We start from the raw sequence: 67,808 nt of genomic DNA on the forward strand, positions 1-67,808 counted from the left end.
TGTATGTTGATCTGTGCTTGCTAGGAGGCAGCATCATTCTTCAGTCTTAACCATTTATATGATTTCTGTTTTTCATGCAGTTGAGAATTTGTGATGAGACAATTTGGTCTGGCTGCACACTTCAGCACACCTAAGAAAAGTTATTGATTTGCTTATCCGTAGACATGAATCGATGTATGCATAAATTTTAATAACAGAAGAAATGAAATAGCTCTTACCTGAGGCCCAGAGCAAATCCTGCAAACTTTCCCACGGCAATGGCGGTGGAAGCAGTTATGGCAATCACCCCACGCAGCTTCTGTGGGGCGCATTCCCCCGCATACATGATATGGATATTCAGACCTAAACCTTCAGCGACAAATGACCGTCAGACAGGGCAGTACTTCTCATGTGGATTGGGTGTGAATGAGAAATTGACCTGTCATGTACAGTTAATTTAATGATGTTTGCGTTTTCTTATTTAGTAAAAAAATGCAGTCAGTAATCAGGCACAAGGTAAAACCGTGTGACCCTCAGGCACTGCTCTCCCAGGCTTTTAATACCACATATAGGAATGCAGATTTACCTGCACACACTCCAGCAAATAATCTCCCAATGATGATCATCTCGAAGGACCCAGACAGCCGACTGAATGCCATGAGAGTTGCGCTCAACAGAGCAGGGATGTTGGCAAGCAGCATGGACTTCTTCCTGGAATTAATTTAAATCAGTGTCATTCCTGGCCAGATGGAAGTGATGCAGCTTGTACACTGGTTAAAGACTGAGATCAGCTGCAGTGAAATAAATGGGAAATTGGAATATGTTCTCCTGAGCTGAAACGTTAGTTGGAGTTTTTAAAGCACTTCTTGCGTGTAATCTGTTGGAGCTAATATCTACCTCGGAGAGCATGCTTTGTGAGATGCTGTCTGTGAAATTCGTTTTTAAAAGGCATGTACTCTCCAGATGATTTCTCTGGTCTGGATTGGCATTGGAATTTCCAAGGAACGGTATTCTCCTTGTGATCATTGGCAGCTTTTGCTATTCTGTTTCTTCAACAATCTTTCACATGAAGTGGCCCTGGGCTGCTCACAGGACATCTTTACAAGCATATGTCTTCAGCAAGACGTAATCACTTGTGCTTGTATATAGGTGTAAACAAACTAATGCAATCATTTTTCCTACCTTCCAAATTTCACAGACATGTATCTGACAGACATGGAGCCCAGGAGCCCACCAATGGTGTAAATGGACACAACGAAGGACCACATCAAAGTAATTATCTCTTCACTGGGAGAAGATCCATATCTCTTCAGCCAGGTCTCATGTATGAAACTTTTGATGTACTTTAAGAGAAAAAAAGAAACCAATGGACTCAATCAGCATGTTTTCTGATCACTGCACCTTTTTTCTTAATTTCTCTTTCCTACCTATTTGTCTTGTCTGATACATTTCTGTCAATAACCTGGCTGAAACTTACCTTACTCCCAGTAAAACAAGGAGTTTTGCCACTAACATAAACAGAGTCCATGTTTTAGAAACACAGTGTAATAAATCATAGTAAATATCAATACTAAATATCAACAGCAAATGCCATCTTCTGTTCACGTGCTAGAGCACGATTTGTTATACAGTTTTCCCCTTCATTGCCACTTATTCTTCTTTCTGCATCCTGCCTGCTGCTTTGAATAAAGTCTAGGTTTGACTTAAATTGCCTTCAGTGAGGTCTGGATTTGTCTCCTAGTGTGTATCATTCTGGGGTCTCTCTAATCTACTGTTGATAATGTCAGTGTCCTTTTCCATGTTAAGGGTTCCCAGTGTGGTGACACTATGAGTTCAATGTCCTCTGCATTATTTGAGCTGACAAACACCTCTCCTGTTTCAGCTGCAGGTATCAGCGCTGACCTGAGCTCCAAAGCTCCACTTCTTCCCTGTCCTGTTTTGCCTCACAGGCGTTCACAAAGAACTGGTGTGCATAGCCAAGGACCTGGAACAAAGGAATCCAGGAACCTTGTGGACAGGAGAGTTTCTTGAGAACAATCCAAGTCAGTAATGGAAAAACGCCTGGCTATGGATAGCCCTCATCCTCCCCTTTCCCAGTTCTGTGGCAAATCAGTCAGAAGTTAGAAACAAGGATATACAAGAGCAATGGCAGCTGCTCTGAGAATCAGGCAGCCACAAAAAGTCTAGTTTCGAGTGCGTAAGGAAAGACCTTAGTGATTACAGATAGAGGCAGGAGTGCATGAGTGAAATCCATGCTGGGAGCTCAATCACTGAGCTGTCTGTGCTTACCTCAGCAGGAGAGTTCATAATGGAGATCTGCAACCCATACTGGAAAGTTCCACCAATGCCCAGGACAAAAGCCAGGAGGAAGAGATTGCAGCTCATTTTCTGGCAGGAAGAAAAGTCAGCATAGAAAGCTGTTCAGACATGCCCCCAGATGTCCTGTTCTGCCTGTGGGATCGCTTGAAGGTAATGGAGTGAAAGACCACAGCAGCTAAAGCACAGGACAGTGAGACATTTGTAGAAAGGAGAAAGGAAGCTTGCAGCTGTCTTCCAGAACACGTTTTACACCTCAGTGCTTCTGTCTTCAGCTTTGTCAACTTAATCTGCATAGAACTGCTGGTTGTGGGAGCATGGTACAACGTGCAAGCATCATGCGCACGCTTCCCTCCTATTTGTTCCTCCTCCTCCTCCTTTCCCATTTGTTATCTCTCCTAAGTGAATATTTTGTTCAATAGCTTGGCTGAGACAACATAAACATTTGGAGTTTGGAGGGCATTCCTGGTTTCATAGTTACTCACTCTGTTTTAGAAATATATCTGATAGGCTTAAGAATAGCCCCAGTGTGGTGCTGTGCTACATGTGTACCCCATCCCTCCCACTCCCCTGCTCTCTGTTACTGGGTGTCCCAGTGCTTTCTGAACAGCAATGATGATACGGTGCTGTACTTTTATCTCTGGAACAAATCGTATTCAAAGGCAACGCTGAGCCATAACTGGCAAACATTTACAGGCCGATTTCTAATCAGATGAACGCCGTTGTTTCAATGAGCATCAAATTTATCCATGTCGCATCATTGCTGGCTTCAGAGGAATTAGTTCTGAATGGATTTGGTATTCGGCACGTTCATGTATTAAATGATGACAGTCTTATCTACTTCTCCTGTGCTTATCAAAGCACTAGGAAGAAGTGAGAATTGTGGTCTCTACCACTAGACCCATGCTCTGTGCTTACAAAAGATGCCACATATCAGCATTAGACTCACCAGGAGCAAAAAAAGCAGTGAATCCCATTCTAAGTACAAAGTTTGCATCCACAGCAAATTTCTGACTGTTATCCCAGTTCTGTATTATAACACCATTACTTGGTTATTCTTTTATTGGGTTCCTTAGGTACCTTCTTACTTCTAACCCCTTTATTGAGGAGGACATTTTCCATCTCCTGGTCCTCCTCCATCTGTCAAATCATGCAGTCTTGTTTTCTCGCCCTGCTCTGAACTCCCTTAGTTTGTCTTTGTCATACATCAGGCATTAAATAGAAAAGTGCTCTCAAATCCAGTTTTCTTTGCTTTGTAAAAACATTTCCTTGCAACGTATTTGATAGCTCTCAATCATGATTTCATACTATTATTTTAAATGCATTTGATTCAGATTGATTTAACTTTCTGTCCTTAATTTGTGCAACGGGTCCTTTAGAATAGCAGGAAGAAAAAAAATCTGTATTGAAAAAGTTCTGTGTGGGGGTGAAAAAAGGAAACGTATACCAACTTGCATGCAAAGGTAGTCATCTCAGCTTGCAGGCTAGATCTTTCCTGATGCTTTGTTTGGACACTTTGGGAAAAGTCAGGCTATATATAAAGAGGAGCCTGAGATAATATTTCAACACGTCCTTTCATTCTCTTTCAGTGTTTACACTCTCTTTGGTTTGTCATGAAGTTCTTGCTATTTGCTTTGAAATGTGTTGGTTACTGATGAAACTGCGAGTAATTCTGATCAGTTATGCATTCATGCCAGCTCAGCTGGGCAATGAAGCTCCAGCAACAGAGCTGCAGGAGACAAGGAAAGGACAATAAAGAGGCATTAATGGAAGCCAAAGTCCAGAGTCTGGCATGGACTAGAGCGGACTGGCTTGGACTCCCCAAAACACGGCCTGGGTAATTAGTCATCGTATTAACAGCAGAGGTCCTGACTGTTACCTTGAGCCTCAACACAGAAAAGCTGTCTGAAGCCTTACTCAGAGACTTGACTAAGCGTGACTAAGCTTGTGCATTCATGCTTGAATTATGGGATCAGTCGATGCTTTAAGGCTACTGGTTTGTTGCCTGAAATTCAAGTCTGCGTTCCTGTAACACGCTGAGTGCTAGGAAAGCTGAACGTCACTTTTAAAACCTGATCGTAACATAAATCAATTCAATCTTTACTTTTAGCCCTAATTCTCAATTGGCCTCTTTCTCTGGCAGTTTCCAGTGCATTTCTGGTAGAAGGCTTTTACAGGAGATTCAGACAGCTTAGGGGAAAGCATTTCAGCTGTTGAGTGGCTGCACTGGGCAGTGCCATGCTGGGATTCTGCACGCCTTCAGTTTCTGGAACAACCTGGGCTGGTCAGGCTGGGACCAAGCTGTGCGGGACATGAGAGGCAGATTATGCAGAGGAGCACTCAGCATAGCAGCAGGAACAGTGCTTCTCTGCTGTGATGGTAATCAGTCATTCCTACGGTGCCTGGGGATTTGATTTTTAAACCATCATGAGTCTCTGAGAACCACTTCTCAAGAACCATTTGTGCCCAGCACTTCACATGATGAGGAAATTAACCTAAGTAAGTGGCATATATTCTTTCTGTTAATGAAGGTATGTTAATTCAGTAACAAATAACTATCTTGTTAGATGCTTCAATTAAAATGCAACCAACTAGATCAATTAAAATGTAACCACTGTTTACCTTTGCTTAATCAGTCTAAAGACACCTGATTTCAGGCCATGGCTATGAAAAGAACTAATTGGAGCTGAGGTTTTCTGATGCGTAGTCTCAGGGCTGGGTCTGAATGCCTATCACTCGTGGGCAGGCATCTTCTTCCAGGGCTGACTTGCAGACATCTGTCCTTCCAGGGCCCTGGGGAAAGCCAAGGAGCTCTGACTCAGGGTAGCAGCCATACAAGTGGCCCAGATGAGGACCTCTGGACGTTGCAGGGTTTCTCCTCAAACCTGTGCTTCCTGGCAATTTTGTGCCAGGCCTCTCCCTCCACCCGGGCATCTTCTCTCCCACCTTCTCTTCCCTGCCCCATTTCTATTTCCCATTTTTTCCCTGATCCCCACTGAAGGATGGAATGTTGTGGTTATCATCGTGATGGTACCAGCACTTTTGCTTTGAGTGTGTGCATTCATCAGTCCTCTTTCCTTCAGGCCCTCACTGCCCTCTCCCATGGTATGAATGAAGAGTTCCTCTGCATTTGCTAGCTTCCAGCTGTCTTGCTCCAGGTTGTCTTGTCTCAAAATCCTATTTGTCTCAAAATCTCAGTGTTGTCCAAGAGCAGAGATAGCTGCTGTTGCCATGTGTTTACGTGAATGACTTGTAAATAGCACCAACTGCAGATAAACAAACATTTATTTTTTCTACACTGTAAACTGTAGGTAGTGAAAGATTGTTCTTGCACAGACTCTGGAAAAATACATCTGCCCATGGCCAAAGTGACAGTAATACACTCAGAAACATTATGTTTACATTCATGACATTCAAAAATGCTGGATTTTTTAATTGAAATTGCTTAAAAATATACAGAAAGAAACTTTACTTATTTTGCCAATGTTCTCTTCACTGCTACCATAGCCTCAGCAGAGCACAGGTGTGAAATGGAGTCTTAATCCCTGCAAGATGCACAGGCACTGTCCAGGCAGGACCAGAGACAGAACATAGGATTGGATGGCAAGAAACAAGCCATGAAGAAAATCAGTCCAGAGTAAATAGTCTGCAAAATGGTGACCAAAAATCAGCTGTATAAGCCACGCAGCAAGTGCTAGAAGCTTTGCATCCATCACATGCCTTTATAGCTGAAAATAATTAACTGCTTGCTATTGCTCAACAAGTAGTTGTCTATTTAAAATCACTTAATAACAGAAACAGGAGCACTGAGACACGGTTCTGAGAATTTCATCTGCTGTCTGAAAGCAGAATTTAATCATATTAATTTTTATATCTGAGAGCCCAGATTTAGAAGGAAAAAAAAAAAAAGGCTTCTGGGGTGCAGATGAAATTTAGGAGAAATTCAGAAGAAAGATGCTGAAGCATCACATGGTGGTGTTTGCTGATAAGAGAATAAGGCATCAACCTATTACTCTTTAATATGTGTGTTACTTAGTATTAAAAACTTACAATAGATTTTTAAACTTGTGTTGCAATTTAGTAGCTGATGTATATTATAAATCTGTTCTCCATAAGCAGAAACACAATTGTGACAGCAGAAAGTTCTGTGCAAACCACGATCTGTGACACTGATAAGCTTTGGCTCCTAACTATGGAGCCTTCAGAGGGTGCATGCATTTATCCAAAACTGTCTTTGAATTTGGGAGAGGAGGGAATCTATTTGTCATTCCCTTTTTTTTCTTTTCAAATCATGGTCCATCCTAAGCTCTAAGCCTCTTGGGCCAAATTTTAGATTTGAATACCTAAACACAGTATCCTAAATGAATATTTAGGTATCTGGCAGCATGGCCTGAGTTTCACCGTCGGTTGGAAGCAGGCACTTCGCATTTCAACTCACAGAACCTTGCTTTTAAGCAGCAGGAAAATAGTCTGTGTAGCAACACAATAAATAGTTTGAATGTTACAAAATTCAGCTGACGAAAAGGTGGCTTACAACCTTTGTAACATCTACTGACATCCCTGAACAAAGCAGTCAGGTTCCTTGTCTTGCTATATCATGCTGCTGTCAGGCATTTCTCTGATAGACCGGCTTGAAAGTGTTTCAGTGGAACCACCACATCACTCATGATCTGCTTTTTAAGAGAAACTCTCCAGCATTTTGGCAGGAAGGCAGTCCCTGAGAACGTCCCCAGGAGCTGACAGAGGACAAGCTGTGGATGCCCCATCCCTGCAGGCATTCAAGGCCAGGCTGGATGTGGCTCTGGGCAGCCTGGTCTGCTGGTTGGCGACCCTGCACATAGCAGGGGGGTTGAAACTACACAATCATTGTGATCCTTTTCAACCCAGGCCATTCTATGATTCTATGTTAGGGTTTCAGCCAAATGGTGGCTTAGGAGTATAACAAATGAAGTAAGTAAGTACTATGATCCTAATGGCTGAATTAAGAGCACTATATTCTCCCCAGCCCTGCTCCCCTCTCTGTGTCCCTGCAAAGAGAACATAAGCACTGCTGAATTTCCCCCAGCTGCCATTCTCCTTCCTTCTGCTACAACGTGGTGGACCTGATCTCCTCAGGGCCTTTATAGAAAGCTTCACGGCTCTGAGCTCTGAAGTTCCGTTTCCTGAATTCCTCTGAGATTTCCAGGAAGGACTTTCCTTTGGTCTCAGGAAGGAAGAACCAAATGTAGAGAGCAGTGCAGATGCAAACCACAAGGAATGGGACGTAGCAGAAATGTGCTAGATTTTTCTGAGGAGGAGGTAAAGAATAAGATGATGTTAGAGATATTCTGTACAGCAGCAACAGGCTATTAAACCCCTTCCCTGCATGGACTAACTTCATCCTGAGGGTATTTGTGTGCTTCCCAGCAAGGAGGACAGCAGCTCTCCAGCACAGTTTGGGAGTATCTCAAATCGTGTTTTTCTGGCTTTCTGTCTATACATAACTGTATAGAATGGAGATCCACAGTAGGAATTAAGATGGGATTGCATATGGTGGAGTTTTGCTCCCTTTCACTTCAGGAATCAACATGGGGAACGGTGCCAGGGTCTGGCTGAGGGGAATTACATTGCATCTCTAGTACCGGCCATTCTCAGTAGAGAGCAGAACTAAAAGCCATTCATGCCTGCAAAGCTTTACATCAACTTTACATCAGAAATCACCATTGCATTGCCTTGGGAACGCACCACAATGAATGGAAACGCCGTTCCAACCAGAAAGAGATTGAACCAGAGCAGAGACCCGCAGATCATGTAAGCAGCTGGTCGGGACATCTGATCAAATATCTCTGTGGGCAGAACTCCTGTTACACCAGCTGGAAAAAGAAACAGCAGGAAAGTTAACAACGCTGTTGGTAACACTGCTGATGAAAACCAAGAGAGCACAAGCAAAGCCAATGTGAAATTTGTGAGAACAGTAAATTGTATTCAGTAAATTATTCTCACTAGTCAACAAGGCCAGAACAAGTGGTAAAAGAGATAAACTGCAGTGGGGAAGTCTTGGGTTAAATATTAAGGGCTGGCTAATTATTTAGTCTCTTTCGTGTTGGAATGAACTGCTGGGAGAGGTTTTGTAACCCACATTATTCTCACTGGGATCTGGCTGTGAAAGTAGCTCATAATTAGTTCGATCCTATGACACTGTAAGGACAAGAAATTACTTCCAAAGGCATGTGCTTGCACACAACTGCAGACTTCCATGGCACCCAAAAGTTTCAGTGAAACGTGGGGAACTGACCTGGTCCAATTCCAAAGCTCAGGATATAGGCAAAAATGCAGGCCATGCTGAGATAAGGCATCCAGCTAATCTGAGTCTGCAGCCACAGGGAACAACGAAAAGCCAATCAGAGCACTTACTGTTACTTGCCACCACTCGACACCCCAATCACATGAAAAAGCAAAGGCCAATTGCATTTCCCTTAAATAATCCAACGAAGTCCACTACCTGCTGACTCAGAGCGACCATGAAGACAGTGGCCCATCCTGCCATCAGGATGTATCCTCCCAGCAGCAGTGGCCTCCGGCCAGCGTAGTCTATGATCATGTTCTGCACAAAGTAACACAGTGAAATAAAGCAAAATGTTTGACATCTGTTTAGATTCCTGCCTGCTCCCTTTTGTCCCATTGCAACTCTTAGCTGAAAGAGAAAAGCTGCTCAGGGGAGGGGGTCTGGCAGGAGCCAGCAAGATGGTGGTTGAAGGAGACACGAACATCCCAGTTGCACCTAAACCCTGACTGCAGCTGTGGAGACACGAGGGAAAAGTTTCATTTTCTAGAGACAGCGTGCAAAGATCAGAAGCACAGTATCCTGTAATCCATTCAGACCCTTTCAAAGAGCATTTTTCAGACAGTGATGACAATGCAATGTCTTACAAAATACAGCATTAACCCCTCTGGACACGAATGCTGAGAGTTTGCCTGACCGCTGTGTTATGAAGTGCTTCCTTGGGATATCAGACAATGTAAATTCAAAATTCCTCAGTCAGCACAGCTGTGTGTCAGCAGTGTTTGAAGAGCCTCACACAAGTTACAGATGTGATCAGTTCACAGCTCCCTGTGCCGATGACAACATACGGGATTGTGTCCTGAGGAATTCCAGCCTCCTGGAACACGTAAGCTGCATAAAAGTACATCTGTGAAGAGAAGAGGAGAGAGAGCAGTAAGGGAAGGTGTCTGAAAATACATCCACTTGCTTTTTCCTGAAGGACCATGAAAACCAGGGCTGGATGCCAAAAGGTTTTCCTGTATATTAAGCAGGCACCGTTTACTTTTTATGCCATCATTTTATATACTCCAATTCAACTTCTCCCACTTCTCACAAGATTCCTCCTTCACCTCTTTGTTCATGCCTTCTGCAGCCAGATCTGCAAAAGCAGAGCAGAACACTGCTCCTTCTTCTACAGCAAGAGTGGTAGACCCAAGTGCTTGCACCCATGGCCCACACAGTGCTGCTGCTGATTGCTGCAGTCACCAGCAGCTCACCGAATCGTTCCCGCAGAGCTGCATGGCACTGCTCAGCACGACGATGCTGATCAGCTGCCACCTCACCGCTGGGTTTCGGAACAGCTCCCAGGGCTTCTTCGCTCTCTGACCTTTGGCGGCAGCCTGTTCAGCTAGCATCTCCTCCAGCTCTTCTCCCAGGTCACTGCTGCCTCTGAGCTTCTTCAGTGCTGCAAGGACAAGGAAACTCAGGCTTTACCTTTGTTTGCCCATCTCTGCAGGCCAAACAGCTGAGCAGTAGATGATGGTTGTGGGAAGCTGTAGAACAGCCCGTGATCGTGGTATTGCTTCCACAAGTGGCAAGTGGTGGCCCCTTGAAGGATTAGGGGGTAGGAACTGCAAATCCTTCCCTGTTGTTTGACAAGAGAATATTTCCAGTCCATGTCATTCCAGCAGCCATGCTTCTGACTCATACCTCAAGTGGATTCCCTGGGAAATGCAGGCAATTAAGACGTTCTTGGTACATGTTTCCTGGAAACTAATTCCAGCTTCTCTGTGTATGGGGATTGTATGCTACAAATCTAAGCAAATCCCTTAATATGAACTGGCTGCACATTTGGTCATGAGCTCCTCAGCCAGCATTTATTTCACTTCATAGTTACAAAACATACACGCCATCGTGAACACAAGCTCCACCTTTTGACCTTTTCTTTGTATCAAAAAATGTACTTTTTTTTTATGAAGATGTCTTTAAATTATCTTAATAGATCATAAATATTTAAGATTGTAGAATGCTGTTTAGCTTGGAAGGAGGAAGTAATGACAACTGGAATGATACAATGCTTCTCAGATAGAAAACCATGGCACCATTCTCATGAGATTGCAGCCCAAGTCTTTGCAAAAAAAGCAGGATGCAAAGAAGTATACATTAATCTGTGCTCAGAATTACTTTGGTTCACACAAATATGCAACCAACCACCACCCGCTTAAGGGAGCAACAACTAATGCACCTGCAAACACTGGTGGCACCGTGTATCCTGTACAGAACAAGTATGGTTCTGGTTTGTTCACCAAATGTTCTGGCACATCGTGGGACTGGAGACAAAACCCATAGTACTGGGCTTCATCTGGGGAGACTGGTAGGTCACCAAACAGAATATTTGTGTTGGGAGGAATCTACATTTCAATTTGCTTTGGGCTGAATACACTGGACTGTGTGTGAAGATATGCAGTTAACCTTCTATGACTTCTATGACTGTGTGTGAAGATATGCAGTTAGCCTTCTTAATGTGCCTTTGCCCAGTCAGCAGATCCCATTGCTCAGTGGGGGGCTGGCTGTCACCCTAAGCTCACCAGAGATGCAGGACTCTCTGTCTCCACGGTCAATCAAGAGGTATCTGGGACTTTCAGGAAAGCACGGCAGCACCATGAGCTGGATTAGGGCAGGCACAGCATTGCTGGCTAAAAGGAGTGGCCAGCTTTCCTCCCCTCCTAGAAGCTCCCTGGAGAAAAAAAATAACAAGTATCTTGCTCAGTAAATCTTACAAGAGACCAGAATCATCTGCTGTGTGTGGGCAGTGGAAAAGAAAAGAAAGGGAGGAGGAGTAAAACAAAAAGGAAAAAAAAAAAGGAAAAAAGAGAAGAAAAATAGGTGAAGTATAAACTGGACTTCTAGCTTTACATTACCTGAGTCCAACAACCTGGCCCAGCACCAGTCCCAGGGCTGTAAAGGATGCAGAGGTCAAGGCCACAGCCCCTCGGAGCTTCCTTGGGGCACTCTCTGCCAGATACATGGGCTGAATGTTCATGCTTACACCTGGCAAGGCAGACAAATGCTGGCCTCAGCTTGCAGACAGAAGAGATGAGGGCAAATGCAGTCAGCTCTTGTCTTGCAGGAAATGTGATGTCTGACCTACGTAAACTTATTTACCCAAACCTTTAATTTCAGATCTGATCGGACTAGAGGATAAATTATTTTCATGTCTAAGATCATTCCTATTTCAGTATCTTCTATTTCTAATTGATCCTTTTGATAACTTTTGGCCTGTTAGGTTTCTCATTCCTGCACACCTCATACCTGCATTCACACCAGTAAGGAACCTGCTGAGCATAATCATTTCGAAGGATTTCGCCATCTGGCTGAATCCTGACAAGACGGCGGCTACGATCACAAAGACGTTGTTAACCAGCAGGGACATCTTCCTTCAGAGAGAAAAGAGATGGCTGTGAGCTCAGACGTGTGCCAGGTTTGCGTATTTCCCCTTGGCCTAAAAGAAGCTGCAAAGCTTCAAGTACAATCCAGCACCTCTTACCTTCCCAACACAATGGCCATGGGGCCAGCAGCAACAGCCCCTGCAAGGCCTCCCAGGGGGAACACGGACACGGTGAAGGACCAGAGCAGCAGGACCATGCCACTCTCCAGGGGAGCACCTGTGCGTTCCAACCATGTTTTGTTCATGAACGTCTGGATGTACTGCGAGGGAAGGACAGTGCTGCGTGACCGCGGAGAGAGAGAGGCGTGTGAACGCTTCTGCATCCATCTGCCTGTCCTGGGTTCATGCTGTTACATCTTGGGCTGAAAATGGCCTCCAGTTCATAGACGTGTTTTTAGCAGAGGGATAAGGATCTAAAACTGTAGCTGCTGAAAAGTTGTACTTGGCTTGTGTGTCTGCATAGCTGTTTTGGGTAGTTTAAAAACATGCACCGTGGGTCCAACTTTGAATTTAAGGACAAAAGTCAACTTCATAGGATGTAGGTTGAAAAAATTTAGGATTAGATATTTTAAAACAACTAAAAGCAAGGCTTTTGAAAGAATTCTTGACTCTGGATCCTGAATAAGGGTGGCTCGTGACAGCAAAGTTCTGTACCTTGACTGTGACTTACACAGAGGTGACAACACATTCCCACCCTCAGTACTAGCAGACTGCCTATTTTTGGAGGCAGGCCACCATTTGCAGCCTGAATGAGGACACCGAGGCAGCGTGTGTCTCAGGAGGAGCCTCTCAGGCCCACAGTACTTACAAAAGTTGGAGCATTGATGATGGAGATGTTGTAACCGTACTGGAAAGTGCCTCCAATGCCAGCAGCACACACTGTCAGGATCAGGTTCTTGCTCTGAAGCTGAAGAAGATGGATGCAAAAAGGATAACTTTTGTGCACAGAATAAAATGGGTCAGCAGACATTTGGCCCATTGTATGATGAGTATTAGCACAGGCTACAAATGATGTTATACAATGGGAAGTACAAAAGACAGAAAACAAAACACAGAGTTCTAAAATCTATGGCTTCCAAAAGTGAAAAATGATATTAAGATTCCATATTAATACTTCGCTGCCATTCATAATTTAGAACTGCTTGAAGGCAAAGGCTTGCATGTATCTTTTGTTTAATATTTAATGCATGTGCTTACAGAACAGCAAATTCTGTCAGGGTCTGGTGTTATTGCTTCAATTAATTCAATTCTGTACAAAACCTGTACCCATGCGATGAATTATTCAAGAAGCATTTGGCAAAGTTTAATAACTTCTGAATCATTTCCAGCTCCCCTCTAGGATAAGAGTATTTCTCAGGGCTACTTATGTGCAAGGCACTCTTGTTCACTGGCATGCTATTTCTTCTACCCTTTTACTGCAATTGTATTTTCTTTTCTTGTCCTTTCATTTTAGCTTAAAATAGACTGCCTTTCCTGTGCTGCTTCAGTTTTCGTACAGAGCAGGCAATGTCTTTCTGATGAACTTTCCCATCACACTGTTGTTCCTACAGGTGTTCAGCAGTCTGCAGTTGAGTATTCAGTCAGAACACTTTCTGCATTTTCAGTATAATGATGGTGAAATACATGGCAGCTCGTGGGTTCTGTGTCACGTTCTGTGCTTCCCTGAGGTCATTTCTTCACTGCCCACTGCTCATATAGCCATTTAATGGGGCTGCTTCACGCAACATCATGGGATCAGGGTGCTGGTATCAAAGAGAAGCCTCTTGCCTCAGGAAGGGTTAGAACAAGCTGTCCCAGCTGACACCTGGCTGCTTACTGTCAGGCTTACAAGCAAAAATCAGTCATGTGTATTCCCCTTTCTACGTATTTCTGTTGATCTTTCCTCCTCTATTGTGTTTGTAAATTCCACTTCATACTTGCCACCCTTGAACACGATGCTCTTCTGTGTGTCTGACTTTCCACAAATGGACCCACAGCTCCTGCAGAGCAGCAAGCCACGTGCCAGCAGCATCAGCTCCCCATACCCACACCTCCATCCTCACTGCAGCCACACTACCAATCCTTGTCTGTTCTCATGTATTTTGTGCCTGTGCTTTCGGTTTCTCTCCTTGCACATGAGATGCTGTGCCTGGCAAGCAGTGCCCTGGCGGTGTCACTGTCTCATGTCCCAAGACCACTCTGAGCTTGTTGGGGCACCCGGCCCTTATCCTGACACTGCCTGCACAGTGTTCCAGGCGGCCCAGGGCCAGACTTGCACAGCATTCCCCACAGGACAGCTCTGCAGGGTGACATGAAGAGCCCGTGCTCAGGCTCAGCTGTTCACCACCAGGGCAGGTCACCTCAGGCCAGATTTTGTTTTGCTGCATGAATATGACTCCACTGATCCAGGGGAAGACATAGATATCCTAAAGCTGGGGAGACCTGTCTGCTTCACCTGCTCAACTTCTTCTTACAGAGCCATCTACCAAAGAAAGGAACTGTTTGCCTCATCTACCAGTAGTTTCTAAATCACAAATTCAAACAACCTTAGCTTTTCTCTTTCCTCAAAGCCTCGTAATGTCATTAACTTCCGGAGGCTCAGATAAGACGTTCTCCCTGGCAGAAGCACGGCAGACTGCTCCAGCCCTGCGGCAAGAAGAGGCTGAGCTCTCTCCTGCCGCTGTCAGAGGACACACTGCGCTCACTTGCACTTTCCTTGGCACCGCTTTGCTGTCTCACTGCTGCGAGCCCAGGACTGTGCCCTGCTATCCCTGCTTTTCCCACCAACTCCAGTTCTCCAGATGAGAGAGATGTCCTGTGCCTACAGCAGCACGCTTCTTTTTATCTTTAACCACAGTGTCTAAAGACAAAACATTCCTCCTGCTGATTTCCCTGTATTCATTCTAGAGACTATCACCTATTACAGCCATAAGCAAAGGGAAAATGTTTGCTCCTCTCTTCCGGAGCCACGGCGCAGCGCCGAGCTCATAGCCGAGCTGCCCTGCAGGGTTCCTTCCCAGCCTGCATTCACGTGTGATGCGCAGCTCCAGGAGAGCCCTCTGTCAGCTCTAAACCAGGGACTGGGACGAGCTGACGAATAATTCTACAATAGCCTGTAAGGACTTACATAGCCTTATAAAAATAGGGGAAAAAATAATAGAAAAGTTTATTGTTCTTACCAATCTCTGCAGCTTGTTCATCCTCTCTGATTTCTTTCTTCTCTGATGGTCTTTCCCGTCTTGCCGAAGCCTCGCGTGCTCTCAGCAGTGCTCCAAAGGATTATTTAAATCTCCAGCGTAGGTACCGACACTCATGGGCGGAGAGCAGCCGCCTCGCATCCCGGCCGCCTACGGACACGAGGGATCCGCGGCGTCCTTTGCCAGGGAAACGCCGGCACTGCGGGCAGCCCTCCAGCAGCGCGCAGCTCTCGCGAGAGCGGCTGACGTGACGTGGGCGTTGCCAGGGCAACGGCGGCAGATTTAAACGCCCGAAAGCCGGAACTGCCGCTCACTTGTCGGGTGGAGCCGCGCCGGGGTGGTTCGGCGCCTCCGTTCGGAGCTTCTAAAGGAAGGAACGTCTGTGCAGACCGTGGTCAGCCAGATTCACGTGTAGTCTGCGCTGAACCCATAGGGCTAAACAGCCCTGAACTCTACCAGTGAATATCTGGTTGGAGGGGAAATGAGCAGCGATGAGAAATGGCAAATTGTCACCAGAAAGACTAGCAAGAGGGAAAAGCCTGCCTCAAAGCCTGAGGTACAGCGAAGAGCTCAGGGAACACGGGTTGTCTGGTCAGTTCTCCGGGTTAGGGGAATGGGGAGAGAAAGGGCTGACAGAATTAACATCAATAAATGGCTGAGGGAGTGGTGTTGTGAATGGGGCCTTGGCTTCTTATGTCATGGAACTGATTTTGGGGCATCTCATCTTCTTGGGGAGGATGGAGTTTATCTGTCAGACAAGGGAAAGACCATCTTTGGCAGCAAGTTTTCCAATTCAGTCAGGTGAGCTTTAAACTAGAGTTGCTGAAGGTGGGGATCTTAAAATCATTGCGCTTTGAGGCTGACAATGAGGATCATGGGCCAGTAAGACAGCTCTTAAGGTTCAGGATAAGGGAATTCTGATTGGTAAATCAGCCTCAATGGAGTCCAACTCAAGTGCCTGTACACAGTGCAGAGAGCATGGGGAGCAAGCAGGACGAGTTGCAGGCATATGCATGCATGGGTTCGGGTTAAAGGGAAGGCAGGGGAAAGGAGACATTGTAGTGGGGGTCTGCTACAGGCTGCCTGATCAGGAAAACCAAGTAGAAGAGACCATCTACAAAGTAATAGTAGCTGCTCCACATTCACAAAACGTGGTCATCACAGGAGCCTTCAGCCACCCCCATATCTGTCAAAGGGACAACAGAGCACTGCACCAGAAATCAAAGAGGTTCCTGAAACGTGTTGATGATAACTTCCTCTTGCAGGCTGCATGGGAACCCATGAGAAAAGGAGCTGTGCTGAGCCTTGTCCTCACCAATGAGGAGGGACTGGTGAGTAATGTGAAGCTCGAGGACATTCTTGGTTGTGGTGTTCAAAATCCTCAGGATGTTAAAGAAGGTGCACAGCAAGCTTGCCACTCAGGAGAGCAGACTTTGAACTCTTCAGGGAACTGCTTGGCAGGGTGATATGAGAGAAATCCCTGGAGGGAAGAGGTGCCTAAGAAAGCTGGTTGGTATTCAAGGGCCATCTGCTCCAAGCCCAGAAGCAGTGCATCCTGAGAGAAAGGAAGGCAAGAATGCCAGGAAGCCTCCGTGGATCAACAAGAAGCTCCTGGACTTATTTAGCTCAAAAAGAAAGACTATAGAGGGCGGAAGCAGGAACAGGCTACTTAGATAAAGGAAGAAATTCTTTACTGTGAGGGTGGTGAGAAACTGGAACAGGTTGCACGAAACGGCTGTGGATGGTCCCTCCCTGGAAGCATTCAAGGCCAAGCTGGATGGGGCTGTGAGCAACCTGGTCTAGAGGGAGGTGTCCCTGCCTGTAGCAGGGGTGGTGGAACAAGATGATCTTAAGGGTTCCTTCCAACCCAGACCGTTCTGTGATTCTATGTATTGAGTCACCTATTACATTAGGATAACACACTTGACTTGGTAAGTGTCTTGCCAGCTGATTTACATTCTCTAAATGGGACTACGTATTCATTAGCAATACGGTTCCATTAACTTTCTTTCAAATACATGACAGTCTGGGGAAATTATTCTGCAGGATCCAGAGCCGCCCAAATTCCTAAGCTCTGAGGGCAGCTGGTACCAAGGAGTGTATGTGGTTTTGTGCTGTGAGAGGAACCAATCAAGGAACCAATAGAGCTTCACAGTTGATCACAGAGGCGCAGAGGTCCTCGTACAGTGGATTTATGGCACACCCCTGGAATGCAAAATTGAAATTCCGTTCTGTTTCAAAACCTTGGTTAACAATTAAATGCCTTTATGCAGTAGAGGCTCTCTTGTTACCTCTGGGAGGCTCCAGCTAAATTCTAACGAGTAGAAAAGGTCTTTGGTTGTTGTTTTTGTTTTTTGCACAGCAATGGCGACTTCTTCCATGACCTTTCATCTTTGTCTTCTGGTTTATCTTTCACTAGGATGGCAGCTTTGCTCCCTTCCTGCACCACCCATCACTTCTGCAGGGCAGATCTGATGGGCTCTGTGTAACGAGGCCAGCCTGTGTGGGGCTGCTCATTGTTCCAGAAATGCTTCCTTGTCCCATGTGAGCAGCTGAAGATGGCCTGGCAGCAGTGACAGCAATGGCTTGCGTCTTTCTGTACAATACATTCCGTACATTTCCAAATATTCAGAACAGGTGCAACTGTTTTTAAACCCCTCTTTATATCAGCTGTTGCTGCCGACCCGTTCTGCAAAAGCTTCTCTTTCGGGACACGATGGCACTGAGTGCTGCTCCGCCTTCAGCCACTGAGCGGCAGGAGCAGCACGGGATGCTCGCTGCTGTGGCTCGCAGTGCAGCCCGGCTGGGAGCTCCTGGAGCTCTCTGCCTTTTCCAGCAGCAACCTCGATGTGTGAATGGATGCTTTTCTTTCCCCTCCATCACACCTGTATGCATCGTGCTGTGATACTGACTGGTGCTCACACTGCTTGCGTTGCCGACTGGATTCCTGCCATGCCTTTGAAGATCACAGTATCGCCAATGCTCAGCCTTCAGGATGAGTTCTCGTGTCACAGCTGATGTGGGGAAGAATCTCCAGCCTGTGTCACTACCATGAAGTGCCATGCTGCAGCTACACGACTCCTGGAAGGAGAAGCAGCTCCCCAGCACTGCTTACCTCCCTCTTTCCTCAAATATCTTCTCGTTGATCTCAGCTTATCATAGGTTAAACGTGATGCCACAAGTATGGGACAACTGTCACATGGAGATGTGATGGCATCTCTGTGCTTGCAATGGTCTGACTGCAGGAGCAAGCAAAATCCTGCTGTTAGGAGCTTCTAAGCACACCCTTTGCTCTGCCCAGCATTGAAAGGTTCCTGCATGGCAGGGGTCCCATCCCGGGTCCTCTGGACCAGCTGCAGGCACACTGTGAGAGGAGAAGAGGGGCCTGTTTCTGTTAATGCAGCTTGGATCTACAGGATGCATTCTCCCTACATACCCTGCTCTGTAACCGCAGGGCTGATCTGGAGCTGTTCCCTGGCTGGGTGTCGGGTCTCACCCAGCTGTTTCTGTCCAACGTTCTGCCTTTCCTGTAAGGACCACCCTCACAATTTCTGTGAGTTAAAAACACTGTATGACAACTTCAGGAAATGGGCTTTGTTGCAGTTTTTGGGGGCAGGGACACACAGTCACTGGGCAACTCTCTGGCTCTGAGGGGACACACGAGTGCTGGGGGATCTGTGGTGCTCACCTGCTAGCAGGCATTTCTGCATGTCAGAAGAGCAGCTCTGTCTCCTGTGTGTTGGGTCAGTGCTTGGTGTTTTCATCCTCCTGTTAGAGGTTCTCTGGGAAAGCCCAGGAATGCCAAAATACTACTAGTAATCGAATTGCATTTTCTCAATCTCTGGTGAGCAGTAGGTCAGGCTGTAGCTGAGCTATTCCTTTTGTTCTTTGTATCATATTCTGACACAGGGGCTTAGTTGAAAGTGAGTAATCCGAGGGCCAGAGAGAGCAAACTGCAGAACAAAACCTCCATCCCTGAGTGCAGGAGAGGATCCTTTGTGATGCCACGTGGCAACAAATGGTGCTGGATGGTCCTGTCTGATGTCACAGTGTCAGATGCATCCTGATATCTTATTTAGCACTCATATCACGTAGGGCTTTTTGTTCCCAGCTGAGAGCCACCTGGACTAGGACACAGGTACAGCCCTGGCTCCAAAGTGCAGATGCTCTTTCTGATGCCTTCAGCAGCTGACAGCAGACCCGGGTGTATGTGCTGCATTTCTGCAGCTGAAAGTAGACCTTCTTTTATAGGAAACAAGTGTTGCCTGATGTTCTCGTAGCCAACTGGCCACAGTGGTTATGAAATGAATGTTACAAAATGAGTGCCCTCGAATGATGTTCCCCCGCGACAGCTGTGGGAGGTGACCTGTGGTGCAGAGAACAGGTCACAAGGCAGAACTTAACAGGAGTGATGAAGCACTGGGGAAAAAATAACCGTGCTAAGAGACAGTGGTTTCCTCTCGATGCCTTCAATTCATAATCAGAATCTGGTTTAGAAGAGGGCCTTTATTTGGATATGTGACCAGACTCTGCTCGAGGAGGTTTAGGTAAGATTGTCTTTCTCATGATATGCCAGAAGCGGTTGTATCTCTGAACTAAAACCCATAAGAGTAAAAACAACATGAACTTTGATTTACCACAAACCCCGTGCAACCCACTTGTCCTTGGAGGGTTGAGCAGTAAGTGCTATTCTTAGTTTCTTTCTAACAAACAAGCAAACAAAATACCACCAACAGCCAAACATCCAGTTCTGTATGATTCATCTTCCCCTGACTTCAGCCCTCAAACTGTAGGCTTAGCTGATGTGTGATAGACACCAGACTCAAGTGCCTGGAGCAGTTATGGTTACACAGCTTATCGATGGGCTGTGAGTCCATGGAGTGGAGTTTCCAGAACTGGTGCAGAGTTACTTTGTGACTGATTTGCAGTGGGTCTGGGGCTCTTGATACCCATCATCCATACGGCAAGGATGGAGTCTGAGAGCAGCAGTTCCCTTTCCAGTGCCCTGCGCCTTTCTGAACACGTTCCTCGTGCGATTACACTCCCACTCACACAGATGTGTGCCTTGCACAGGGCTGGCACAGCACATGCTGGGGAGCACTGGGGTAAGTGAGACCTCACAGGCAGCTCACTCCCCTCGTGTGATGGGCGGGCAGCGTGAGTTCGTCCCGGGTTCCAAACAAAGCAGAGAACTGGGGCTGTGCAGCAGGATGGAGAGCTGGTCTGGCCAAGGGCTTGGGGTGAACGCAGTCCTGCTGCACGCCATGCAGCTCAGCTGGAGGGGTGTGCCACTGCCATCCACCAGTAGGACACGCTGCTAAAGGTCATAAGGAGCTACAAACAGCCTGCTGATGGCAGGAGAGAGCAGAGGGCACACCTCACCAACTGGACGCTCTGCGTATAGGGTTAGGGGCTGTTCTCTTGCCCCAGCACTGCTGGTGGCATGAATGGCCCCATCAGAGGGCTGCTGCTCACTGGGGTCTGTGCTGACCTGGTGCAACACTCCTTTCATCCTGCAACCCCAGCAATTGCTGTGCTGGGCAAAGGGGAGCTGACGCCTTTAAATAGAGCATCTGTTTATTCTTGAAACAATTAGGGAGGGCAGTTAGATCTTGAACTCGTTACTGAGCCTAAAACAATTATGATAAAAACAAGTTCCAGATGGACTTGAGAGGAATTGTTTTTGTCTTTAGTAAATTAGAACAGATTCCATGTCTTCAAGTTCCTCTGGCTTTTATGGACAGGAAACACGAATTACACACAATAATTTACTACAAACAAAGGAGATGAACTCTGCAACAGCCCATTTATCTTTGCTCATGTGCCTCCTCGAGGTCTGTGAATTGCTTAACTCGTTGGGAGCTTTCTTCTTTGTTTTCAAACTCCTTGCTATTTCGGTTTGCAGAAAAGAAACAGGAAGCTGCCGTGTTTCTGTTGTGGAGTTAAACTCACCTGTGACCCCAGGCAAATGCTTGCACATGCCTTAAAATCCCCCGTGAAGGCAGAGAACAAAACCAGAGGTAACAATGTTTGTCTGACCCTGTGCCTTCACAGTTCCCTTTCAGTTCATGTGTACTTAAATCGAAGAGCAGATGAATTTGCAGTGATGGGTTTGCAACACACATGAATTCCTCCCCTCCAGGACTATTTCCTTGTGAGCTGGTTTGTAGATCACAAAAGTTTATGGTGCCACAGGTTACTGCTGCTATACCTGCAAGTGCAGAACTGGTAGCAGTGCTTGTGTTACCTCTGGTACCAGTGCACTTCAGTTCGTCCTGTGAGTGACCTGAACAAAAGTACAGGTGAAGATCTGGCAATTTGTTCTTCCGGCAGATCCAGGAGCCCCCAGATAGACATTTATCAGAGCCCACCCAAAAGTCTGGGCATCAGACCACTGCTGGCAGCACCTGCACCCATCAGCTTTGGTCCCTGGGCAGGGGAAGGACAGCAAAAAAAGGAGGAGATCAGCAAAGCGGCTCCTGAGCAGCATTCCTGTTCTGTCCCTCCTACTGTCTTGCAGCTGAGACAAAGAGATTGGGTTTGGTTTCTTTGTGGGTTTTAACTGGATTCTGTGGTTTTCTAGAAGAAGCTCTGCCAGCATCCCTACAAAGGTATATAATGAGTGCTGTGTGGCTGAGCTGATGTGAACTGACGGAAGGACATAATTCCCAAAGAACATAAAATGTGACAAGGATTGCAATGCAGACTGAGCTGCCCCTGGGCGTGCTGTAATGCATGAAGTCAGCTTGGCTGCTCTCCATAGGAAGTGAGATCATGGGCAGAAAGCTGCCTGGGAACTGGAGGGGTCACAGGTTTGTCTGGCCTCTTCCCATGCTGAAGGGGGAGTTTCTGGATGCATTTCACTGCTTTCCCACTTGATTCCTATAAAAAGAAAGCCTTAAGCATAAGCCTGGAGAAGTAGAGTTCTCAGAATTTGGCTGGCAAACAAGGGAAAAGAAAGAAAATGATAATGTGATGACATTTTTTTGCCTTTCATGTGATGTCCGATTTGCACATGGAATAATTAGGATTGATCATTTGGATTCTCATCTCCTTGTAGCTAGTGAGGCTGGGCTCCAGAATGCTGACCTTCCAGCAAATGGGCTCCAAATGTTTATCTCCAGTCTTGGTTCAAGCAAGGTAGGGGCAGGAGTCACAGTGCTTGAACTCAGCTTCTGACTGTGAGAGCAGATAGGAAATCTCTAATCTCCCATCCAAATGAGCAGATATTTACTCATATACTTCCTTCATCATTCATTTATTCACTCTCAGTTCTTTCACTCAGTTGCAGCTGTCCTTCTGCGGGGGCTGTGCCTGCACAACGCTGACACACAAAGCCGTGGCAGTGGGGCTTTAAGGCTGAAACAGCCATGTGGATCCAAGCAGCACTTAGCAGAGCCCCCAGCCCCAGTCAGAAACTCTCTTTCCCTCCTTGGCCTTTCCAGCTGATGGTTTTTTTTTACTCAGCTGCAGTTTTAGCATCCCTGGGCTCCACTCTCAGGGTCTCCAGTGCAGCTCATGCCGGCAGTGCTGGTCTCAGTACCTGAGCACTCAGGAACCCGAACCCCAGTGCCCATCTGCCTCATCTTTTCCTCTCTCCCACTCTGTGTTGCTTTAACCTCACTGTCCCCTCACCATCCACCTGTGTTTTGTCCCCCATCAAACAGCAGTCAGAGTGGATGCAGTGGAAAACACAAGGACTCCTTCCTCTGCTAATGATTTCACTTCCCATTGACTGAGGGCTTAAAGAGGAATCTCAGGGCTCACTAAAAACCTGGTGACAATTTAACCTTCTACAGAAATCCAATACCAGGCCCCTTCCTCTGCCTGCAACCAGGGTGGCTGTAAAATTAGACCTGACTCCTCAGCACGGCATGCAGCTCTGGAAAGCACCACAAGCTCAGGACTGGGGGACGGTGGGTTTGTTTAGACCTTTATCAGATCATGCTTTCAGAGAGTGCTCTGCGTACACCTGGCACAGCCTCATGGAGAGCAGGCACCTTGTGCTGCCTGGTTTGACCTCTCACAGTTTGTGGAAGCACATCAGTGCTACAAGCAATAAGAGATGGAATCATTAGCATGAATTCCTGAAACCCCAAAGCCTCTGAATGTTGGTGCACGTGTCATCTGCTGGCTGCAGAGTGAACCGGAGAGGAAGGGGCCGGCTAGCAGCGGGGAAGGCTGTGCTTTCAGGGCAGCAGCCCTGCGGCTGAAGGGGGAGAGAGCAGGTGTGCAGTGCGCACCGCCCGGCTGGGCACGGCCTGGGCACTCGCACACCAGGCAGCGCAGCCCCGCACAGAGCCACGTGCACAGCGAGCCTCCGCCCCGCCCCCTGTTGTCCCCTTCTCTCCCCGTGATTGGCCACCTCTGTGGGGGCGTGACCCTCTGCCCCGCCTTCCCTCAGCCATCAGCCAATCGCACCGCCCCACCTCCTCCGGCGTCCCTCGCTCGCCCCGCCTCCAGGGGGCGGAACCCCAGGGCGCTCCCCCTCTCGGCCTGTCACCGTCCGCAGCGGGTCCGTTCCGGGTTGGAGGCCGAGGGCATGAGGCGCGCTCCGATTGGCCAATCCTCGCCGCCCGTTGCGTCAGGATTGGCCTAGCGCAGCTGGCGGGGGCGTGGCTTCGGCGGCTCGCGGGGGTGCTGTTAAAGGCCCCGCGGCGCGGCCGGGTGCTGTCGCCGTGCGCCATGGCCTACCAGGGCTTGGCGCAGGAGTACCTGGGCATGCCGGCCGTGACGCGCGCCTACACCACGGCCTGTGTGCTTACCACCGCCGCCGTGGTGAGGGCTGGGGGAGCGGGCACTGGGGTGCTGTGCTGGGGAGGGTGCGGGGTGGCTGGCGCTGCTTGCCTCGCGAGCGGCAGTGGTGGCAGCTGCCCTGCTTGTGTCTCTCAGCAGCTGGAGTTCATCACCCCCTTCCAGCTGTACTTCAACCCCGACCTCATCTTCAGGAAGGTCCAGGTGAGGCCTTGCCCAGGGGCACGGGGCCCTGACTGCGTCCGGAGGGGCTGCTCTGACACTGCAGGAGCTGCCTGCTAGCCCTGCATCGCCTTACTGCAGGATGTAGCTCTCTCCTCCCGGCCTTCCCCTGCTATACACCATCCTGCCTTTCCCTTTTCCATAGATCAACCCCACCTCATCCCCTGCATCCCTGGGTGAGGTCCTTAGCAGCTGTGCTGGGGCTGGGATAGCTTTGCTGTGGTGTGGAGTGAGCAGTCACACTTAGTCTGGGTGCTGAACTGTGCTTGTCCCACCCTGAAACAGAGCCATCTGGGCCGGTAGAATGTGTGTGGGGTGGGGGTCCATGTGTAGGTGCAGCTGTGTGGTGGTAGGCTGACCTTACTGCACGGGGCTACTGTCCATATGATCAGAGAGAGCCACCTGCCTACCCTCTGTTCTCTCTTCTCTTTCAGATATGGAGGCTGATCACCAACTTCCTCTTTTTTGGGCCCCTGGGATTCAGTTTCTTTTTCAACATGATATTTCTGTATCCTTTGGTCTCAGTAAGGCTGTCTGCTCCCTTTTTGGCTCAGCCGTGACGCCCTGTCCCTCCTCCCTCCACACTGCCCTGTCACGCAGCACCCTGGGGTTGTTCCGTGGGTGGTGGCCCTGCTCGTGGCCTCTGCTGTTCCACCTGCTAGAGGATGAAGCTGCTGCAGCAGATGAGTAGCAGCACCACAGCTACCTCAGTGGTGTGAGACTCTCTATTCTGCTCTGGTGCTTGTAAAACTGCTCACTGCCTCCTGTACTTGCAGCTGACTGTTCCTCATGAGGCCTCGCTGGGGATCAGGCAGGCAGCTGTTAATTTCCTATACCCCTCCTTTCTCTCCTGCTCTCAGGTACAGGTACTGCCGCATGCTAGAAGAAGGCTCCTTCCGCGGAAGGACGGCTGACTTTGTCTTCATGTTCCTCTTTGGAGGGTTTCTCATGACAGTATCCTTTTGAGCAGGCTGAGGCCCTCCGGGCTTTTCTGAGATGCTCTGAGTAGCATGGGGCTCATCTGCCAGCTGTGTCTCACACTGCTGCATGTGATCTGTGGGCCAGGTCAGCCGGCTGGGGAATCCCAGCACCATGGGCTGCAGGCAGGGAGCCTCACTGTGCCCCTGGGCCTGCACTCCTTGTGTCCTGTGGGCCTGAAGGGTCTGCTGGGCTGGGATGGCTGGAGCCTGGCCTGAGCCCAGCCAATGTGTGTGGAGGAGTGGAAGCAAGCCAGAGGAAGAGCTTCTGGTATTTGTTGTGTCTGCGAAGCACTGATGCACCTGGCGTGGGAAGAGCTGCCTAATCCCAGGGGCAGAGTGACACCATCTGAAAGCTCTACATGAAGGGAAGCCTCTTGCTCAGCTCTGTGAGGAGCCGTCCAGCTGAGCCAATGACAGTGGCAGGGCTGAGGGTGAAGGGCTGCTCAATAGGTGTGAAGAGAGTAAGGAACTGAAGTGGGGGATGCTGAGCTGTGAGCACGGTGCCTGCAGGTCAGCAGTGTGCTGGGCACTGTGAGCCCATCTGTCCCTGCACCTGGCCAATGGCTGAAGAGACTGCCACGTGTCCCTGTCCTAAGTTTGTCTTACAGTGACCGAAGTAGTCTGGATAAGAGAAATATCTCCTTCCCAAGCATAAAAAGTCTTTGGAATGCCTTGCCTTAGAGCACAGGCTCTGACACCATGAAGGCCCTTCTCTGAAAGCCCATTCTGATGGTTGCTTGATGGAGAAGGCCCAGAGCTCCCTGGTCTCCTTTGGTTGTAGCAAGGACCTTACGGAGCAGTCACTGTAGGTCACTGTAGGTGCCATGCAGTGTCTTGCTCTGGGGTGCATGGAGGGAAATAGAGTGTGGGGGAGCATCGGTGCACCTCAACCAGCTCAGGAAAGACTTGGTGGCATGGGCAGCATCTTTCATGCCAGTTAGCTGAAATTTCCTGGCTGCATACATCCTGTGCTGCCTGGAGATGGTGTGCAAGGTTGGTTTTTTCCTTGACTCCGTAGTTTGTAGCTATTTGGTCTCTTTGCCAGCCTGTTTTTCCTGGGCCAGGCTTTCACCATCATGCTGGTGTATGTGTGGAGTCGCAGGAACCCTTACATCCGCATGAACTTCTTCGGGCTCCTTAACTTCCAGGCCCCTTTCTTGCCCTGGGTCCTGATGGGCTTCTCCCTGCTCCTGGGCAACTCCATCATTATTGATTTGCTGGGTAAGTCAGAGCTGGTGAGTAGAGGGGCACTTTGCAGCCGTGGCATTCTTCATTCTGCTGAAGCTGTCTTGCTTTCATCTTATTTAAGGCTGTGGGTGGCTTGATGTGAGCTGGCTGAGTCTGCTGCCCGGCCAGGCTTGGGGCTCAGCTCAGCACCTTGTATCTTGCTGCATCTTAGCCAGAAGCAGCAGCTGGGTGTGATGAGCTCAGTGTGATGCTTGGGCTGTGCGTGGTCTCCTGGGCATCTGGCTCTGCCCTGCCTGCCTCTGCGCCCATGTAAAGCATGACCACAGCCAACAACCTGGCTGCTGACACACAGTTCAGGTGGATCTGATGGGAGCTGTGTGCTGTAGTCGTCTCAGGGCTTCATCCTGCTTAAGCTCCAGCAGCACTGGTCCAGCAGGCAGAGGAGACACAACTGGGCCTGACCTTGGTGGCATCTCTCCCCAGGGATTGCAGTGGGTCATATCTATTATTTCTTGGAAGATGTCTTTCCCAACCAGCCTGGAGGAAAGAAGTTGCTTTTGACTCCCAGCTTCCTGTAAGTAAAGCAGATTTTAATTCTTGGGTTTACAGTGTTGCTTCCCAACGTGTGTTTCTTCCATAGCAAACAGGTCTGTGGCTCTGTGGGGTAACCTGGCTTTGGCTGTTAGTCTTGCTGAGCTTCTGCTACGTTGTGTTAAGCCACGCAGGACCCACCTGTGTGGTTGTAGCTTCTGTGCTCAACACTTGAAGCCTTTGCTGCAGAAGCACTGGCACTTAGCATGCTGTGTGTGTACAGAGCAGCTACTGGTACCATAAGTTTTTCTAGCTGAACTGGAACCTTCTTGTGGAAGTGCTAGGTACAGGTAGGATTTTATTTTCCTGAAGTACTTTTGTGGTTTAAGAAATTAGAACGTGTTCTGCTTCATGTTAGTGATCAAAGCTATCCTTGAGATGGAGGTATTGTCGTTGCATGTTGAGCTGAGTGCTTGTGCAGTAGGACAGTGGTCACAGCACCAAGCCTGCCAGCGCTCAGGAAGTGTTTGTCAACTCTCTTAGATGTATGATTTGATTTTTAGGCATTCCTGTGCGGAGCTGGGAGTTGGACTCAGTAATCCTTGTGGGTCCCTTCTGGCTTGGGATGTTCTGTGCAGCCAAACCCTGTGAAGGGTCAGGGCATCCTTGGAGGGCTGGGGGTTTGCTTTGTCTTCAGCTCACGTTGTTAACCTGCCTGCTTGATGGGATGCATGTATCCCTCGCCAGGAAGATGGTATTTGACACACCTGAAGAGGATCCAAACTATAACCCCCTCCCTGAGGATCATCCCGAAAACCAACCTGGAGACCAAGACCAGCAGCAGCGTCCACTGTAGCAGAGGACTTCATTGTGGCTGGACTCCTCTCTTCTGGCTGGACTTACGCTGTGCCCCAGAGATCTCACTGGAATAATACCAGTTGCCATTCTGATGTGTCATGCTTCACTGTTTGTATGGGTAACCCATCTTCCTCTTGTACTAAGTGGTTCTGCAAAGCTTTGCACGTAAGAACTGATGAATCCTTATGGAGGTGTTCTAGGGAGAAGGGCTGGAGGTTATGTGATGGCTCCTCAGCTGCCTGGTGGGGATAAGTATCAAATGGGGCATGAAACTGGTTATTCATTCTCTTGCTATTGATGGCTTGCTGTATGGCAAGTTACTTCTGGCCTCTGTACAAAGACTGATGCTCTCTGCTCTCACGGTTGTGAGACATCTTTGTGGGCTTTCAAACAAGTCGTGCACCTTGTCGTGGTGAAGCACAGCCAAGTCTCCTAGGCAAAAACCTACCATAGTGGAATGCAGCTCAACTGCTCCCTTCCCTCTGAGTCCCCCACCCTTTCTCATTGTTGTTTCCAAAGAGTCTTTACATTAAAGTCTTTATTTTTCAGTTGCGTGTCCATTTCTGCCAGGAGCAGAAGCACCAGGATTCTTCAGGACTTTGCTCAAAACTTCCAGGCTTCTTGCTGAGGCTTCCATATTTTTTATTTTTGTGGCAAGGCAAAACTTAGTCTAGTTGGAAACTTTCCTTCCCCTGCTTCTCCCTGCAGTGTGTGAAGGGGATGAGGTATGGATGGAGAAAGGGAGGCCCACAGAAGGAACATAGAATGGAGTTGGAAGCTTGTTTCAGTTGGTGACTGAAAGAGGCACTTGATACTAGTAATAAAGGCAGTCTGTGCATGCCATGCAATTCCACACTTGTGGAATCCACCTCTGAGTTTTAGAAATTAAACACGAGCATCTTAGTAACTGAATTTAATCATTCTTGCTAGCTTTAGTGCATGTGTGCTCCTAGACCTCCAAAATGTTCACAGTAGACCTGCAGCATGTCTTAGGATAGCTCAGTTAACGGCTGACTGTTCAGCTACGTGCTTGCAAACCACTGCTAAAACTATTGGAGGTGTGAGTAACCAGCAGCCAGATGAGAATGATACAGAAGCCCTATGGCAATGGAAGGCTGAACCACAGCCATCCCACTCAGCTCCTTTGCAGGCTTCCCATGAAAACAGCTCAGTAATGGAAAACTTCAACTATTTTTGCTGCACTTCTGTTTCTCTGTAGGGAAAGAACCATACAGGGAGTGATCTTCTAGAAGGCAGAGTGGTACTAGGGGCAAGTGGCCTCAGATTAGACAGGCACCTGCTGTGTGCTTTGTTCATGAACTCCTGCAGAGCTGGTGTTGTCTTTAGGTAACGCAGAACTGCAACTGTGGAATGCAGAAGCAGGGCTGCCCTCAGTGGGGGCTGGTTACTAGATTAAAGAGAAGAGCTGTGCTTACAGGGTGGGAAAGCTGCTGCTTGCTGGTTCCTCATAGTCCTCGTGCTCAAAGCAGCCTGTGCTCATCTTTCTGTGAGCTGGACTCCTGCACCTTGCAGCCTTGCCTCTAGTTTCTTGGAGGGAAGATTCCTACATCTTCTCTGGATCTGGAGAAGCCAAAGTACTTCTAAGCTTGCTACAGAAGCTCACATCCTCATGTGCACTTGTCCATTCTTTTTTGCAAAGCTTAGGGTTACTTAAGCACAAACTGCTAGGTTTAAGGCTACAGCAGTTTTGTTGGCATTTTGGTTGTGTTCCCTGAAGGGGCTGCTTGCAGAAGAGATGCCTGATCGTAACAAGAGGCTGAAGTGTTAGAAAGAACTGCAGTCCTTGCATCCACAAGCAAAACATGTTCTGCATGGACTTGTCATACGTGCAGAACTAACCTTTTGACCCCTGTAATAAGAAAAAATGGATGGAATAGCAATCTGGGACAGGAGTCTAGGCTAAGACTGTAATAATATTATTGCTAAATTGCAAATTTGGGGTTTCTGTGTACTAACATCTGGAAGAAGTTCCCTCCCACCCTGGAATCAGAACTAGCTCTGCTATTACTCAAGTCTAAACATGACAAACTAAGGCCAGAAAGTAGTTCTGACTGCGCAAGCAGTGTGGGTGGATCAGCAGGGATTGTAAAACCTACTGGCTTTATCATAAAGCTCTGAATGCAGTGTCAGGCTGCCAGCAAAATCCGCCCTGTCTGCAATAACTGACAGTTCCTGGCAGAAAAAGGTGGGAACTCTGTCAAAGAGCCGGTGGACCTCAGTAGCAAGGTAGATTCCAATCAGATTTTTTTTAAGGAAGCTTGAATTTTTTCATCTCACTTCAATGAATTTTCTGCTTTTTAAACATCCCAGGAAAAGACAGATTGTTTCTAGGTTTGCAAAATCCAGACACTGCAGTGCTGAGGGAATTTAGCACCCAAAGCAAAGCGCGTCATCTTCTGTGTACTGTAACTGGCTGTGTGAGTAAATAATGACCAAAGCAAAGCCCAGTGCTGAAGGGATGCTGCAGTCTCAGTCACTCAGTGCACAGACATTATGATCTTCCAGCTGCAGTTTTCACAAAGAGAAAATAAACAAAGGAACATCACCTGTCAACTCTTCTACCCAGAAGTGACTCAGTTGCTATAACAGGACAAAGTGTGAGATTCACTACGTGTTCAAACATACTGAACTCTACCTTAGTAGTATGCATTCCTTTTATTTAAAAAGTTGTTCTAGTAGTGCGTGTTGCACCTATACAAAAGTATTTTTACACTGTCCACACACAGGCATAGAAGGGCTCCAACAGCTGCCACAAATCTCAGCTAGATCATGTGCTAATGCAGCATTCTTGGTACGTGGCCTCTAGGCTGAGGGGATGGGGCAGAAGTCAGCAGTACAGGGAACTCTTGGCAAGTGGAATGTGTGTCCCTGAGGGACAGTAAGACCCCTGCCAATCCTAGATCCACGTGGGGAGAGAAGTAGGGACAGAGTCTGTAGGAAGAGCACCAGTGTCACAACAGGGAGTTTACCAGGCTGGAGCAGTGTTGGCCAAGCGTCTCATGCGCCTAGAAGAGAAAGAGAGTTACAGTGAGTGCTGTGTTACAGACAGGTGAAGCCTTACTAAAAGCCATGCTTTTGGTGAGGTTACCATGGCTTTGTGATACTTTTTTTACTGCCCAAACATCCTTGGTCACTTGAGTGCCCCTACCTGTAGTGCTACGACACACCATTTTCAGCTTTTAGGGCAGTTTTGCTCATTAAGTGAGACTGAACCAGTTGCTCATGAGAACTATTCAGACAGTGATAGCTGAGAACAATTATAAATCTGTTAATTAGCACTAAAATATTCCTAGGAGAGAGCCAAGCCAGCATACTGACTGTTCCCACAACATATCTTCTGGAGAGATACTAGCAGTTCATTTGTATTGCCAGAAGCAGCTGCAGTTTAACCAAGTAGGAGCAAGTGTTTTTGAGTACTTGCTGAGCACTGCTTAGTGGGGCTCTATGGTGAGCAGAGCTCCTCCTGCAATGGCAGAAGTGCTCACGTGCCAGCAAACAGGTCAACATTCGTCAGGCTGGAGCTGAGACCTTGTCTGTGCCTAGATCAAACAGCACTTTATCCTACATAAAAGGAATCCTTCTGGCAGGATGCAAATTCACGTGACAGTGCATGAAACTCCAATATTTTTGATGAATGCCTTCCTATAGAAACACTTCCCCCGCACAAGCAGAGAGTCCAAGGGGAAAAAAAAAAGGAAAGTTTGCTTCAAACAGGATATGGCTAAAGTAGACAGTTAAATATTTGTGGAGTAAGGTGATAACAGTTTAGTATCCTGAAGCAGAAGGGTTATGAGTTTGTTGTGGCGTGCAAGCTTGAAATCCTGCCAATCGGCGCTCAGCAGAGAAAAAACCAACATTAAAGCTTTTAACTTCTGTCTTAGGGACGGGCCAGAATGAGAACTGAACGAGGGGCAGCACCTTGTATTTCTATCCTGGTCTCTGATCTTCTTCTCCATCTCGGCATCTGTGAGGGTTTCCAGAAGAGGGCACCATTGGTCAGCATCCCCCGTGTTGCGAATCGCGATTTCCACAGTCGGCAAAGGGTTTTCACTGCAGCAGCAGGGCAGAAATCAAAGCAACATCCATCAGTGCTAACAGTCCGCTCCCCTGGGTTCCCACCCAGGTGCAAGACACAAGCACAGCACTTCAAGTGTTTCAGGCTTAAGCAGCCACTCAGCCCCAGTGAACACCCAGAACAGGGGCAGTTACCTCCTCAAGGAGATCAATTGTTACCAACTCCACAACCCCCAGCGAGGACAGACATCTAAATGACTGCGGCAGTAGTTCTCTCCTGTTAAGGCCATAATGTGCCTGGCCGTCAGGGTTCAAATGGAGTAAGCACAGGCAACATTCAGATCAGTTTATTAATGTGGGGAGGATGTCTCCCAGAGCAGCAGCTGAGCAGGGACTGTTAACAGGCTCTTCACCTAGCTTTGCCATTCTGCAGCTCTTACTTCCTAGCTGTAGTCTGCCTAGTGCAGCTCCAGCAGCTCTTCCCAGCATGTCAGGCTTTCAGGGAGCATGACAGGATGGGAACCTACAGTGGAACAAGGACTTTCTCCCCACTGCCGTGGCAAAAGCTCTTTCTTGAGGACCTGCTGTTGTAACCACAGACTGTGATTAATCCCAGCACAGAAACACAGGGCTGTCACAGATCACAAGATTGCTCATCAGAGATCTGTCTGCCCTGAACAGCTGCATTATCACACGCACAGCAATGTTTACTCCTTCACTAGTGACTTTTCAGCAAAAGTCAACAGGAACTTTACAGGAGTAGCTTTCCAAACATTGAGGGTGGAGCTGGAAGCTTAGCATAAATACAAAGGAGCCTCAGAATGTAAATGTTTGCTTTGAATTCTAGAAAGCAGCTCAGCACAAGTGTGTGTGTGAATATGTGTGTGTGAATGTGTGTGAGCCCTCACACAGGTGTGTGCAGATCCCAGGGATGTGCCCCCACCAGGATGCCAGCACTGATGCTCAGCCACCTCATTCACAGGAAGGGACTCTGGTGGGCACCATGGGAGCAGACAAAGTCTGCAGCAAAGCTGTTAAAAGAAAAATGAATCCAATGCCTTTGGTATCTGATCCAGGGAGGAAACTTTGGTCAAATCCACTTCCAGTATTGCTGATATCCACTAAAGCAACACTTGAAGCCAGGAAATTCATCTTAGCCACAAAATGCTGCAAATTCCAGGCTAACTGCTAGATCCTGACTTAAGCATGGTAAATGAAGTTGAAACCATGCTATCAGCAATGAGCATCCACTGGAATTAAATAGGGGCCGGAAAGCCAGCTCACGAGCATTGCTAATGCAAGCCAACTCAGATACTGCATTTCTGTAGGGCAGAATTAGAGAAAATGAAAAATCCTCCCTCATCTCCTAAACTTCCTCGTAGGACAGCTTCCCCCTCCTTTATTTTTTTAAACAAGAGGTGCTGGCAGAATGAGTGAAAGGCACTGTCAGCTGCAGCATTCCCAGTGGAGCACTGCACTGCTTCTGCTGGGGCAGAGCCTCTGGCAGCAGCATCACGGGCACAGCAGTGCAGCCAGGAGGGCAGGGAGGGGTCTTCCTCTGCAAAAGGCAACTCGTCAGACATACAAGTTATTCTGGTTTTGAAGGCAAAAGCCTGGGTATGAAACACTGTGTGCTGCCCTTAAAAACATCTCAGCACCGAGGCAGGAAATGTTCAGTACACCATCACCCTGAAAACGACAACTGCATCAGTTACCAACCGCTTCCAGTCCTGTCACTTCCAATGGGTTCTCAGGCTCCCCTTGTTTTGCAGAGAAGCCAGCTGGAACAACTGTCCTGGAGTTCATCAGCTGAAGGACAGTTTCACCTCTCCCTCTGATGACTAAGAGGCACATGACTTCTCAAATCTCCGATTCCTGGAGATTTTAAGGTTCTTTTGATACATCTACAGCACTCTTTCCTTACATCGTCAGAATAACTTTGGAGCAACCATCGCTCCTGTGGTTTGGGAATTCAGGAACTAACCAACCACAGAACCCAAACATCATTAATCACAGGAAGGTTTCAGAAGTACTCCTTTGCAGGAAGAAAAGAGGGAAGAGGGGGGCATGTTTGTACTTTGACAAAAAAAGCAAGTCTTAAATTAGGTGCTCTTTGCCTCTGAACGGTTCATGGCTACATACTTTGTTCTCTCTGCCTTCCTTCCTTGTTTTTAATTCTCCCCCTTAAAAAATTGCAACAGTCTAAAGGTGGCCTGAAATCTACCTATTTGAGCTACCCCTAAAAGGAAGCGCTCTGCAGTAACCAGGGCCAGATACATGTTTTTACACATGTAAATCACACATGTACAGCAGCAGGGAAGAAGAGGCAGCACTAGAAGCATCACATTGCCACTGACTGCCCTCCAGGTTCCCACCAATTCTCAGCAACACGTACCCTCTGCTCTAGCAGTTTCATCTGGTCCCACACAGATCAGCAAATATCAATCTACTGTCACAGATAGCAAGGTGGAAGTCAACTCCCTCGCTCCAAGAGAAGAGTTTAACTTCCATATGAACCACATTAGGGATTAGCTGCAAGCTTCCTCAAACTGACCTCTACAAAACTGGTGCCAGCAGCACCTTTCTCCCACCTCTGCAATACATCACTTGCTGAACTCTCAAACTTCCTTAAGTGTCACCGTGGCCTGAGGTCAAAAAACCCAGCAGCACACATTAAGGAACACTTAACAGACTGCAAACTCAGCAACGTATGGAGGATAACATCCCTACAGTAAATTGCCACGGAACGCTGCACAGCACAACTGGGAGTAATTATTATTAGGAGACAAGTCAGAAAAGCTGATTATTCAAATCTGACACTGCTGCATTCCAGCTATGAAAATGGCCTGTGATCAACCTCAACTTCAGCCAGGGTAGAGAGCTGTGGTGTCAGTCAGCTAAGGCTCAGAAGGCCAGACCTTGGCCCAAGTCAGGCAGAGCTGATGAGACAGAAACGTATCTGAGGATCATCATGTGCAGACATTAGAAGAAGGCACAAGGTATTCTGCCACTGTCAATTAGAACAGCCTTTCATTCTGTGGCAAAAGCTGATTTCATTGATATTTGGTCGTGGGATGTATTACACCCACCACAAGAAGATCTCTGAGCAAAAACACAGGCTGGTTGAGAGGCACCAGGATGTACTACAGAACAAAAGACACCAGGCACTAGATCAAAATGCTTCATTGCTTCACCAGGCAGCCAGCAACAAGCAAAGGGCCACGCCTGAGCAAGACCTGACTGCAGACACATCACTAGATACGTTTAGAGTGCTTTGGTTAGATCCACAACTAACGTTTCTGCTATCCAGAGGAGCCCATCCATTTCATACAAGCAATACAACAACTCTTACAGCTCACCACGAACACCTCCCCCTCTTGTGATGTGACTCAATTGTCACTTCACAACAGACAACCACCCAAAGCAGTGGGAGCAATGAAACCACCTGAACTGCTAACCTTGCACAAGCACTGGTCTTTAAATGACTCCAGATTAGGGGATTGCCAGTCGATGAAACATACAAAAGGATGTCCAAGAAATAAAAAAATCTTTACCTGCACCCTACTTCTTTTTCATCTAATAAACTGGTTTAAAAGGAAGACAGTTGTATGCACTAGTGGGCACATGAACATGAGAAATCAAACACTTCTGCTATAGAAAAATAATTCCAGAACTATAGAGATATAGTGTAGTATATATACAATCCATGAGAACCAGTTTCAAATTAAGCTTTCTACACTGCATCAGCTGTTCAAGATTCATGGGTGCTAGCAGCCATGAAGTTAGAACATGCATCTACACCCACCCAGAAAGATGACAGTTTGTACCTGAAGGCGTATGTCTTCTGATGCCAGCTCAGCTGTCCCCGGATGCTGTAGGCAATAGTAGTGACAAACTCCCCACCCAGGCCAAGCTCTGAGCACAGCTTCAAGGCAAACTTCTCTGGTGAATTCTCCTTCTCTGACATGTCCCATTCAAACTGGTCTACAAGGGAGATGTTCCCTACATGGATGTTTAGCTGGAGACAAGGGAAGAAACAAGTCATTCATTTCTCAAGGACAAAATCTAACCTGGACACAGGACTGGAATTAGGAACTCCTAGTTTTGATGGAAGTCCTTGTACTATTTTTCCCCCATAAAAAAAAAAAAAACAACCTAGAGAAATGCAAACGGTTCAGCTCTCATTCCAGTGCCCCCCTGTCCTTACCTTAATAATAACACGTTGGTCTGACTGATCCTCCAGGATGCTGTCAGTTGGGTACGATTCGATCTGTTGTCGGATGGCAGAGGCAATAGCAGGGACAAAGGTCAGAGGATTCAAATCCAGGTCATCACAAAGAATCTCTGAGAACATTTCTGGGGTCATCAGCTTTTCTGATACAGAATAAGAACAAAAAGACTTATTTCTCAGCCACCAATATCTGCCACTTACAGAATACCCAAGTTAAGATCTTTGCCTGAAGAAGGGAATCACCTTTTGCTGTTACAACAGTGCTTTGTTCTGGGGTTGCACACATGTACACACTGACTTGACTTTCTTGTTTCACAAAGAACGCAGCAACGGTCTATTAATTAATTAAATACACATTAACTATTTAGTATTAATCTTGGCTGACATTTCCATTAGGCTGCTGAACTGATTAAGTGGATGAGAACAGGCCTAACTTTTCAGATTACAGCATCCAGGAATTACTGCAACCCGTGGAAGTGTCAGGGATCTGCTAAGAGCCATGAGAGCTGAAGGACACATCAAAGTAGAAGAGCTTTAGAGCTCCTCCTTTATGGGGCAAAGACTTGCTTGTTCTCTCTTCATATTTGGTGATGAATGCATCTGTATCTCTCTAACCCCAGGAAACTCTCCTCCTACATACCATTCATGTTCCATGTAAATGCATCTCTGAGTTTCTGCCCATCAATTTCCATGTCAAGCCTGATTGGAACCAGAACCTCTGGCTGGGATGCGTTCTCATGGATGACTGCTGGGTCATGGTCATCAAAGCTACAACAAAGAGCAACAATACAGCACATGGAATAGAAAACCATACATCTGGCACGCATAGAAGGAGGGTGCTTTTTACTGTTACCAATCCCTATACTTCAACTCCCCAGTTATTAGACATACTCTTCAACTCAAAGTTACAGGGCTATGGCAACCACTTCTCTATTAGAGCAGCCCCCTGCAGAGAGTCACGTTGTAACTGTTTCCAGTTTTCTGAAGAAGGAAGCTGCCTTACCACAGAGGGAAGGTCCTCTTCTTGTCCCTGCCCATGCGATTTCTGTTAATTGTTGTTGAGCACGGCACTGCATCCAGGTGATGAGAGCTGTTGGGCAGTGTTGGCACCCACTGGTTGTTCCTCTTCGCCTTCTGTTCTCTGGAGAATGAGACTGTGTTAACCTGCAGGCCCTGAACACCACTGCCACTATTATTAAGAATAGTACCATAAATTACGAGCTCCTCCCTAATGACAGCTGGACTGAGAACTCCTATTCCACACTCCCTCCTTCGAAGTCCATTCTCCAGCTCACAGCTATCCATCGTACATGGATCCAGGTGTACCACTATAAATATGAGGTTCATATTTGAATTTCCTGTCTGTATTTACAGAGGGACTGTTGAGAAATGCGACATCTCCAGCAAAAAGTACGTGCAGAGAGTGTTCTCCAAAACATCTGTTACAGCTGGAATGAAGTAATTGCAAAATGAGCTGTATCATCAAACACTAATGTTTTTCTTCCTGTAATATGTGGGCAGCAACCCAATCCTTACAATTTGGAGATCTTCATTTGCCCAACATTGCAAATATCTGCTAGCACAGACTTGCAAGCACCCCCTGCAAGCTGCCCTGGGTTTATACGATTTCTATTGGGACAGGACAGTGCTTCCAGTCCATGCTGACACGTTCCAGCAACTTCATGGTCCTCACCAACACTGGTTACCTGAGGTAGGTGGGAGGTTCTGTGCTGATAGACACTGCCTTGTATTTCTCATCATTTCCATCCAAGATCTCTTCCACTTCAGAGGCCTTTAACAGTGTCACACTGGTGGCTAATGTTGTATATCCATGATCTGTTACCAGGAAAGATGCCAATAATTAACATGAAAGAGCATTATGCAGCCTATGACATAAACAAGCTGAATAGTGAACAGCCCTCTCTGTCAGTGCAGGTGGGACTAGAAAGAAAAAACATTTAAAATGATGTGTTTAAGTCCTCCTAAATAGTAAATAAGCTTATAAGTAATGTGCTTTTACATAAGGGGAGAAAAAAAAATTCCTACCCTGTATTACCCCATACTATCACATCATTTAGCTCTGCACACCTACAGTCTCCCACAGTGATGTAAAATCTCTTCCACAGTCTCTGGGAGGAAAAGCCCAGAAAACTATAAATCCTCAATGGACTTAAAGGTTGGAATTGGAGATGTAACACTCAGTGGAAAAGCGAGTGGCTGAGCAGACACATCAAATATTAATGAAAGCTAAGCCACGGAGTACAAACTCTTAAGACTTGGAAAAGGGGGAGAATCTCAGGACAGAACTTGCTAAATTGCACAGACCATCTGCATCCAAGAACCCATTGATGTTCTGACAAAGAAAAGTTCAGCATGTGATGACGATGCACAATTGGAAGACCACAGGGAGAGATCAGAGGGTGAGATGTTAATACATACTGTAATAACACTAAAGGTCATGACAGAGATTATTCTTGCAGCACAGCTAAGAATAACACAAAAATCAGACTTACATCTTCTGGGACTGTGAGACCGCTGATTTTCTGTTGGAAAAGAAAGAAAACAGCAATGGGTCAGCAGGATATGAGAGGGAGGAGGCTTAAGTATAGAATGAACTGCTTGTCTTTATTATGCCTTAGCCTGAGGAACAAGTTACACTGCTAATGAATATAAGTACTTATATAAGAAGTCTCCCATCAGAAATAATACCAAGGTGGCTGTATTCTCACTGTGGCAGTAACATCAGTAGAAACACACTACAAACTCTGGGAGTTGTAAACATATAAAGTACATGTGCAGGCTTTCAATGGGCTAAGGGACAGAACCACCCCTCTGAGAATAAAAGTCCCTTCTGGAATACGGTGTTTATCTTGAGGTGTGACTTTTGCATTGTGACGAATGCAGCCAACCCCAGGACAGCATATTTTGCAGAACACTCCATCACTGAGGCAACCTGAAGCGATTAGCAAAGCCCTAAAGGTACACAAGCTTCTGAGCCTACAGAGACAGTTCTTCAAGGCAGTCATTTAGTCTGGGAACATTTACTCATCTTCTTACCATGTGAAGATGCCACTATCTTCTTCCTTTCTTCCACTGTGGCCAGTCGTCTCCAGAGTGAGGGGTACCTCTTGTACAGCGAGCCCCGGAACATACGCAGGTAGTTCCCCACCTGGAAAAAGAAAAGCAAAGATATGACCTGGAATCACATTCCATTTAAAGAAATGCTTATCAGAAGCTGAAACAAATCCTCTGTAATGATAGCAATCCCAAGAGGATTTTTTATGTTTTTCACAATATATCAGGTTTGGCATCATAGAATACAATTTTTGGCACAATATAGAAAACACAGCTGTTATCAGCACTTACTTCACTATCACAGAGTCACAGAACCACAGAACAGTCAGGGATGGAAGGGACTTCAAGGACCGTGAATCTCCAACCCCCCTGCCACATGCAGGGCCACCAACCTCCCCATTTAATACTAAACCAGGCTGCCCAGGGCTCCATCCAACCTGGCCTTGAACACCTCCAAGGGACGGGGCATCCACAGCTTCTCTGGGCAGCTGTTCCAGCACCTCACCACTTTCCCTGTAAAGAACTTCTCCCTGACATCCAACCTAATCTAGTTTGATAACAAACTCCAACTCATTGACAACAATCAATTTTTGTGTATTTTTGAACAACTTAACATTGACTTTGCTATATTAACGCAGTACTCAGTAGGGATTTAACCCAGTTGCATACCCAGCTCTCCAGCAGCATCCCTTTTCCCAGACAGCACTGGGATAGCTCAGACACCACAGCCCTGCCCGGTCCTTTAAATCCTTGCAACACGCAGGATGTGATCTCTGCCTCCTCCAGGCTTGCTGAATACCCGCAAAGCAGTTCTGCCTTCCTCAGCACAAGGCTTGCTAGTCAGCAGGATGAGTTCTAGGCTCTGAAAGCAGATTTTTAGACTGGTGCTGTGCTTGTACAGTGATTATAGAGGCTCACATTCCTCGTCGGACAGGACTCATTTTGACCTTACCATCTTTCAGGCCATTTTTAACTGTATCTTTGCCCTGCAGCGCTCACCAGCAGACAGCGGGGAACGGGAAGGCGATCCCTCCTCCTCCTCCACGTGCCTCGTACGGCGCACACGGCCCGACTGCCCGCGGCTCCGGCTCCTTTCAGCCGCACATTTTCCACGCTATCACTGCAGCGAAGCCCTCTGCCCCCACTCAGCGCAGCCCATCCCTCAGCCTCGCCCCCCCTCCTCCCCCTCCAGGCCCCCGCCATTGTCCGCACCTCGGAGCCGATCATATAAAACTCGCCGTCCTCCTCCAGCTGGAACTTAACAGGCTTCTGCCCAAAGGTTTTGCTCAGCGCCATCATCATCATCGCGGCGGCCTGGCAGGGCTCTGGCGGCGCTGAGAGGAGCGGGGCGCAGCGGGAGAGGCAGCGCCGCGGCCTACTCAGCTGTTGCTCTGCGCATGCGCCGGGCGCCGCCCCGCGCACTCGTTCCCACCTACCCGTTCCCGCGCGCTCGTTCCCGCCCACCCGGCGCGCGGCGGCGGCGGCGCTGAGGGGAGGCGGGCGGCAGGTAGAAAAGAGGCGCTTTATTGGTACATCCATACGTATATACACAGTATATATATATATATATATATTTATATATAAAAAAAGGGTTTATACGCGTCGTACAAACGTTGACGCCCGCGGGTTTGGTTCCGTCCTCGGAGCGCGGTGCGGAGGGGCAGTGTCCAGCACTGGGAGCCGCGGGGGGGCTGGCTGAGGGGCTGCGGCCTCACGGAGCGGAGGGCGACGGCGGGTCGGGGTTATGGGGGGAGTCCCGTTCCAGGCGGGCCTGATGGCTCTTGGGATGCTATCGCTGGAAGGACCTGGCCTGCTCGTGTCTGTAAAGAATGTGGCAGATGCTTTTGTGTTGACAGTGACAGAAGCTGGGGCTGCTGCTGGAACGGGAGAGGAGCAAACTTTGTCACTTGTTGTGACAGACGTCTGTTGTGTCAGGCTCTGCGCCTGAAAGGAGCCAGGAAGGGCAGCGGAGCCCTCTGTGGCTGCTGGAGGTCAAGGATGGAAGGGAAGAGTGGGGGATGCTCCTTCATCGGAAGGAGTTGGAGGAAGGTGTGCAGCTGAAGAAGTCCTGGCTGATCAGGCGTGGGTAACCCTCCAGCACCTTCACCTGGACGGGGTCAAACTTCCAGTAGTCTCGGCCTCTCAGGAAATAGGCAAAACCTGTGGAGGACAGAGGGAGGAGTAGGTGAGATAGCTTGGCTCAGCTGCCAGCACTAGGTAATACTGAAAGCAGCTGGTTTGTTCAGCACAGCTGGCTAGGCTGAACTGTGGGCAGAGCTGCTGTGCTGACATTGTTGGGAATGGTAACAGCTGGGTAGGACTCTGTGACCATTCATTTACCAGAAGTTTTAAGTTTTCTCTCATCAGATGCTTAAATGTTGATTGTTCTAATTAATACTTTAAAAACTCCTTACTTTCATGAAATAATCCACAGTTCCCTACCCAGGGAAGGGACAGACAGGAGGAGGTCCCTCAGATAAGAGGGACCTGTCTGAGTCTGTATAAACTGCATGGCATGTGCTATGGCTGGGAAGTGTCCACTGCTACCAAATGTCTTTCTGGTGGGAAGTAGCATCACCCTGAGCGCATGCCCCAGAGCAGGTCCTGTCCCCACTGGCACTGACCCAACTCATCCTGAAAAGCAGCATCAATCTCCTGTGGGACACCACGCCAGTCAGCCATGGTCCGGGGGTAGATGTTGTCCACCTGGCGCGTGCGAGGGTTGAAGCGCCAGTAGTTGCCTCCACTGAAGATGTAAATCTTGTTCTTCTCTGCTCCCCACACCAGAGCTGCCTGCACGGGAGAAGCAGGGAGGCCCAGCTCTACAGTTGGGGTGGGACCAGAGACTCTTCTCTCGCCGTCATAAATCCAGTACTGAGAATCTGGTGAGAAGATGGAAAAGTGGACACAGGTTCAGAGGTTCTTAGATGTCAGATAACTTGGCACTGAATTGCAGACTCAAGCTGGTGCCTGGGGAGAGCTCCCAAGGAAAGCTATTTATGAATGCCCACCAAGCGGGTAAGGAATTTAATTCTCCCCTCAATTCAACCCAGAATTGTCAGTGGTGAGATTGGGAGGACTCCTAGCAGCTGTCTCTTCTGTATCTGTGGAAGTTATAATACAAGATTTAACTTTACATACTAGCTGCCAGGCTGCCTTTCCTGGCCTCTCATGGTTGTGGTGTTGGAGAGGCCTGTGTGCATTTGAAAGAATGTTTCTCTCTAGCTGCTCCAGTCAGATGGGGTTGCCTGTAGTTTTTGAGGATGCGTTCAGGCAGTTGAATCAGCCCTGAACTTTTAGCTTGCCCTGGTTAGGCTGAAAAAGGAGTAGAGCCCATCGTTGGATAAAGGAATCCACAAAGCTGTAGAGTTTGACCAGACAAAGGCTGATTCTTGTGGCATCTCTGTGGCGAGGCCTGGGGCAGCCAGGAGGTTGCAGAGAAGCAAAATGGGTTATGGACTGACTCAAGGGGGGCACGTTCCTTGTGTGCCACATCCGTGCACGGGATAGGGCCCAAGGATCAGTCCCTACCCTGCCTGCTTATGTGGAGGAGATCATACGTACAGGCATAAGGGGGGCATGTGGCTGTAGAGAGGCAAACTACAGAACTCCATTTCTTGTTGCCAAGCTGAAACAGAGATGGGGGACATATTTCCAGTTTAGATTAAACTGGAAACTCTGTAATTGCCCTATGGCATGTAATACTTTCCCCTTATCTCATTTTAATTCATGGTTGGAGCCTGCCAGTTTTCACACTGTAAACCTCATCTGCAGGTGAGCAATCTGTTTATGTGGTAAAGCTGCCTGCAGAGCTGCCTGGTGTGGTTTCTGGTGCTTGGTCTCATAGTGCACAGATGGGGCATGCACAGTCAGGGCAGTTGGGCATAGTTACATAGTTCTGTGTCCCTGATATTAAATACACACTTGGAAAGAGCATTAGAGAAAACAATGGAGCTGAAACAGCAGTCCTTGCTGGTCTTAAGCTCCAGAGTTGTCCAGGAGGGCTCACCCCGCTGTGGTGGCTGGTGTTGAATCCCTGTGGTGGCTGGAGGTCGCCTGGCTCTACATAAGGGCTCCCTTCTTTGTGGGCTCACAGTTTTGGGGTGCTAGCAAAACTCAGTAACTGTGGGCACCAGTGAACCTGCCATTTTTCTCCTGTTTTCATCCCCAAGAAAGATGTTACAAGTGTTTCCTTCCTCCTCTGCCAGCAGCATGGCCAGGGCAGAGGCTCAAAACAATTCCAGAGGCATAGATATGGCTGTGTCTGAAGTAAAAGCGACCCTTTCTTCTCTCTTCTCCCCTTCACATCTGCTAAAAAGCTTAAACAGAGAAAGAAATAAACAGCAAGAATCATGATTTGTTGAGTGTATCCTAAGGGTTTCTTCTCCCAGGGACTTGTTGTGTCCTGAATACCCCGCTGTAAAAAAGACTACTTCTGAGCCATCTGATCCCAGTCCAGCTCTTACCTTGGAAAAACCAGATATTGCCCAGAGGGTCCTCGAAGGTGGCATCGACAGAACTTGGGATCCCCTGCCAGTGACGTGAGGCCAGAGCTGGGTAACCGGCCTGCAGCTTTCCAGCTCGGAGCCGCCACACGTAGCGAGATGTGAAGAAGAACAGCTCTCCCCGGATGGTGGCTGCAGCATCAAAAGCTGTCTCACAGGCATCGGGCTGCGCAGCCTGCCAAAGCATGGCCTGGTCAGGGGCTGGGACCCACGAGAACCGCCCTCACCCAGGCTGGGTTCAGCTGATGAGACAGCCCCATGTCCAGGACGTCATCCTACTACTGAGCTCAGTGGTGTGCGAGGAAAACAGGCTTCAAATCATGTCCAAGTCTGCTGCTGGCCCCATGGTGTGGGCAGCCCCAGCAGCTGAGAACACGCCACAGTGTTAAAGGAGACAGAGACGAGCTGTTTGCTTACCTCCACGTTGGTGATCTCGTTTGTTTCAAGGTCTGGCTGGGGCAGCTCTGCTGGCTGCATTGGGGTTGGGTCGGGATCCAGTTTGGGTTTCCCATAGAGATACTGGATACCCTGCTTGTCATCCTCGCTCAGGCTCAGCGGGTAGCGGAAGATGTAGAAAGGAGACATCAGTGACTTGGAGACAGTTGTGTGCTGCAGGCCCAGCACGTGGCCAAACTCATGAGCAGCCACCTGGAGGAGGTCAGTGCCTGCAAAGGGATGAGACAGGAGACGCTTGTGCCTGTTAGTGTGAGATGGGCAGGCTGTGAGGATGATTCTCTCACAGAGAGGATGCTGTCCTATTAGGTTCATTGCTGCTGATCATCAGCTCCTGACAATGCACTGAGGTATGCTCTAGGAGTCTGACATGCAGCAATAGAAACCTAGCTTGCAGATTGTTCCTGGATGTTTTCCTGTATAGCTCTATACCTTGTTTGTGTGTGTGTGGTTTTTAAGGGATCAAAGGGCATAATTAATTAAGGGATCCACTGATTCCAGAGCACTGTGAGTGAATTCATATGCTCAGGTATTAGCCTGGGCATGTTGGTAATCTTTAATTCTGTCTCCAGGGACTTCATTAGCTATCTGGAAGGTGAGGATTTTCCACATACTTTTGGAAAGGAGAACTTTGCAGAAAGAAGGAAACCTGGACTTTAGACGTAAGCGGTGGGTGGGAAGGCTGCTCTTTGTTCACTCAGGCTTGCAGCTGTTGTTAGCTACAGCTATAATGTAGCAGGTAGCACTTATCCCTGCTGTGGCAGCTCCTGGTGTCACTGGGGTCTCCTCCGGGAATGCAGCCGGCGAGTGGTGGCTGCTACGCAGACAGCAGAGGGAGCTCATTTATTGCTTGTGTATGGACTGTGGCAAGAGGAGGGCATTTAAAGATAAACACATAAAAATTCCTCCAGTGTCAAGACCTGCCCTTCTTCACCGAGCACAAGCAGTTGTATGGGAGATTGTACCTTGGGAATATGTGATCCAACAGCGTTTATAAGAGTAAACAGAGAAAAGTGTATTTCAGTAAACAAAAATGTTGCTTGGCTGGCAGATGTTATTTACCTTCCAATAGATCATTTTTGAAGTTGATACATTTTAGGGAAGTTTGAAAGAGAAACATTAAGCAGCAAAGCTTGTGAGCTGAGGCTGTTTGTTGACAAGTCTCAGCGTATTCCTTCACTTGCCTTCAGCCAGAAATCCTCCGAGCTGCAGCCCAGGTGATGAGAAAGGCAGGGATGTGAGTCAGCTGGTCTCACTGCTCCGAGCGGGATTTCCCTGCTGGCCCAGGGGAGCAGGTCACTGCTCAGCACCGGGATGGGGATGCAGCTGGAAGGGAGCCTGGGAAGGGTGGAGGGGAAGGTGAGCCCTGGTCTTCCTCTGCTGGTCAGCTGCACGTAGAAGCGATGAATTTTTGCAGCACTGACACAATTAGATCAACACACCTAGGTCAGCTGACAAAGTGGGGTCTCTGTGTCAGTGATTTATTACAAACTTTCAGACACTTGTGTTTAGCTTGGCAGGATCCTCACTCGATGCTTTCCAGTGTTGGCAGATCTGCAGCAGTACTGTCAGATTCTCTGGGGAGGTGAAGGACAGCACGTCTGCAGGAGCTGTGCTGGGTGCTTTGCTGCCCCTCACAGAAGGTCCTCTGCATGCAGTCCTGCTCCCTGCACGGCTCTGGGCTGACCCTGAGGCACCTTACCCCCTCTGCTCTGCCATGTATGTAATGAGGCTAAGGATTTTCCTATCTCTGAGAGCTTAGGCAAGGATTAAACCGTGTTTATATCATAAAGCTCTTTTCGGCATATTAAATAGCAATTAGCTGCAAAGACCTTTTATAACATTTATTTATGGAAGGCAGAGGGGGGAAAAGGCCATGGAATAGGGCTGGGTTCTGATGGGAACTGGCATCTGTTTTGACAGTTCTGGTTTGGCTCCAACGCTGTCTATGAGAGAATGTAGGAAATTCTTCATGCAGCCCCAATGGGAGGTGCAAAGTGTCAGAACCCACCTGTCCCTGAGAAGCAGAAAGGTTTCAGCAGCAAGACCTGGTGCTGAGATTCTTGTATCAGGATGGCAAGGACCAAGTCGGACACGTGATAGTCCTGTCCCCCACAGAGCCAACCTGGCGTTCACCTGACAGAGTCGGACTTGAGGGCGACCCATCTGAGTCCTGACATCAACGTGGACAAAATATCTGGAAAACCTCAGAGGGGCAGAGCTTTAACTCGGGCTTTGTGATTGTCTTTGTCCCTGCACTAGTTTTGGTGGCTCTTGCAGAAACGGATGCTTTGGGCGCTGGTCCAGATGGTCCCAAGCGGTACTGTGGTATCACATGGATACTGTGACGCCAGGCCCCAAATGCCTGAGCAGTGAGCTACCAGCTCTGATCTATTATTAGCAAAGAAAAAAATGTCTTGACTTGCAGTGGCATTGTTTATGGTCAGAGCATTCCCAGGCCACAGGGACAGAGCTGGAGCCTGGGTAGATTCCCTTTATGGACTTGTTCAAAGGGAAAATACTCTGAGGGCATGCAGGACTGAGTCTGAGGCCTGATTGCTATGCTGTCCTTTGGAAGCCACTTGGTGTGTCATCCAGTGTGTGAGCCTGTGTCTGCTCTGGGAATCCAAGTGCTGGGCATAGGCTTTGCTGTGGCTGGAAGAGGACAAAAAAGTCCAGCAGGCTTGTAAGTGGCAGGAAGTGACAATACATCCCACAAGAATGATGGTTGCGTGTCAGTTTTACAGGGCCCCTGCTCAAAGCACAGTTAAATAATCTCTAAGTGTGCTGACAGGCACCTGGCACAGCACAGCTGCCTTAAACAGTACCATACCCAGGTTGTTCCCGATCGTCCATGTCTCATCGTAGTCAAAATGGACATCTCCTTCCCGATGCGTCTTGGGGAAGAATGCGTGTGCCAGGATCCCTCCGGGCCCATCAAAGGGCAAATTGTCACCATGCCAGTACCTGGAGGGGAACCACAGCGCGCCTCAGACAAACAGCCATGTGGCTCAGGTGCTTGGCACTGCACAGCCCAAAGTGGAGAATTGCAACGAGGAGACAGCAAGTCTCAGTCCCACCACAAGCTCATCCCATAATTGACTGCTTGGAGCCCTACAGGTTGATGCCAACCTGGTTCTGTGCTAGGGCACTCAGTAAGTAGAGCCCCATCACACCAAGCCCAGGGGAGTTTTATGGTTTTCTCAAGACAAAGCTGAAGATGGAACCTAAAGAATTAAGTGGCTGCCGGAGCCAGAATTGAATCAACCTAGCTGAATGGCAGGGAATGTGGAGGGGCAGCCTGTGAGGAAGCCAGCCAAATCCTCAGGTCCTCACTCAAGCCGAGCCCACTGTTGGCAACTGAAGGAATCCCATGGGATGTGACCACTGTAGGGAGCTGAGGGTGGCACAGGCAAATACACAGAACACAAATCGCGTCCCTGCTTGGACAGTCTCCACTGCCGTTCTCAGTTTTGTGCAAACAGGCCACAGAGGGAAGCCTTTGCTCCTGTGAATGTTCTGCCAGCCATTAATTTCAAGCCAAGAGCCAAAATTCATTTAACCAGGAAGCTATATTTGTCTTCAGGCAGACAGTTACATTGTACTGTCAGGGGACAGGATGGAGGACCTGAAGATGGAACGTCAAAACAAACACTTAGGAAAACAGCCTGTGGGCAGAGAAATGTAAATATACACAGAGTTAATGATGGATTAGTAACGGTACTGTGCACAGCCAGCACAGAACAGCTGCATTTACACTAAGCGGCCCACATCTGACAGAAAAACCAAAAACATGCCCAAGTCTGAGAGCTGAAATATGAGTCTCCCTGTCAGTGCCCGTGCTGTGCTGGCAGCTCAGCTGCAGGCCTGGGATCTCCTACTCAGTGCTGCTGCTCCATCTGGGAGCAGCGTGTTGCTGCCCGCCGCGCTCACCTTGTGAAATCAATGACAATGTCAGCCCGGCCCTCCTGAACCTCAGTGAAGGTCAGCGGTGTCACATCGCTCCAGACTTTCAAAGCCTCCTCGATGGTCCTTCTCACTTTGGTTTTTACAAGTTGCCATGGGAATCTGATAATTCTGAAAGGCAAAAGACCCCAGGGGAAAAGAGCATCAGCCACTCCCTCTTGGCACCAGAGTACCTCCAATCCAGAGATGCTCCATTCCAGAACCCTCTTCCATGCAACATTGCAGCAGACAAATTCCATCAGTGCTGAAACCCTCGGGCTACTGGTCCCAGAGGTGAGCTCTCAAGAGAGCTTTGCAGAGCTGTGCTTTTGTGGAGTAAAGGGCTGCAGCATTTCCCAGTTCTGTCTTGAGTCCATCCCCACAGAGCTGCCTGGGAGTGGTGTGATATTATTTTAGCCCTTCAATCTTTTTGACCCTGGAAATCTGGGCTTGCTCAGAGCAGCTGCCTATTCTGCTCTCTGCAACATAATCAGAGTGTCAGGTCTGCTACAAAAGGAGCTTGCTTTCCCTTCCACTAAGTGTTGGTGTGTGTTCATCTCAGCTGTGTTTCCTCCTTTAACACTGTTGACAAAAGTGAAAAATGGAAGAAGCCTTTCTTTCATCTGTAGCCTCCTAACGCTGTGAGGAACAATCTTCTGCACTCAATTAAACAAGATATTATTTGTGTGCTGTTGAAGTCCTTACAAGTGTGCTCACTTCAGCACTCACACCTCACACCCTATGGGGAACTGGGGAGACAACAAACCTTCCCTCAGACCTGATCAGCAGATCTGCACTTGAGAATGTGTGGGCTGGTTTGGGCAAAACTTGACACCAGAATCATGTTTATGGGAACATCAATAGCAGCAGCATAAAACTGACTTTTTAAAACAAACTGTGAGGTCAGCCTATGGAATGATGGCTGTGGGGGGCAAAAGCACAGCAGGAGTGTGCTGCTGCACAGCTCGGTGTGCATTGGGGTTTGATATGGGGAAGCAAAGGCATGCGCGGGGATGCTGTTGTGGACAGGCTGAGGGGTGGCTGTGCAGAAGGTGTTGGGATGGGGGAGTGAGCAGCTGCATTTACAGGAACACGTGAAGGGATGGAGAGGTGCTGGGTGCAGTCCTGCAGGCGGTTTGGTGTGTGGCTGCCCTGCCAAGCTGGTTATACCCAGCTCAGGGTTGCCCTCCTACTTGTGTGAGGACATCACAGCATGCCGCAGTCAAGGGACATCAGATGAAGAGTTTTAGGGAGGGAGAAGCCTTGAGTCTTACTCTCATTTCACATCTCTCTTACTTGTAGGTGAGGTCAGTCTTGTCCCAGCGTCCCCCGGAAAGGACGAAGCGTTTCTGCCGGTTGCGCCCGTTCTGGCCGTCCGGCAGCACCGGGAGGTCTGGCACACCACAGCGGGGTGGGTTCCAGCCTGCTGCCTGCTCATCTGCACCCATGGGGAAGCTCTTGGCGGCCACCCCAGTCCCTACCAGGGATGAAAGCCAGGGACTCTGCTCCTTCCAGGTGTGATGTTTTCGAGACATGTCCTGGAAGGGAAAAACAAAGCTGTCACTTCTGTGTCTTGGATATGAGAGGTCTTGATGGAGGAATGAACATCTACCAACAGCAGACCTGCAGAGGTGAGTTCCGCCTCTCCCTGGTTTCTTCCCTGGCTGCTAAGGCACATCCTGCTGCCCACAGACATCCTCAGTTCCCTGGGTTCCTGCTCTGAGGCCAGGCCATACCTGTGAACAAAGTCTAATTCCATAGCATCCCCTACATCTACTTTTCGTCCACATTTCCTTGACAGCTGGACAGCATGAAATGCTTTTGCAAACTGTGGATAAGAACCAGACCCTCCAAACTTGAAACAAATCACTAGGGAGGGAGTAAAATTTCCCACTTTTCACCACATCATTGTGTTCCCTCCTTGCCCTGATAGCGGTGATGTGGGTGATGTGAGAAGGAGAAAGCCTTTAGTCCCCAGCACGTGGTTGTGCTCCCCGTTCTCCCTCCTGTGGTGTTGTAGTCGATAAGCAGACCCCTGGCATGGCTCAGGGGCTGCACGAGCTGGAGAGCAGGATACACGGATCTGGAGGGTGACAGAGCCCAGGGCAGAGCAGCAGTGACTGTTCCTGCGGTCCCTGTCACTGTGTGAGAGAGAGAAGGACAGGACCATTCCCCCTTGCCTCACTATGTCTGTAGATCTGCTTGCAGAAAGGTCACTCCACTCTCTCACACTTAATTAGAAAAGCCTGGTTCCTCTTGGAAGCATTAACAGTGCTAATTAACTGATTTCCACTGGTTTCCCAACTAACAGCAAGATTATGGGTCACAGGACCACCATGATACGTGAGTCAAGCTTAATCCCCAATCTGCTGTGAGGTACATAAGATGAGAAGATGCTTGATTCCCGAGTAACTGTGCTGTGTGAGCCCTGGGTCCAAACGCAGCCCTTTTTGCCTCATTCTGTGCAGCCAGATTTAAATGTGCTTGAGCACCAGGAGGGCTTGAGATGCAGCAGTGATGCATCTGCTCAAGCAGGCAGGCTCCGTCCCACAGGGCTTGAGTCGTGTGTAGGGCTCTCTTCCTTCCCTTGCACAGAGCTGCCTGCTTTCAGGCCAGCTCTCCCGCCTGCCTAAGGACTGAGGGTCGGGCTGGCGCGATGCCAGCGCTGCCGCAATGCCGTGTAATCCGCGTGCTGCCGTCCCTCTGTTCCCCTACAATGAGCCCATTCATGCGGGCAGGAATAAAGTGTGAAGCCCTTGGCATTAATTCCGCTACTGGGCTTTGACTCTGAGACTGCCCCGTGCCTCGGAGTGATGCATAGGTGGGCACAGGAGCCAGAGGGGTTGCACAAGGTGCAGTTCAGGTGTCCAGTTCTTCGTATGTCTGTCACTACTTCATGGTGCTGGTTTGTCCTCCCTGCCAGTCAGCCAGCCTGGGGCTTGGCATCTGCCAGCCTTTGCCTTAGAAACCAGCCTCTGCATCAACCCCATCCTGGCATCCCGCTGCACTTTCACACACCGCTAAGAAGGGCAAAGAAAGCCATTTTATGTCTTGCACAACAAAGCCCACTCAACCCACCAGCCATTGCATGGGGAATCCGTCCAATCCCTTAGTGAAAGGAGGGTGCATGAGCTGGCCAGTCCAAGAGGAGGCTGCACCAGCCTGCTTCCATTGAATGCCGGAGCCCTGCCAAGTGCAAGATACCTGTCTTTCTAAGCTGAACTCTCTAAGAGTGGCTTGGCACTCCCAGGCAGCTAATGTTTGAGAAGGACAGCTGGCAGGAGGAACTCATAAGGATTGTGTCCTGGCCAATATTTTATTCTCAGCCCCCATGAGACCCTCTGTCAAGCATATAACAGCAGCTGCGTCTGCCGATGCTTTTCACCAAAGCCCAGTCTGAAAGGCTCTTGGCTTCCCACACTGCATGCGCTGCTCAGGAGAACTCTGCTACCATGGGGTGATGAATGTGTCTGCATCTCCAGGGCCAGGAGGCAGCAGGCAACCACTTCAAGGCACACAGGGAACAGGAGTGGAGATGGACTCCAGGGAAAGCCATCACTGTGGAAGTGGGACAGGAGTTACCCAGGCAGGCAAGTGAGCTGAAATTGAAGATGGGCTTTTTGTCTTGGCTATGATAGCAAGATCTACCCTAACTACTGGAGGCCTGACAATTGGAGGAAAAGTCAATTGTTGGCTTTTTGGCTAGGAACACTGGCATAAACTAGAGATTATCAATGTCTGAGCAGAGGCAGAGAGGAGAAATTACCTTTTTCCTTCTTGCCCTGGGGGAACCTATGTGCAGGGGCTAAGGACAGCCAGGTTTTGTCTCTACTGTTTGGTTAACTTGAGCTTGTTGGCACAAACTCCAAACATCCAGACCCAACTTTACCTTTAAGCAGGACCCTCCCTGCTCCACCTGCCTTCCTGCTGCCATGACTGAGCCTGACTGGGCTTGGGAGGGGACACCAGCAGGTCCCTTGGGTGGAAGCAGGACGTTAGACCTGCCCTGCTGCCCCTGCACTTGCTGCACCCCTGCACAAACAGTGGTAGGGCATAGAGTCTCTCTCTGCCGTCACCACACTGACATTAGCATGATGGCAGGAAAGGGCTGGAAAATGCCACTGCAGGCACAGCCAGCAAGGGGAAATGTGACGGGCAGAAACCACTTTCCAAACAATGCTCAGGAGACGTATCAGGCTGGAGATTTCAGCCTCCTTGACTGGACACACCTCACTGCAGTCACTTCCCAAGGCTTAGATAAGGCACATCCTGTCACTTAAGGTTGAATCCCTTCCACCCTGTGCTGAAACCACCCATCTATGGGATATGTATGGGAATTACAGGGAGCTCCTGCTTTGTTTTATTGAGCTCTTCATATGTGGTATGCCCTAACTGTATGCTTAGGGGTTTGCTTAGAGCTGTGCTGCTGCTGAAGCAAGGACAAACCTGTGGAGAAGGGCTTAGGAAGGCAACAGCTGTAGGGTAACCATGAGGGCATCCCCACTCCTCCCATCCTGCCAGCAGAGGGGAAAGGACTGCTGAAGACCAAAAGCAAGGGGAGGTCTCTGCAAGCCAGGAAAGACATTCAGAACGGCCAAAAGCAGAGCTGGTTCAGAGCACAAGAACAGCACCTGCAGGGAAGATGGGAAATCAGACAGTGTGAGAGAGCCTGCCTCACCCCCAGCAATTCTCTCCTGCCAGCATGGGGGAGCCAAGGGCTGCAGAAGACTGAGCCTGCCAGCTCTCCCCAGTGACAGCTGATCCCCAGCCCACGAGAAGCCTCCCATGCAAAGGGCTGCCTCTGAGCCTACAGCAGTCTGCAACCCTTTGTGCTGTCCTTCACAGGATAACCCATAGTCAGGGATGGTGAGTGTACACAGGAACAGGCAGCTTCCCACGGGGGAAGAAGCCAAGGCTTTGCAATGGAGACTGAGCAGCAAAATTTCTGCAAGTGCAGAGAAGTGGTTGAGTGCAGTGGGGCTGCCAGGCCTGAAACCCAGAGCAGAGAAGAGCAGAGGAACAAAACTGTTCACAAAGAGGGCTGTGCAGAGAAAGAGAAACCTCTTCTTAACAGCCTTGTGACCAAAAGGTTGAGGGGGAGATGGAGGGAAGGACTGATCCCATGGGAGAGCAGAAACCACCATGGAGGTGCTGGCTGCCCACTCGGTTCTTTCCAGCTGTCTCAGTACTCAAATTCTGTGACACAACATACATCTCTCCAGCTCTGATGGGGCCAGATGAACATCAGCCAAACTTCCCAGGAAGTGTCCCAGCCATCCCAAGGAGCCAGGAGCATCTTCAACCTCATTGTGTTGGGCAGCATTCATCCCCCAGAAAGGAGAAGCAGCCAGAGCAGCACAGCTACAATGGGTGTATAAAAAACCTCAAGAGCAAGGCCACCGCCAGGTACAGACAACTTCGGTGCTCTCCTCTGACTGGGTCCATCCTCTGCTGCCTGCCCTGAACTTAAACTTGTCTTCTCTGTCACACACCTAATTACCTCCACGGCTGGGCTCCTGCTGACTCCTGCAGCACAGACATGAAAGGAGACCCCCCTCCCTGTCAGATGGGAGGTACTGGACAAGCTACAGCTTGAATTCCATCAGTCTTGGATACTTCCCCTGTCGCTGAGGGCTGTTTTCTTTTCTGCTCTGGGATGAGTAGATGGGCTTTCTCCCCACCTCCTTGCCCCTTCTGATGCTTTTCTATTTCTCCTTGTTTTCTTCTTCTGTTACTCAGAGTATTTGGTGTGGCCCTAGTATTTGCTCTCCCTTTGGCTAGTAGGATTATCCTCCTCCCATCCACCTTGGAGCACTCCTTCCCTTAGTTCAATGTGCAGAGAAGAAGAGCAGATACGATTTCCCCTGTGGCTCTCATGTACAACAGTTCCAGCATGTCTTTTCTGCTGCCAGGCAGCTGTGCCCCCTCAGTGGCTGTGCACTGCTGAGCAGGCTCTTGGTGATGGTCTTGCTGGACATCAGCACTGGTTTCCTCAGGCACAGAGCACTGTGCCCAGTATTTTGGCCAGCCTGCTTCTCATCCCAGCACGGGTCTGCAGGGTTGGATTGGAAGTGCACCTGCAGCTGTTAGCACTGAAACCGGGGTCACCCTGCTCTGGAGTAGAGAGTGGAGGCAGACCATAAGCGCAGCACTGGATGGTCACAAAGGTGTGAATGCTGTAGCTGAAAGTCCACAGCAGAAACATCTTTTTTGTGCTGCTGAAGGCACAGTTAATGGAAATGCTGCAGAAGAAGCGTGTAAGCAAAGTCAACAGATTATTGGTCCTCCTCCCTGAACAAGTCTCTCTCCCAACCCTTTTGAATTCTTTACTTACACCAAACACATCTATAACAGGACTGGCTCCTTCAAGCTGCGCTGCAGCTCTGTCCTACTGCACACAGAGCAGAGGGAATGGAAAGGAAAAGGCCAACCTTTGGCCAAACGAGGTCAAATGGGAGGTGCTGCAGTTCCTGGCCTTCACACAGTTGGAGGTTCCTCTCTGCTCGCTCCCATAGTTCACAGCACCACCAAGCACGACCTCCTGGGGCCTGACGGTTTGTTTCCGGATAATTTGGTGATAGTTGTTGTTGGCAGCGAAAGAAGGAAAATGTTTATTTTTCCTAAGCAACACAGAACACGAAACATTATAGACTGCAAATGTTTATGCCCACAGTCAGAATGAAAAGGCTCAGGCTCTGATGTAACAACAGAAAGCAAATGAATAAACACTGCAGGACTATTTTTGTTATCAGGCGCTTTAATTACATAACAGTTTGTGAGTCTGGTCCATCATTAACTCTGCAGCCATGCTGCTGGTGTCACCCAAGCAACAGTTTGCCAGAAGCAGCAGTACTTAGAAAGCAAACAAGCCTCGGGATGCCAGGACAGTGGAAGGTTTCAAGAGCCCTTAGGCTGATGACCTAGAAATCCCCTTGAAGACAAGAAACCAATCTAGGATGCAGTGCTCTCCAGCCAGAGGAGGAAGGGCTGAGATCTTTTTGTTCACTGTGCATTTACATCCAAGCTGAGGTGAGTGATGAGCGACTGGTGCTCAACCCAGGGACAACAGCCAGGACACCTCTCACTGGTACAGCCACCAGGCACAGTGCAGCCCTCTGCAGGGCTATGGGGGATGTTCTGCCTTCAGGGAATGCAGGCAGGAATCTCCAAACCCACAAGACAGCACTGTCCCCCTGCCTGATGTGCTGGAGACATCCAGTGGACTTTCTCCCTCCACTAATTTTCAGAGCCACTTAAGTGAGATGGTGTGAGATTGTGATGCCTCTCTGCTTAACCCCACTGTCCACAAGGAGGACAGCTACAAGCAGACTCAGCATGAAAAGTTTTCCACAGAAGCCCCATTTTGAACAACACCTTTGCCCTGCTTCTACGAACCCCTCTGAGCTGTGGGCCAGGGCAGACTGCACCCAGGGGAGCGAGTAAAAGTGAGCGTGTGCTGCAGCGTGGGGTCTTCACAGAGTGCTCCTCTCCCCTCTGCCCTTTTCTCCCTTTCAGCCTGCTTTGTCAGCTGCACCCCATTTGCCACACTGCAGGGTGTGTGCATGTTGCATGTGAAAGCACAAACACAACAGGCCCACTGGAGAATAACTGCTTACATGTGTCTCGAGTCTCTCCCAGAGCAGAGGATAAACATGCCTAAAATTACCCCAACACTCATTGCAGTATTTAAATAGCCAAACCAAACAGCGCAAATCAAACCCTTCCTGCAGGAGCCGCCTCGCCAGCTCCGCTGAGAGCTGGGGGCTGCAGCAGAGCAGTGCAGGGAGCCCTGGACTGTGGGCTTTGGGGGCACAGCTGCGGCGTGCAGCTCCCAGGTGATGGTGCTGGCAGCTGGGGAGGTGCCACTGCTTTTCCACGGAGAGTTTCCCAGCAAGAGGAGTGACTTTGAATTCCCAGGGGAGCTGAAAGCAATGCAGGAATTCAGCACTGCCGTGCACTGCCCAAAGACTGCAGTTCTTTTGTTCTCAAGTTTTACTGTGGACACCAGACACAGCCTGTGTTTTACTCTGTTTTTTCTTTCTTAGGCATAAAGGCAAAAGTGAAGGAGAGCTACAGAGCTTCCTACAAAGACTGAAGCTTCTAAAGCCCAGCCTTAAAATGAATGTTAACCCTTTATTCCCCTCCCTCCCCAACTACAGCTATTGTCATTTGGTGTTGCAGCACCCAGCAGCCCCAGTCTGGGCATGGGGTGCTGGCAGTGCAGCCCTCGCCCACACCTCCTACTGGCACAGCCAGAGGAAGTCACCATGTTCTGTCTCAGAGGAGCGAGCCTCCTTTCCCAGCTCAGCCCTTTGGCTCCCTTCTCATTCATCACCTGACAGCACAAGGTGCACAGGAAGGAAAACAGCTGCAGTTAGACATGGGGAAACATCTCTTTGTGCAGAAGGACTAAAATTAGCCAGGAGAGCATGTGATGGCATGGAGAGCTCTCTTACGAGGGCAGAGAAGGGATGAGGCCAGAAATTCACTGACAACCATGCAGTCCTCCTCGCTGCAGTCACTGCTCCACCCCACAGCGTACCCCAGCAGGGGCACTGGGAGTGGGATGAGGCACTTTGCTGTCATCTTACTTGCCGAGAGCAACCACTGTGATGCTGTCTGTACTTGGAGGCACCAGAATGCCCTTCAGGAGCACACCAGATAAGGAACATGTACCCAAAAGGAAATCTGAGATGATCCTTTCTATCTGAAAGGATGGAAAAACATCTGTCCATTTCAACCCTCAAAGCAGCACAGCCACTCTCTGCAAAGACTGAATGAAACGTTGATTTACAACCCTGATCTCCACGTGGCTGATCAAACACACCAGCACAAGATGCTCCTTAGCGAAACATATTTGTAGGGGTATCACGTGCAGTTACTCGAGCCAAGACAAAAGTATGAGCGCTCAGGATGTGGAGCGCTAACCCAGAGTGAGGAGGAAACAGTCTCGGGACAGCAGGCTACCAGCTGGGGGTCCGGCCGGCCCTCACAGCCGGCCGGCAGCTGCACGCACCATGGGAGGAACGCGAACGGTGCGAGGACCGGACCCACGTCTGTAGGATGTGACACACGTGACCGGCTCTCCCGTCCCCTGGGAACCTCGCGAGTCCTTGCCGGCAGCAGGAGCGGAGCCCGCTCAGGTCCCTTCGGGAGCGGCAGCGTCCCAGCCGGCGTGCGGCCCCCAGCACGGCGAGCGGCCCCGCACGCAGCAGCACCGCCGGCCGTGCGCTCTGCCTCCCCGCGCGGCCGCCGCTGTGGGTGAGAGCCGCGGGAACGCCCGGCCTCGCCTTCCTCAGAGTGACGGCTGAGCCAAGAGCGGTGACATTTGGGTTGGAATAATACAAGCGCTTCGGGGGCCGAGGCTGCTCGGTGCCAAGTCCCAGCCCACGGCATACTTAGCAGCCAAGTTAGAAAGTGCTCAGATGACAGAGCCGAGAGTAAAACCATCGGCAGACCCTCAGCTAATCCCCGCGGGCTGCTACCGGGCATTCGCTTTGCCGTTGCTTTACGGCACACCGGTGCAGCACACGCCTAAAAAGCCAACGAGCCGCTCCCGGCACGAGCCGCTCCCGGTGCCTCCCGTCGCCGCTCCCCGGCACGGCGCCGCAGCCGCATCCCAGGTGCCGGGACCTGGCGGCCCCTGCTGCCTGCTCGCCCCTCTCCTCCGGTTATCCCGTCTCCTCGCTCTCACGCGGAACGGCCGCTTCCGATGCCTTTAAGGCGGGGGATCCTCTCGCAAACCCTCTTTGTCCCGGTGCCCGTCCCCACTCACCGGCTTGTGGCGGCGGGCGGGCGCGGCGGGCGCGCAGTGCAGCAGGGCGGCGGCGAGCAGCGCGGCGGCGGGCAGCGGCGGGCGGGCCATGCCGGGCGGCGAGGAGAGGCCGGGGCGGGCGGGCTCGGACATGGGGCGGGGGGGGTCCCGCAGCGCCTTTTATCCCCCCGCGGCCGCCTGCCCTCCCCCCGCGCCTCCCTCACTCCCTCCCTCCCGCCCGCCGCCGCTCCTGCCTTTTGTTCTCCCCTCGTCGGGTTACAGCCGTGCGGGCCGAGGGGATGCGGCCCGTCGGTACCGCGGGCGGGGCCGCCCCGGAACGGGGCCGCCCCGCCGCTCCCCGGCCCCCCCGGGCTTCACGCCCCGTTGGGAGGGAGGGAGTGAGGCGCCGGGAGCCGCGGCCGGACGGCGCAGGGCTGCCGGGGGCTGCAGCACCGGCTGGGGGGGAAAGGAGAAGGAGAACGAGGAAGAAGAGAAGGAGGAGGTGCGGGGCTGCGCACTGCTGCCCCGGGCTGACGATGCTGCTTCGCCTCCGGCCGTCTGCATCTGCAGCGAGGCAGCACCTGGCTGCAAGTTGCACACACGCTGCAAGCGCTTCCTTCCAGTCCCGGAGCTGGTTTCTGCTCTCACTGGGATGGTGTTCGAAATTGGGACTGCTCTGCGTGGCAGCTTGGGAGGGGGTTTGAAAAGTGGTGCTGAAATCCCACAAGTGTTCACCATTCTCCGCCCCGTGCGTGCTTTGTGGGGCCACAAAAGCTCTTGGAGCTGCCTCAAAGCAGGTTAGAAGAAATGGGTCAGATGTTCTGCTTTCGTCTGTGACAGTTCATTAAAGGACTGATGCCTGGGTCGAAGGGAGCAAGTGGGAGGGCAGTGAAGGTGTTTTCCAGTTCCCCTCCACAGGACAAAAACCATCCTCTGCACGCCTGGATGTTTCAGTGCCCACAGGGAAGACCTGATCTCTGGATTTAACGCAGGAAATGTGCCTGCATCACTGCTTTGCATTTGTGGGACTCTGTGGGAGCCCCTGTGTGTGCCTGGCCCTTCACTCACCACCCACAGGAAAGCTTTTCCTGGGCAGGATGCTGAGGAAGGGGAAGGAAGGGTAAACCCCTGATTTGGGGATGCCAAAGCCTCCATCCGCTCAGCCTGGAGATGGAGGCAGGCAGCGCACAGCTCCAGTTTCTTGGTTCCTGTGGGGAAGAGGCTCTGCACTGTGTCAGCATCCCCTCAGCAGAGATCAACTGCAAATTGGTTCAAGAAATGTATGCAAATAAGGAGACTTTGATCTCCAGCTGCCTGTGCTGGTGCATGGGGAGTGGGTAAAGCTTCCTAACTTCCCAGGCTGTATGACTGTTTTATTCGTCTGTGATGAATTGTTCGTGTTCTACTTTATGGAAACCATATTTAGGATGTAAATACTGAATATGATAAGCAGATGCAAGAAGAGTGAGCCTGGTGGTGGCCTTGCTTGGACAGCACTGCAATGCTGAGCAAAGGAAGGCGAGGCAGAAAAGCAAAAGCCCACCTAGCACTGCGTGTCAGGCGGTCCAGAGCGATGTCCTGACCTGACCCTGCACAGATCTAACGTGTAGAGCTGTAGAGCTCCACACCTCACAGCTCAGGCCATGTCTAGCTCCCACTGTGAGCACTGGGGATGGCAGCTGTCCCTTGTTGGAGTGGGCACTGCAGGTATCCCAGAGGCCACACCTGTGGGTGCAGCCAGAGGGAAGAAGCAGGAAAAAGTGCTTGCAGGGCTCAGGCTGCATGCTGTGGAGTGGACACTCCGCTGCTCTGGAACACACAGCAGTTCTTACTTTCTTGCCTAGCTCTGAGTCAGACAGCTGGGTTCCAGCAAGGAAAGTTTTCCTGCCTTTGTTTCGCTTTTCTTTAGTGTCTTTCATTTGAATGGCTGGTGTCTCCGGGAGCTCAGGGCCTTCAGCCCATGCCAGGGGAGGCTGTTGGTGCCCTGGGGAAGCGGGGAGAGGCGTGGGAGCAGCCTGCGAGGCAGCGACAGGCAGCTTGGCTCTTCTTAAAAAAGGGAGACTTGGGAAGGGGGTGTTCTGGGAAACACAGGCCTTACAGAGATGGGACCGTGCGTGAGAACAGCCGGTTCCTGCCAAGACACTGAGCACAAAAGAGAGCGCATGGTGTGTTTGGGATTCCAAGCATTTTCCAGCAGAGCAGGGACATGTTCAGCAGCAGGAAGATGGCCCACTGAGTGGGTTGGGAGCCTGTGTGCTCACCTTCTGCCGACAGCCCTACGTGCAGCCAGCACCAGCCTTTTCTGCTAACACTGCTCTGCTAGGAGCTCTCGCAGCCACTGTCTGCCTGTACAGCCCTCAGCTTTACATCGGTGTGCAGCTTGCTGAATGTGCAGAGCATTCTGGCACAGGAGCACAGGGCTTCCACCCCAACCCCGGAGCACCAACAGGCTGACACCTCTCAGTGCAAGTGCAGCCAGCTTGCTTTCCTGCAGCTTCTGCTAGGCTGGAGCAACCTTTGGGGATCAGGGAGCTCGTGGTGGCTGCAGGAGATCCATAGCAACCTTCATGACTGGGAGGTCCCACCAGTGCATGGATTTTCTTGTTCGACAGCTGCCTCAGTGCCTGCTGGTCTGTGAGCTGAGGCTGGGCTGCATACTTTGTTCCTTGGTGCCTGAGTTGTGATGGGGCTCAGACCAGGAGCCTTTGGCCAGCCAGAGCTGCCAACAGGAATGAGAATGGTGGAGATGTTTGTGAGGCAGGGCTCGGCTGTGTCATGTGTATGATGAGCTCTGTGGCCTCAGAAACAGTGAGCATGGGGGTTCCCTGCCCTTTTGTTGCAGCCAGCCTCCCTTGCTCACTTTTTCCAGCTCTCTGGATACAATCCCTGTTTAGCTGGATTTGGAGGACAATTTGCAGGACCATAGTGCCAAAGCATCTTGTTCCTTTGGTGATAATGATGACATGAGCCTCACAAGGAACCACAGCCTGTGCTAACAGTGTGCAAGATGAAGGAAACAGCAGTTCTGATTTCTCTCTGTTGTGAATAGCAAATAGTGTAACTCTCAGCCAGTGGGACATTTCAGCATGAAACGGCAGCGAGACGCTGCTGTGACAATTTGGACTGAGAGCAGGAGAGAGAAGAGGTCTGAGAGAGAAGGGGAAGGGGGAGGTGAGAGACAAACTGAATTTCAATGGATTAGGCCTGTCTGTCCAAAGTCCTTTTGTTTCCTGCCACTTCCCTGGTGTGACTTTCGCAGCTGTGTGCTGTGGGGCTGTGGGCCTGGCCTCAGGATCCCTGCAAAGTCAGCAGTGCACTGCACCTCTGGGGCATTGCTGTGAGCAGCTGGAGGAGGGTCCTGAAGCCAGCGCCCCAGGACACAGTAACCCTTTTGGTTCCTCTGATGTCTTTCTTGTTCCCTGGGTAGGTGACGGCCTCGTGAATTGTCTCTGTCACCACAGCTCCATGGGCAATAAATGGGAACGCATCTCCAGCAGGCGAGTCACTGCTCTCACCCTCTCATTTTCAGAGGTTCTCTTTTGCTTTGGCCCCGGCGTCATGTTTTCCTGGGCAGCCAAAGCGGATGTTTGTGCAGGTGCTGGTAGGTGCAAACAGGGCTGGGGGGCATATGTGGTGAACTGCCCTTGGAAACGCCAGGGCTGGGGAGGATTTCCCTCTTGGACAGCCCTTGAGTTACCAGATGCTGCTCCTCAGCTGGCAGCCCAGCACAGGAGTGTGGTGAGGGAGCAGTAGGAGGACTTGGAATCAGAAGCAGAAAGGTAAAGTAGCATCTAAAGTAATTTGTGAACGTTTCGGTTGGTTGGCGAGGCGCTTGGCTTTGAAGCTCTTCATAATTTTTAATGAGGTGACTTAAATTGTGCACGTTGTCCTGAATCCAAACCAAGCCTCTTGAGAGTTCCAAAGTAAAGTGGTCTTAATGTTTTTGCCCAGATTTCTCTTTAACCAGGCTCATACAGCAGCCTTGGCATGAATTTCTAGAAAGCTCTGGTTAGGCCAGAAAGTTACACACGGCCAGTACTGCTTATTCTGCACTTGTCTGTGACTGACTTCCATTGCAACTTCACCGACCTTCACTGTGACTGAAGGCCACAGCCCCACTGCAACTGCATCCAGCTCTGGGATTTGCCCCCGGCCAGCAGCTCCCTGCCCCAGCGTGGTTTTGTGGCTCCAGGCCCCGGTGTTTGTTGTCAATCAGCCCCTGGTCTGTGCCGGGAGCGGGGCGCACACGAACAGCGCGGGGCTGCGGCGAGAAGCACTGCCGCAAGATAAGCTGGGCAAGGAAAACACATCCATCTGTATGTCTCTTGGCCAGGGATGGAGTTTCATCTGCTGGTGTTTTCCTGGCAGAGGCTCAGCGCATAACACAATTCACCTCAGAAGCCAGACGCCTGGGAGCCAGCTCCCATTTCTGGTGAGAGATGTCAGCAATGAGGGCAAGCATGAGGAGCTGGTGGCCAGAAGAACCTGGCCGAGCCCCTGTGGCAGCACAGATCTGCCTGCATGCACAGCTGTGTTCACTCCTGAACAAAAGGGCAAACCCCACACCCTGTGAGCAGCCCCCTGCCCAGGTGTAGAGCTTTAAGCCCACGGCATGGACACAGCAGAAACAAGTGGTCCTTGGAGGCCGTGAGCCAGAGCAGCAGCATGGAGCAGTTGGCGCAGCCTGTGGCTCGGTGTCTGATAGCAGGTTGCTGGTGCTGTCTTGCAGCACGTTCAACCTGCTGGTTTTTCTGCAATGAAATGTCCTGGTGAGACACCCCCCACCCTTGCCTCTCTCTGATCCCCTCCAAAGCGGAGCTGAGATTGGAATGTCTCCTGATATGATTCCCTCTAGCCTAAGGGGGATTGCATTAATAAAATGCAATATGAGATGTGAAGGCACTGGGGGAGGGAGGCAGCCAGGACTGCTGGGACAAGGCTGTTAGGAACGTGCTGTGGGTCTGCTGGAAATGTCCCATCCTGTCCTTCCTCGCTTCCCCTGTCCCCTGCACTGAGCTGTGGAATTCAGGGTGTGGGTTGAGGTGTTCTTCAAGCACGTTTGTGCTCGGGGCAGCCAAACTCCTGGTCCCCCCTCTCACTCTCACTCGCTCCTCAGCAAATGGCACTGAAGCAGCAGGTTCCTCTCCCCTAGCACCTCTTTCCCGCACAGCCTGCCTGCCCCTGAGACCCTCCTACCCCTCCATATCACTCAGGCATCTCTTCGGCCTGTGCTCTTGCCTGCAGTGAGCTGAAGCCAGACAAAAAGCATGCAGTGTTCCAAAGGAGGAGCACACGGCTGTCTCTGCCTTGAGCTCAGCTCTCTGCGGTGGAGGCTGCAACTGAAAGAGCATTTCAGCAGAAGTAACCACAAACCAGTGCAGAACCAGAGTTCCCTGTGCATTTGCAGGGGCTGTTAGCCTTCCACGTGGAGGGAAGACACCATCAACTGCTTCTACAGAGGACAGAAAAGAAAGGCAAAGATATTTCCAGCCGAGAACAGATGTTGGGAGCTGCTGGGCTGGACAGTCAGTAGGGCAGAGGAGAACAATGGAGTGATTGAAATCCACGAGAGATTTTGAAGAGCTGAAACAAAGGACCCTGAATCACAGGTGGTTGTGAACTGCTTGCAGAGAGGCTGCACCATTGCTCGGGGTCTTCCAGGCTGCCATATAGGCGTTATGTCCTCGCTTGGGAACGTGGGGGATCTGGGGGAGGTAGCCTGTAGATGTAATATTGTAGTTCAAAGCAGTAGCTGTTCATGAGTTGGTGCTAACAGCCTCCTTAAAGGTCACAGATCCTCTGCCTGAGACACAGCCCCCACCCTCGCTTCCATGCTCACTCGTGTGTTGCTTTGCTCAGGCTCCTCTGAGCCAGAAGTCCCCTCTGCTTGGGAGAACTGCTGGGAGCAGCGCTCTGGAGATGTTTGCTGTGTCTGCAGCACAGAGGAGGGAAGTGAGACCAACCAGGGAGCAGAACAGAGGGAAGCGGCCTCTGGGCAGACGTGTGGAGGCAGTGCCAAGCCCCATTGCTGGGACAGTGCAGGTGAAACACGGAGCCCCATCAAGGCATGATGAGCTCGCTGCAGGGCTGCACAGCAGTGCATCCCTGTGGGGGTGTGAGCTCGCTGCTTTAGACTCCGTGACACAGCCTGGCAGATCCCATCAGGATAAAGGCAGCACGCTGCAGCCTTATTGCTCAGCTCCTTTAACTGCACACGAATCAAATGTGCTGTGACTGTTCTGTTGTACGCTTACGGGTTCTCTGTTGCACTGAAGGAAACAAAACAGGGTTCAGGTTTACCATCTTGCCTTGCATTAGCAGTAAATTCACACTGCTCACACTGCTGTCCTCATGATCTGAGTGTATGCTGGAGATGTTGTAGAGGAGGTCATTTCACTAGGACTAACTGATGATTTTTGGGACACACAGGCCCTTCTTTGACTGGGTTCAATACATGTCTCCTCTTTCCGCATCGAGAGATGAGGGGAATTCCTCCTACAAAATAAAGTGTTCACCACTCAGCAGTTCATTTTCCCCCAGGGAAAATGAATCCAGCTTCCATGCTTGGTACCTTTCTCCACAGGCAGCTTACAGTGGGACAGGTAAATGCAGAAATGGACTTAGACCTCTCAGGATCCATGGATGTGGCTGAGAGAAGCCTCTTTTGATGGGGAAAGGCTCTCCAAAAATGGGGAGCAGAACAATCTTGCTAATGGTCAGATGTTCTCCAGCAGCCAGGCCCTGGAGTTCAGTGGGAAACACTTGTGACATTGATGGATTAGCATTAGGAAGAGCCTTGATACCAGAAGTGGACACACATGAATGAGTTAAAACCATTTAATTGCTTTGTGAAATGTATTGAAAACTACGCCGTTCATCTGTTGAAACTTCACAACTGTTGAGATTGCCCTCAGGGCAAACCACATCCAAGAAATGGCATGTAGATCTTGGGAGCACAAGACTTGAAAGATGAAACTGCGCTCTGTAGCGCTGCCTTTGCTTCCCCTGTAGCCACATCCAGCCATCCGCTGCTCCTCCGGCTGGACGCTCCTCAAGTCCTCCCTTTCCCATCTCTGATGAGCAAACATCAGCTGTAGAGTTGCAGTGTGTCTCTGTGGCATCACAGCTTCGTGGTCCCTTGGGGGAACCAGCAGTGAGTGCTGCAGAAATGTGCCTGTTTACTCATGAAAAATCTGAGTTACTTTTAGTGGCGGCAGCTTCCCTGGTTTTGTTGTGTTGGTTGCAAGTTCTGCTTGCAGAAAACTTCACAGGATAAAAGAGTGGTGCTCTGTATGGACTTGGAAGACTGAACTCAACCACTCAGCACAAGCAAAATTAGGGGCAGCCAGGGCTCAAAAACACAAACAGGACACGAGAAACTGCAACACGTACTCAGTCCTAAGTGATTCACGGGGTAATTTTGAGTAACAAACACATCGGTAAGGACTGGAGGTTTTGCTGCTCTTTTTTGGGACCATCCACAACACAAACATTGGCCAATCCACCCGACGCTTTCTTTTCCTTTGAACGCTTTGCCCAGATCCCCCAGCAGCCGTCCTGCGCCGCTCGCTGTGAACGCAGACAACGCGAATGCAGGCACAGCCACAGCGCTGCCCAGATCTGCCCATGCACGCAGTAGCTGGGCGCTCCAAGCGCAGACGTGCAGCTGGGGAGGCTCCGTAGGCATCCGCTCAGTGCGACGTGGGGCAGGGATGGAAGGAAGGGCTGCGTGCAGAGCCTGGGTAAGGCTGCCTGGGAGCTGCGGGTGGCACCGAGCCCCTCAGCAGCGCTGCAGCCTGGCAGGGAGAGCGGCTGGCTGTCCGCGAGTGGGGGGAAGGAGATGTGTGATGGAGGCAGAGGGCTGCATTCCTTACCTGTGAAATAACCCCTTGAAATCAAATGCTCGGGGAATTCCGAGGTCTCTGCAGCAACATTTCGGTGGTGACAGTGTGAGGATTTAAGTGAGGCGGGCTCTGCAAAGGGAGATTATTATCTGCTTTTAGACCAAGAGAGCAGTGGGGAAAATGGACCCACTTTTTGCAAACCTCGTCTTACTGATCCTGCTGCTACCTGGAAGGGACGCACAGCCCAGCGCTGAGTTACTCAGAAAGAATTGGTTTGGGGTAAATCGTTCCAGAACTATTCAGAAATTAACTGCTGTCTTTCAGATTTATAGGTCTCCTCATCCAAAATGAATTTTAAGTGTAGGCAAGCCCTAACACTTGAATTATTATGTAAGGAGGAATCTTACAGAGCAGAAGGGAAAGAGGCAGATACAAGGCTATGGAACAAGATCACATTTGGACTGAAAAACAGGCAGTAGGAAGTTTGGTCTCTGTTGGGGTGACGGCCTGCTGCAGACAGAGCCGTGCTGCACACACCAGCTCTGCTTGGGGCAACGCAGTGCAGTGCTGGTGCAGCCGGCTGCCACAGCAGGAGCAAACAGAGCTGGTGGTGCTGCTGGCCGTGGGCTGTGCACGCTGAGCCGTCTCAGACAGCCACACTAAATTACCTCATTAGCACCGCGGCGGTAGCCGGGCTCCTCGGCGCATACCTTCCTCCCACAGCACAGAACAGCTTTGTGTCTAATTAACCAAATCAAAGGGTCCCGGAGACACAGCTTACAGAGATGCCCTCAGCTTGAAGGCCAGACGCCTTCAGCGAGCTGCTGTGTGTGTGGTGGGACCAACAAGCCTTGATTTCCTATGGCTGGATGTCTTGCATTCCCCACGCCCCCACAGTCCCCTCGTCCCCCCAGCACAAGCCCTTTCTTCTCAGGCCCTCAGGGCCTCTGCTCCCCCTCAGCAGCAGGCACGGGGCTGCCAGGAGGGCTGTGGGATGAAGGAGGGCTATGGGAAATGGGGCTGGGGGCGGATAGGTGCGGTGCTGCCTTGCAGTGGCTTTTCGGTTACATTCTGCCAGTTTGCCAGCTGTCTGCCCCTCTCTGCTGTTCATCAGTGGGAGAAAGACCGGGAAATGCTGAATGCAAAACGCTGCTGCTCTCACCGGGATGAGTCGTGTTGTGCTCTGCGTGGAGCACAGCACCGCTGCCAGGACAAGAGCTCTTCCTGACGCTGCGGGAGGAAGGATTTTGGGGTGCTGTCTGCACAGAAGAGGAGACAAAAGTCGTTTTCAGGCAAATCCATTTGCTGGAAGTGTGGGAGCTGCGTCCCTCCCCCTGCATGCCCTGTCTGCCCTGCTCCTGCAGTGCAGGGGTGGCTTGCGTTACAAACACTTCTCTCTTCCCCCCATGCTGGAAACTTGATTCTACAAAAACACTTTCAGAGCAGCTAATTACCAACCCTGCAGTGGCTGGGCGCTCTAATTCCTGCCGGTCAGTGAACCAGCCCAAGGAGCTGCTTTTTCTAAGTTGCTGAATGTATGAACGCAGCCCTGGAGCCATAACACAGCTGAGGTTTTTTTCCCTGGACAACTTCTGGATCCATGTCAATTTTGGGAATTTCTTTCACTCACAGGGTAGAAGAGGAGCATCCAAAGATGCAGCAGGGAACCAGGCCTGGGAGCAGCCACAGACCTGCAGAGACACAGGAGCCGAGCTGGGTGTGATTACCAGCAGATCGGTTTGAAGGTAAAGCTGGCTCCTGCCAGCCCGTCTGTCTGCGATCTGAGGGCTCCCTTTGGGTGTCTCGGTGCGTTCCCACCTCCCAGCAACGTCCACGCCTTCAGAGGTTTCCTTGATCTGCTGGTTTGTATCCAGAGGGCTGCTGTGAAAACTGTTGTGCTGGTCAGTGGCTGAGACCACATCACTGCTCCCCGCTCTCCTCTCTGGCTCCCTTTCTCTCTGCCCCATTTGCAGACCGCTCCTCTCCCCTTTCCAAGCCCTTCATTATCCACCTCTCCTCCGCCCACCGCCTCTCATGCAGCACAGCCCGGCTCCACTGCCCATTGCCAGCAAGCCCCTTCACGCTCTGCTCCTGCAAAGTCAAACCGGGTCACAGAGCAGACAGAGCTGCGGTCAGTGGCTCTGCGGAGGCAGATGCCATCACACAAATGTATCCTCCTGTGCTGCACGCCCGCCCGTCAGCACAGGCTTGGCTACATCTCCATGGGCCTTTCCCACAGGGGCAGCTGAAGCACGTCGGGGGCTGAGCAGCGT

General features: G+C 49.9%; 4 protein-coding genes and 1 long non-coding RNA gene across 6 annotated transcripts in view; 2 read left to right on the plus strand and 3 right to left on the minus strand.

Moving 5' to 3' along the window:
- Nucleotides 1-15,347, minus strand: part of LOC122165765 (solute carrier family 2, facilitated glucose transporter member 11-like) — a 19,446-nt gene extending 4,099 nt beyond the window's left edge. Inside the window, exons 1-17 of the mRNA XM_042829081.1 lie at nt 15,143-15,347; nt 12,793-12,891; nt 12,084-12,244; nt 11,849-11,973; nt 11,458-11,587; nt 11,125-11,273; nt 9,814-10,001; nt 9,354-9,464; nt 8,777-8,878; nt 8,570-8,645; nt 8,020-8,147; nt 7,386-7,582; nt 4,175-4,181; nt 2,269-2,367; nt 1,162-1,322; nt 566-690; nt 219-348 (exon numbers count right to left, since the gene is read on the minus strand). Of these exons, the coding sequence (XP_042685015.1) occupies nt 219-348; nt 566-690; nt 1,162-1,322; nt 2,269-2,367; nt 4,175-4,181; nt 7,386-7,582; nt 8,020-8,147; nt 8,570-8,645; nt 8,777-8,878; nt 9,354-9,464; nt 9,814-10,001; nt 11,125-11,273; nt 11,458-11,587; nt 11,849-11,973; nt 12,084-12,244; nt 12,793-12,891; nt 15,143-15,163 (2,009 nt within the window). The 5' untranslated portion in view covers nt 15,164-15,347. The remainder of the gene's footprint in view (nt 1-218; nt 349-565; nt 691-1,161; nt 1,323-2,268; nt 2,368-4,174; nt 4,182-7,385; nt 7,583-8,019; nt 8,148-8,569; nt 8,646-8,776; nt 8,879-9,353; nt 9,465-9,813; nt 10,002-11,124; nt 11,274-11,457; nt 11,588-11,848; nt 11,974-12,083; nt 12,245-12,792; nt 12,892-15,142) is intronic.
- Nucleotides 15,348-23,828: 8,481 nt separating this feature from the next.
- On the plus strand, nt 23,829-28,241 carry LOC122165656 (derlin-2-like). 2 transcript variants are annotated; one of them, XM_042828886.1, is made up of 7 exons: nt 23,829-23,938; nt 24,053-24,118; nt 24,571-24,644; nt 24,997-25,090; nt 26,142-26,337; nt 26,788-26,878; nt 27,583-28,241. In XM_042828886.1, exons 1-7 carry the CDS (start codon nt 23,846-23,848, stop codon nt 27,689-27,691), a joined length of 723 nt encoding a protein of 240 aa, XP_042684820.1. In that variant the 5' UTR covers nt 23,829-23,845; the 3' UTR covers nt 27,692-28,241. The 2 variants fall into 2 exon arrangements, with proteins under 2 accessions (XP_042684820.1, XP_042684821.1); XM_042828887.1 differs by having other exon boundaries at nt 24,056-24,118.
- A 2,109-nt stretch (nt 28,242-30,350) lies between these two features.
- Nucleotides 30,351-40,416, minus strand: SMARCB1 (SWI/SNF related, matrix associated, actin dependent regulator of chromatin, subfamily b, member 1). Its single transcript, XM_042828885.1, has 10 exons — nt 40,247-40,416; nt 39,017-39,128; nt 38,473-38,502; nt 37,666-37,795; nt 36,963-37,100; nt 36,600-36,727; nt 35,936-36,102; nt 35,556-35,746; nt 31,633-31,764; nt 30,351-30,719 (listed from the first exon to the last, which is right to left on the minus strand). The coding sequence occupies exons 1-10, from the start codon at nt 40,337-40,339 to the stop codon at nt 30,680-30,682; spliced, it is 1,161 nt and encodes a 386-aa protein (XP_042684819.1). The 5' UTR covers nt 40,340-40,416; the 3' UTR covers nt 30,351-30,679.
- Nucleotides 40,417-40,492: 76 nt separating this feature from the next.
- Nucleotides 40,493-55,399, plus strand: LOC122165758. The gene is made up of 3 exons (XR_006170593.1): nt 40,493-40,563; nt 49,240-49,568; nt 53,115-55,399. It is a non-coding gene; the product is annotated as an uncharacterized LOC122165758 (long non-coding RNA).
- On the minus strand, nt 40,736-57,844 carry MMP11 (matrix metallopeptidase 11). The gene is made up of 8 exons (XM_042829073.1): nt 57,713-57,844; nt 49,234-49,475; nt 47,926-48,069; nt 46,826-46,959; nt 43,957-44,204; nt 43,501-43,714; nt 41,659-41,916; nt 40,736-41,194 (listed from the first exon to the last, which is right to left on the minus strand). Exons 1-8 carry the CDS (start codon nt 57,842-57,844, stop codon nt 41,061-41,063), a joined length of 1,506 nt encoding a protein of 501 aa, XP_042685007.1. The 3' UTR covers nt 40,736-41,060.
- Nucleotides 57,845-67,808: the final 9,964 nt, after the last annotated feature.

The sequence above is a fragment of the Centrocercus urophasianus genome, unplaced genomic scaffold (assembly GCF_019232065.1).
Source record: "Centrocercus urophasianus isolate 14NV4802_14NV808 unplaced genomic scaffold, USGS_Curo_1.0 seq_30, whole genome shotgun sequence".
NCBI lineage: Eukaryota > Metazoa > Chordata > Aves > Galliformes > Phasianidae > Centrocercus > Centrocercus urophasianus.

Bases quoted from the DNA above. Each gene is read 5' to 3' on its own strand.
- LOC122165656 (XM_042828886.1), top strand. From the start codon at position 23,846: ATGGCCTACCAGGGCTTGGCGCAGGAGTACCTGGGCATGCCGGCCGTG. The intron at 23,939-24,052 runs GTGAGGGCTGGG...TGTGTCTCTCAG, and splicing joins TGCTTACCACCGCCGCCGTG to CAGCTGGAGTTCATCACCCC. The intron at 26,879-27,582 runs GTAAGTAAAGCA...ATCCCTCGCCAG, and splicing joins CTTTTGACTCCCAGCTTCCT to GAAGATGGTATTTGACACAC.
- SMARCB1 (XM_042828885.1), bottom strand. From the start codon at position 40,339: ATGATGATGATGGCGCTGAGCAAAACCTTTGGGCAGAAGCCTGTTAAG. The intron at 37,101-37,665 runs GTAACCAGTGTT...CTCATTCTCCAG, and splicing joins GAACCTCCCACCTACCTCAG to AGAACAGAAGGCGAAGAGGA. The intron at 31,765-35,555 runs GTACAAACTGTC...CTGCTGCTGCAG, and splicing joins CAGAAGACATACGCCTTCAG to TGAAAACCCTTTGCCGACTG.
- MMP11 (XM_042829073.1), bottom strand. From the start codon at position 57,844: ATGTCCGAGCCCGCCCGCCCCGGCCTCTCCTCGCCGCCCGGCATGGCC. The intron at 49,476-57,712 runs GTGAGTGGGGAC...TTTCCCTTCCAG, and splicing joins CCGCCCGCCGCCACAAGCCG to GACATGTCTCGAAAACATCA. The intron at 41,195-41,658 runs GTCAGTGCCAGT...TGTCCTCCACAG, and splicing joins TGCTTTTCAGGATGAGTTGG to GTTTTGCCTATTTCCTGAGA.